Source organism: Vombatus ursinus, unplaced genomic scaffold (genome assembly GCF_900497805.2).
Source record: "Vombatus ursinus unplaced genomic scaffold, bare-nosed wombat genome assembly UNPS02015255.1, whole genome shotgun sequence".
Taxonomy (NCBI): Eukaryota; Metazoa; Chordata; class Mammalia; order Diprotodontia; family Vombatidae; genus Vombatus; species Vombatus ursinus.
The window spans coordinates 23,574,614-23,646,702 of NW_020955033.1; the positions used below are offsets into that span (position 1 = coordinate 23,574,614).

At 38.7% G+C, this 72,089-nt stretch overlaps 2 protein-coding genes across 4 annotated transcripts; one reads left to right on the forward strand and one right to left on the reverse strand.

Annotated features, from left to right (window-relative positions):
• Nucleotides 1-343: 343 nt before the first annotated feature.
• Nucleotides 344-22,951, reverse strand: LOC114031895 (serine/threonine-protein kinase RIO3). Of its 2 annotated transcripts, none has more exons than XM_027847091.1 (13): nt 22,725-22,951; nt 16,304-16,422; nt 14,954-15,099; nt 14,755-14,862; nt 14,373-14,482; nt 13,574-13,717; nt 12,713-12,840; nt 7,970-8,164; nt 6,705-6,864; nt 5,260-5,340; nt 5,074-5,163; nt 4,479-4,586; nt 344-2,026 (listed from the first exon to the last, which is right to left on the reverse strand). In XM_027847091.1, exons 1-13 carry the CDS (start codon nt 22,785-22,787, stop codon nt 1,919-1,921), a joined length of 1,560 nt encoding a protein of 519 aa, XP_027702892.1. In that variant the 5' UTR covers nt 22,788-22,951; the 3' UTR covers nt 344-1,918. The 2 variants fall into 2 exon arrangements, with proteins under 2 accessions (XP_027702892.1, XP_027702891.1); XM_027847090.1 differs by having other exon boundaries at nt 7,970-8,167; nt 22,725-22,950.
• Nucleotides 22,952-39,796: 16,845 nt separating this feature from the next.
• On the forward strand, nt 39,797-43,250 carry LOC114031881 (carboxypeptidase N subunit 2-like). 2 transcript variants are annotated; one of them, XM_027847071.1, is made up of 2 exons: nt 39,797-40,064; nt 42,000-43,250. In XM_027847071.1, the coding sequence occupies exon 2, from the start codon at nt 42,009-42,011 to the stop codon at nt 43,203-43,205; it is 1,197 nt and encodes a 398-aa protein (XP_027702872.1). In that variant the 5' UTR covers nt 39,797-40,064; nt 42,000-42,008; the 3' UTR covers nt 43,206-43,250. The 2 variants fall into 2 exon arrangements, with proteins under 2 accessions (XP_027702872.1, XP_027702873.1); XM_027847072.1 differs by having other exon boundaries at nt 39,797-39,983.
• The last annotated feature ends 28,839 nt before the right edge of the window (nt 43,251-72,089 follow it).

A 72,089-nucleotide genomic window follows, 5' to 3' on the forward strand; every position in this document is an offset into this window, starting at 1 on the left:
TTAAAGATTTTTCTATACTGTGTTTTGTATTAAAGTGGGGTAAAATGGCCTAGTTTCCATTTTCATAGCATGTTCATTTGTGTTTCAGGTCATCATACAACTCCTTGTTTTAGTCAGTTCATTAGGTATTCACTACCTATCTTCCTCTTCTTATGTAAAAATATTTCTTTTCCCTCTGGAGCAGGGGAAAATCTCCTTGTAATTTAATATAAATTATTTCTTTAATAATGAAATATAAATCTGAAGAAACTAGGTGTCAGTTAGCTCCCCTCGTCCCCAATTTTTGTAAACTGGGATTTGAGTTAAAAGTCGTAAGAAGGACCCACACGGAAAAACCACCATCGAATGAATGACTTTTTTTTTTTAATTTTTAAAAAAGAGCACTTTCCACAGCACACTGCAAGAATGTCACACAGCAATGGTTTGCTGCTCTTTGTAAAACAGGGTATGTTATAAAACCAAAAATTTTTAAATGTTAAAGGTTTTCAAAATTAGATAGTTGTCTTAATTTATACAATGCATTAAATAACCAGTCATCTTAAAACCCTTGTCAGAGTACTAAGAACATGTTTCAGAAGTAATGAATTATCTATCAAAGACTGGATCTCTCTAGAATTCAGCAAAAAGCAACACAAAGGATTTCTTTTACTAGGAAGGAAAAAGGAATCATCAGGTTCATTTTTCAAATGTAGTAGAGTTTTTAAGTCTGAATATTTAATTTTTACTTTTTTATTTCAAGAAAAATGTAATTTATGTTAACACAGAACCAATAAGGGTTTTAGAAGGTGTTCCAATTTTACCTAAGTTCTGAGAAAATAGCAAAGATGCAGATAATGAACTTCACTGTCAGCCCAGGCATACAATCGATTTTCTTAGAATCTGAAATTAGTCAGTGCTGAACATTCTGTTGAAACTGAGGTCAAACAGTCTGTCCTGGTTTATGTAAATTGTAGTACCTGGAGTTGCATTCCGCTTTGTTTACTAATATGATTACTTCCAACTGTCTTCCAGTTAGCTTGCTTAGAGCCACTTCAAATAAATGGGTGCCTCTCAACTTCACACAGTTACAATTGAGCAAAGTGTAAAATGTACTGTATTTTTAAAATAAAAATTTCACCACAATATGTAAAACATGGTTAAATCTCAAATTCTGTCATCCCAAGTAATTTAAATTTTAGTTCTAAGGGTAAAATGCAGGTACGTTATCCTTATCAAATTAAGCCTAAAAGTAGAAAAACCAGAAGTTAAGAAATTTGTAAAACATTCAAGTTAAACCTCTTGGATATAATGTGACTTGGAATTATTCAGGAACCTACGATGCTTTGCCTTGAAGAGGTGCGAGTCTGAATCAGATTTTCAATTGTACCAATGGACACACAGCTAATGCCTCTTTCACACAAGTCATTCCAAAACAATTTTCATTCATCACTTTCACTAAGGAAGACCCACATTTCCCTTTAGAACCACGACCAAGTACTTCGTTTGGGGAAGAAAAATTGAGAAAACTGAAAAGAAAAACTGAGAAGAAATTCTGCTAAAACTCTCTTTTTCCAAATATAGCTGTCCTTTCTTCATACTTAGATATGTTACCTAAATTTAAAAAAATATGCACCAAAACACTTATGCCCTGAATCATGCAAAAATCATGTCTACTTCAGCTGCAATAACCTAATGCAGCTGAAGAATTAAATTAGCCCAATCATATAATAAGAGGTAGTGACATTCTATTCTTACAGTGCCAAGCTAAAAACCCCACACATCTGGCACATGGGTCACCAAGGAAAAAAAACACAGAAGCACCATTGTACACTCCTCGTATTTCCTTTTTTGGTATTTCAAGTCACCCACAATTCCACTTGCCACTGGCAGGTGACAATCACCACTGCACCAACACGGTTAGAGGCAGCAAGTGTTGGTGTTATTCATCACATGTTATCGGTGGGTCTCCGTCATCTTTTAAAAATGAAGCAGACTTCCTTCCATTCTTCTGAACGTGATCTTCATTCATCTTCTCCAAAGCTTCTATCTACAAAATTAAAATTTCAAATGTAAAAGAGACTTGTTAAAACACTACATCTGATGTTACAGTTCAAAACTACAAACACTTCAGACAGGCCAGCATTTATGGAGGGCCAATTCCAGCCCATGCCTAATTATAGGATAATAAAGGCAGTAGGGGTGGAGTGGATAATGGACTCAGCACTTCTTAAACTGTGGGGTGCCATCCCGTACGGGGTTGCAAAAAAATCTGGCCATAGTAAAGGGTTTCTGAATGCACAACAATCAAAAATTAATTCAAAATGAAACGCTTCATGAATCCAAGGTGTTTCTGGCAGCTTCTCTCTCTGCAGGTAGACTGGCAGCTGATATTTTGAATATTCACAACCTGTCTTCCAATAAAGAAATAACCAATGCTATTCTACCCAAAAGAGAAATAGCTAAGCTATGCTACCTAACATTTTACATATTTACATTACAACTTATGGGATTTTACAAAAAATAAATTTGCAGAACAATGGTTAATTAAGTTTTCCCCTTAAGAAGATACACCTCTCAATTATCTAGGAGTTGATGAATGAATCTATAGAATATTCATACAAATAGTTCAACTATTTGAAAGCACTCAGTGCTTACTACTAACTAGAAATATTAAGATATCATCTCCCTAACTTACAGCTGACCATTTTTGGCAGAGAACCTGAACTGGTTCTTCCCACACTGACACTCCACCGCCCTATTCCCTGCATTTTCTCTGGCTGTCCCTCATGCCTGAAATTCTTTCCATCCCTCATCTCTGCCTTCTGGCTACCCTGGCTTTCTTTAAGTCTCAGTTAAAATCTCACCTTCTTCAATAAGTCTTTCCTGATCCCTCATAATGCTAGTGTTGCACTGAGATCATCTCCAGTGTATTCTGTCTATCTCATCTGCACATGGTTGTTTGCATGCTGTCTTCCCCATTCGACTGTTTTTACTCTCCTTTATATTCCCAGAACTTAGCACAGTGCCTGGCACAGTAGATGCTTATTAAATGCTTGATTGGATATAAAGAGCATGTAATCTTCTGATATGTCTATAAACTTTGAAACTAGAAAATGTTACTTATACCTGTGATCTATTATGTTGCTTTCAAGTAAGTAGTAAGAGAAACACTGACTATCCACCCTAAAATAAATAAAATGAAGCAGTCGACTAGCTAATCTCTAAGGCTTCTTCTAGTTCTAACTCCTATGAAACCTATGAATAAATGAGGAAAGCTTGAACTAGGGTGATGCCATCAGAAATAGGAAAGGACAGATTTGAAAGCCACAACTACAAAAGAAGAAATGTGTTAGAACTTCCTGTTTGTTAAGGGTTTTAACAGATGGTGGAGGAAGAATGAGTGATAAAGGAGAAGGAGTCGTCAAAGATTCTACTGAAGGTGTGAATCTGTGTTACTGGTGGAACTAGTAGAATACCAAAGTCCTCCCAATGCCTTTCTTTATAGAGGGCAGAAACTGGATTTTTAGGCTTACTCCACTCGGTTTCTGCTGCTCAGCCTAGTTTCAACTCCACAGAACAAGATGCCCCCATGCTGGGTCCCCCAACCTTCCTTCCCCAACTCCCAACCCCTGATTTCCTACCTCCTTTTGTGGGTCATCTTCCCACATTAGACTGTAAGTTCTTTTGAGGGTAGGGATTGTCTTTTTGTGAACTGTATCACCTGCACTTAGCACAGTGCCTGGCACATAGCAGGCACTTAATGCTTATTAGATTAGAACAGAATGACAATTATTTCTAATGGGGAAATCTGGAGGGGTAGCTGGTTTCTGAGGAGAGTTGTTTTAGAAACACAAAGCTTAAAATGCCAGCTACAGCCAAGAAAGTGATTTGGCAGGCAGTTAAAAAGACTGAAAATTAGGGAACAGGGCAAGGGTGGATATGTCCATTTCAATCAATAGCATAAAGATAATAGATTCAGCAGAGGGAAGGGACCATGGGTTATTATTTGACTCAACCTTATGGCTTACTAGAGTGCTAAGCACATGACAGATACACAAACATTTGCTGAACAAAGAGTAGGTGGCTGAAGACTAAGTTTTGAGGGATAAATAATTTAGGGGGCAGAAAGAAGGGAAGGAAGAGGAGGTGAAAGATAAATATAGTATCTTAGAAGCTTTAAGGGAAAAGAGGAAAAGATATTTACCAGTAGCATCAAATATCACTGCCGGCTATGTTTTGGTTATTTTAGTTTCTCAACAGAGCATGTGGGGAAGGAGATTTAAAAAAAAAAATCAAACTTTAGATTTCAGACATCATCTAGTCAAATCCCCTCAGGAGGAAATGAAAATTCAAATTTTGTTACTTGTTAGAGGTCTTGAGGGAGACAAAGTTGAAATTAAAGGACAAAGTGAAGGTTTTAAATTATCTAGGGCCTATAAATATCTGTTCTGCCCTTGTCTATCATGACAAATAATTGCACAGCCATTGAAAACACTCACCTCAGCCAGGAAATCAACTTCATTATCTGCTGTTATGTTTAAGCCTGACACGGCATTGAAGAGGTCTCGTTCACCAAGGGCTTCACTTACCTCTCCTTTCTGAAAAAACTAGAAGACAAAATACAAGGTCAGTCATTGAAATATTAAAATCAATTTTTCCAAGATGAACATGTTGGGTTATAATGTACCTTCGCACTACAACTGTAATAGTAGTGTATTATTCAAGCCATAATATTCCATAAAAATTTAATTTTCTTTAAGCCTTATTTTAAATCTTTTTTCTTTCTCCATCTCTAAAATATTTAATTTGACATGTTACCTCCTTCCATAAACTATAGAACACAAGTTTAACACACAAGAAGACTTTGCTTTTCTTGTTCCTTGTTTGTCTGAATTCAAAACCCGCTCCACTAAATAGTATGACTTTGACTGAACTGACTTATTCAACAACTATCTGAGTCTGTTATCAGGTGGACAGAACTAGTCACTTCACTCCTAGGGCTGTGAGGAAAATATTACCCCTTTTAAAATGCTTTATAATTACATTCGTTATGAACAACACTCTCCTTTAACCCTCCCATCATTTAATTCTCACCTGTGATACATTTCTGCAATCTCGAAACAAGAACTCCAGACCGTGAGGATGGGTTGGCTCCACAGACTGACTAACGTCAATCAACCAGACCTAGTTCAAAGGCAAGGGACAAAGTGATTTACTATCTATATAGGAAGTTTCCATTACAACTGTGCAAATGACATTAATGGACTATGAACTTCTCACCTTTCCAGCGTGCCACAGCATGTTGTACTCACTCAAATCGGCATGGACGAGACTGCACTCCTTATATAACTGCTGCATCATCTGTGGGGGAGGGACAAGCACTTAGGGAAAGGTGTCAAATCAGTTTTGTAACTAAATGGGGGAAAAATAATTCTGATAACACTTTTATGTTCCTATCATCTTGTTGTTCAGTCGTTTTTTGGTCATGTCCCACTCTTCATGATCCCAATTGGGGTTTTCTTGGCACAGATCATGGAGTGTTTGCCATTTCCTTCTTCAGATCATTTAACAAATGAGGAACTGAGGCAAACAGGGTTGAGTGACTTGTCTAGGGTCACATAGCTAGTAAGTGCCTGAGGCCAGATTTGAACTTAGGAAAGAAGATGAGTCTTCCTGACCTGAGACCCAGCACCTCCTATCATCCTACTTTAACATGAAATCCATTTCCCAAGTGTGATAGGTACAATATCCTAAACCCCTACTCCCAACCCCAAGCAAGTTAGGTTAATTTTTCTTTTAAAACTATTGAGACCATCCTCAAGTCTTGATTAGCTCAGGCATCAAAGGCTCAAGCTGTCAACATCCCTCCTGGTCACCTGGGTACAAAGCACCCATAAAAAGTTCCAAGAATTACTTGGTTGGAGGATCCCTTAGGGCAACTCAGGCAAGGGAGCTTTCTTCAGCTGAATCAATTCAGGGCCTCCTCAACACTGTTCCCTGTTGAATATCCTCCTCCTGCTATGGCTAAGTACGACTCCTTCTGTTAACTCTTGAATGATCTCTTGGTGTTTCACTTTGTTCCAGTATTGAACCTACTCTGACAGGTGACTGGTCTAAGCCAAGTTCAGCCCAGGACACCGAGGGAAATGCAAAAACAAAAATGCTCCCCCTCATTATTCAATTAGAAAAGTAACTGATAAAAGAGTGGAGCACTGAAACATATTCTAAATTTTGTTCCCTCTTATCTATCCCCTAGCTAGCCATTTTTAAAAACATATATGTGCCAAGGGGGAAAATCTTTGGTTTTACAAAAAAAATATTTAAAGTACCCCTTCTAAAAGTATCTGCAAAAGCAAAAACATTTTTATGTTTTTAAGCTGTAGCATTTATGGTATAAATAAAGGAATGAGATACTACATTTTTATAAATATACAATAATATTAAATTTTATTTGGTTAAGTTTGGGGGATAGAATGAATACCAAATTATCATATCTCATGTTTCTCTGCTAGTAATTGCTATTGATAGAAAGAAAATATAAAAGCACCCCAGGTATTCATTTATCCAACTATTTAGAAACATACACATCTCTCTATAACTTCAGATATATGAGCAAAAAACTCCTCAAAACTACAGTGTAACATCAGCTTGTTACCTCAAAACCTGAAAATGTAGAAATGTAAAAGGAAGTTTCTTTAAAAATATAAAGGAAAATTTCAACTTACATGGAGGGTTTGATAGTAGGCCTCTTTCATGTCTTCACTACTGAGTTTTACTTCTTTTAGTTTGGGAGCTGGGACTTGATCTTTGCCAATAAAAGACATGACCAAAATGTGTTTCTTAAGCATTACAACTTCTGGGCAAGAGATACCAGCCTTTTGCATTCTGGATATGGGGAAAAAAATCATCAAGGGCAGTTTTTTAAAAGATCAGACAACTATATCTCAGCAAAAATGTATATTAAAAAACAACAACAACAACAACAAAAACCACTTGGGGCAGCTAAGTGGTGCAGTGGATAGAGCACTGGCCCTGGAGTCAGGAGGACTTGAGTTCAAATCCAGCTTCAGACACCTGACACTAGCTGTGTGACTCTGGGCAAGTCACTGAACCCCAACTGCCTCACAAAAACAAAACAAAACAAAAACCAAAAACAAAACACCCCCCCCAAAAAAACCTTTTACTTAGTATTTATCATTTTGTGCCTCATAAATTTCATCTTCTAACTTTTGCATTTAAGTAAATATATACTTCAAAAAGCAAAAACAAGTCACAACATGATGAGAAGTCACCATGAAACATATTTACTTGAGATCTATTATAACTTGTAAACTGTCCTGAGAAGCAGCAGGGTAAAACAGAAAGAACTATCAACAGATAAGGGTCCTCATTCTGGCCCTGGCACAAAACTCGCTGTGTGATCTAACACAGGTCACCGAATCTCTCAGAGCCCTAGTTTTCTTAGCTGTAAAATAAGAGAGTTGGAAACATGATCTCCAAGCTTTCATCTACCTCTAAATTGTTTAGTGAAACATAAATCTGAATTACAAATACAATGAAAATTAAAACTAACAAAATGAAAATATTCTGTCATAAAAGTTTACAAATATTTTGTATTACATCTAACACAAAAGCTTAAGAAAATCTTCAGTATCTAATTTGGTACCAATGTAAATGAAAACAGATTATTTAGCCTGTAGAAAAGTAAGCTGAATTTTAAAAAGTAGCTCAGTGAAAAAAAGGATTTATACATGGGTAAAATGCCCAGTTGCTCTACATTTTCTCAATGCAAGGAGAAAATTTTTTCATTTGGGTTTTGGGAACGTTATAACAAAAAGGAAAACATTTCACTGTGGTATTTAAAAACTCTTGTTGTGACGAGAGATCAAGAAGTTTCCTTATCTAGCAGTCTTTAAATTGACATTCAGGATGCCTAAAACAATGGTGACAGAAACCCAAGATCCCTTTTTGGCCTTTTGATTTTCTGTACCTTGTTAGATTGTGCATTTCTTTTTCTGCCCACATGCGGATGATCTTTCGTGGATTCAATTTACTGAAGCGATCTTTAAACCTGAAATCATCCTTAATGTATTTGTCCCGATTCTTGAATTCATTAAGAGTCGTTTTAAATACCTTTAGGGCACATTCTGCAGGTATAACCTTACTATCTTCTTTCCCATCTTCCCTGCTAATACATAAAGGGCAAAAAAAAGTCAAGTCAGTGCATGTTTCCAGATCCCAAGTAAGGCCTTTTCTAACTGAATATTCTAAGATAAAACAAGTCTTTGAGCAGAACAGAACTTCAAAAGAACACTCCTATTTTGAGAAACTATCAAACCTTTTTTTCCTCAAAAAAGGTCCATAAATCTTCAATCATGAAAACTGTGGTTTTAATAGACAATTTTCAGCTGGATGACAATAATTTTTCAGCAGGACTCAGAAATATAATTTCCCCCTTAATGGTTCTGATAATAAACCCAAGAAACAAATAAATGATATTTTAAAAAGAGGCTAGATTCTCATCTATTTGTAGACTAGGTGTGATAGATATAAAATAAGAGGAAAACAAAATGACCTTTCCAGGTATTTTCCAAGTCTCTGATTATATGAGCAATTCATTATTTGGTATACCTAAAACTGATAATCTGGGCCCCCTCAAGTCCTTTTTCATATTATCATCAGACTGGTAGAGTGGAAGATGCTGTGAACATGTGTATCTTTATTTCAGAATGGCCCAAAGTTTCTCATGACATCTGTGCCAGCAAGTAAGGAAAATGTGGCTTGGGTAAAAGTCCAATCACATGATCAGGTTAAAGGAAAATTCAACTGACTGAAAGCCAGGTGAATCAAATCCTCATTCTCTGTGACTCCTCGGACTAAAAACACTCCCTGGCTACCTCTTCTCTGTATCTATCCCCATTAGAATATAAGCTCCTTGAGGTCAAGGACCAAAACTTACTTTTAAAATTTGTATCCCCAGTGCTTAGCACACTGACACTTGTAGTTAGCTTTTAATATGTTTTTAATCCATTAATGGCTGAATACTCATAACCAAAAAATTATGAGCAATGTCAACCAGAAAGGATTTTCCAATGGTGTGCTAGAAGACTCTGTATTTTGTCCCAAACTGGTCAATTCTTCCATCAGCTACTTGTATAAAGACAAAAGGTGGCATAGAACAATGGCCTTAAAAATATAAAATCTTGCACTTGAGACTGATAATGAACAAAATATGTTTTGAGAGAAGTCATGAAAAGAGTTCCCATGAAAAAGAACTTAGTTGACTACAAGACAGTGTGCCAACAGAGTGACATGGCTGCCAAAAAAGCTTGTTCTATCTCACATTAGCAGAACAAGGGAAGTAACTGTCATGCCTGTCTGCCATGGTAAGACCATGACAGAAGCACTCTGAGCACGACATTTCAAGAGATCACCAGAGAGCCAAGGGTCTGGGAACATGTATGAGAAACTGTTGAAAGAACTGGGAAAGTAAGACTGAATAAATGCCATGAGCAGGTGAAATAAGTAAGGTGGCGATGAGGGCAAGAAGAGAACATGATAGCTGTTGCCTTAAAATATATGTGAAGGCAGTTACCCTACAGGCCTCTAGAAGGGAAAAATTCAAAGTATCACCTTCATGCTTCCCTAATATTGTTCCCTTACCTGAAAGGCCCAATACTTCTGTGTTTTTCCTCTCCATTTTTCTAGTTTTGAGGTCAAATTTCCTCTCCTCTTCCATTAATTCTTCTTCCTCAAGTCCCATAATACTTAAATTCTGTATCACTGGATTCAAAGGTTTTCAGTTTATACTGGGCCTCAAACTCATTCCCTCCAACCATATCAAAATGGTATTGGAAAATGCTTAACAAAATAAATTAAAGTATAATACAGACTGTTAATTTGTGGTTTTCTAAATCAATATGTGATTTTCTAAATCCTCAAAGGGATCTGTTTCTATTGAGTTTGACATCACTGATTTATACCATTTCTTTAATTACACTACACTTGTCTGTCTTAACAATTGTTAAGGTAATTATAGTCATCAGTAAAAAGGGACAAAAGGCTCTGCAGAGCATCTCTTGTAGGACTATAAGCTCCTGGGTGCCACTGGATTTCAGATACCTCAACTCTATCACCCAATTAAACACCCTGTTATACTTAATCTTCTAAAAAGGTTGCCTTGGTAATAGTATCTTTATAATTAACCTTCAAGGGCTAAGCCCATATCTTATCTCTTTTGTATCCTCAATAGCACCTATTGTAGTAATTGCTTTAAAAAAGATTGACTGGGAATATAAACCAGCATGCTCCTTGTGTTTAATTTTCCTCTTCTCTTTAACATGAAAACTAAGTATTCCCTGTCTCTGTTTATACTGAGAAAAGCAATATATTTGGGGCAGGGGAGGGGCAGCAGCCATCTAACAGAATCCTAGTGTATCTTCTCTACCTCTTGCTCTGAGGAACAGTAATCAAATCAACACTACCATTTCCTCCGGAAAGAGACCTCATGGACAGCCCTTTTTTCCCTAGCTTTGTTACTTCCCAAACCGTTAACTCCCTTCCCTGGTTACCATCTCCCTCTGTTATCTCCCCCATTAGAATGAAAGCTTAGTGAGGTGAGAGACCATCTCATTTTTTGTATTGTATACCTAGCACTTAACAGTGTTTGGCATATTGCCAAATACTTAATAAATAATTTTCTTTATTCCTTCATAATGTAAGAATTAACTGACTCTCCATAGTCCATTATTATCAGATAAGTTTTATCTGCCTCGCCTAGGTGTCATACAATTTACAGCCAACTAACTCTTCAAAACTACTCTACTTTTTCCCATACAATAGGGGCAAAAGCATGCTGTAAGCTAATGCATCTCAAAATGAAGGTACTGAAAGTTGATCTACACATATAAAATAGGTCAATATTAGTACCTCCTTCTATCTTTTGCCCTAGCAACACTTTTCCTGGAACAGAACAATGTATACAATGTATACTTTTGCCCCCATTCCCCATCTCAAGAATCACAGAAGCTCTTAGTAGTCACTTTCCCCATTTAGACTCCAGTCCCCTCTATCCCCCAAAAGGAAACCTGGTATTTAGACCAGGATTTATCAGATTTGCAAATCTCTTTGCACCATTTGGCTCATGTGAGGTTTTAGGGTGTATATATATACACATATACACATATATATGTATATATAGCTTAATGAAGTCAGAAAAATTTTCTAGCACAGGTATTATGAACTAAAAGAGTTTTATATGTAACAGAGGCTTTCAAATATTTCTCTTTCCTTCAGTTAAAAAAAGATAGTTTCTTATGAACATTTTATTTAAAAAGGGATTCTTTTACTTTTAAATGCCACTTCAATGCATCATCATAGCATGAAAGTGACCCTGGGGTCTCAAAGGCACTGCCACATTGAGCAAAAATAAGTATTAAAATATACAGAGTACAGCTTTATAAATAACTAACACTATAAGGGGGAACAAGGTGTCCTTGACCCATACAGTCTCTCTTGAGATTTTTTTTTTTTAGGATATTTTGCTTATTAGTTATTTATGAAGCACCTATTAAATCTCAGGCATTGTAATAGGGGGTAGACAGAGGGGAAGATTTGGAGTGATTCTTAATGGAAGCCAGAGAAGCTAAGAAGGGGAGGTGAGCAAGGAGAACATTCTAGGCAAAGAGGAAAATGAGTACAAGAAAGGAAGAAAAGAGGTAATATATCATTTGTAAGGAAAAGGAAGTAGGCCAAAGTGGTTGGATCATAGACTATGGGGAAATGAGTAAAGTGTAAGAATACTGGAAAGATAGGAAGGAGTCAGATTGTGAAGAGCTTTAAATACCAAACAGAGAATTTTGTATTTGACTGTGGGGAGTTGAAGGGTCTCAGAATTCATTTTAGGGGCAACTGTAAGTTAAATAACCTTTTGTGGACTGGTCTGGAAAACTAACCATCGTTTATTGATTCCTCTAACCTTTGTTTCAGAGGCTTTCCCTAATATGACAGGAGAAGCACAGGCACACTGGAAAGCGGTTGTATGTCAATCCATCAATCAATAAACAAGGATTCATTAAGTGATCATTAAGTTGTTGGGGATAAAAGTACAAATAAAGAAATACATTCTAATGGAGGAGGCTATGAGGGGGTGTATACACACACATATATGATTTATACATATATGGTTTATATATAATTGGTATATATAAACATATGGTATATATGAATATATGGTATGTATACCACAAATATAAAAATAACAAATTCAAATACATTAATCAGTAGTTAAATATAAGACAGTTTGGGAAGGAGGAAATCAGTAGTAGTGAGGGTCAGAAAAGGCTTCATACAGAAGATGGTACTTGAGTTGTGTCTTAAAGGAAGAAAAATATTCTATGAGATGGGTATCTATTCTAGGGATGTGGGGCTGCCAGTGAAAAAGCACAGAGACTGGGATGCAATGTCATGTGTAAGGAAAAGGAAGAAGGAGAGTTTGGTTGGATCAAACGAAGAACGGGGTTGGGAGTTTTCCCTCTCTGACAACTTCAGTTTTTTGGATAACAGATAATTTGAAGTACAAATTAGTAAAAATTGTTTGGAGTGAAAGCCATTCATTCATTCCTTTCAGTTCATCAAACAACACAAAGAAGTTTTATTTGTAAGATGAATGAAATAAAGCAGTTCCTGATCTTTCATGTGTTAAAAAAAAAAAAAGAATATTTTGCTTATTTACCTCCCTCCATATGCATGAAAGACAACAGATTCCTTTCCTGTACTAATACAGCCAGTGATTGTCTCCAGCATTCCAGAATTGACCATCTTGTACATAAGTAAACGTGTTTTAGGATCTACTGCTTTTTCCTGTAAAAATAAAGAATTACACATGCAAAAGATTACTCAACCATACGCCCCCAAAGTGGAAATATTTTCATACTCTTTCAAGTATGATTAGGTTTTTCTCTCTCCCACATTCTGACAACAGGTTTGGTCATTTAATTTTCTTGCTACTTAAATGTATCTCTAATGTAACTCATATGTACTACTAAAGTTTGATTATAAATATAAAAAGAGTTAAATAAAATTAATCTTTTTTTGAATGAAAAAATCCTGAAATATTCATCAGTATATAGACTATATGTTTTACTTTAATACTGAACATGTAAAAATTACAGTAAATTAGGAAATAATAATCTAGAAAGTTAAGTGCTTTTTAAAAATTATTTGCAGTTTTGATTTGAAAGGCCCAATCTTGTTAAAAAAAATTTTTGGTCCAGTCCTTTGATTTCATTCACAGAGGAACACTAAGAGAGCAAAGTCCCTTTACCAATTCAAATTGCCACCAGCTCTGCAATGCAGAGTCTTAGAGTTGCCTGGGGCATTGAAAAGTTAAGTGACTTGCCCAGGTTCACACAGTCATTCTGTGTCAGAGGCAGGAAATGAAGCCAGGTCTTCCTGACTCAAGAGACAGCGTATCTATGATATGCTGCCTCTCCTGTTAAAAGATATTACCAAAAAAAGTAAATATTCTAAAACCAAAGTGAAGTGTTTAGGCTATGTCTTTTCACCAAGGACACAAGAATTTGAGAACGCTTACTGCTGTAGAATGTTCCTTTTTCTCATGGACACGGGCACTCCGACGTTCCTCAGAGTAAGCATGTTGTTTTAAAGCGTTGAAGACCTGATTTGGTAGTTTTAAATCCATCCCAATTCCATCTCCTACCTGGAACCCAGGTGCAAACTACCAATGAAAATTTAAGATGTTATTATTGTTATGCTACAATATAAAGGATTACTAAGGTTCAGCCCTAAATACTAAGAACTTAAAACGTGATAGAAGATCTAAATAATGCAAACATTTCTTATATTTTTTTATTTCTAGGTTTTCCTATATTTCCTTGGTACTAGGGTTTACAAGACATTAGAACCCATAAATATTACACACAAAAAAACTAATATTCACTTACTACCAACTATAATAATTCTTTTCAGAAAACCAAAGTGACCAACTGTAGCATTTTTCACACTAAGATGAAACTGGTTTTCAAACTGAAAAGCTTAAGGTATAGAATTATCTACCAAGATACTTGTGATCCCTGAGTTTAAGCAATAAATGTATCATTTTGATCTAAAGTTCCCTGAAATTCTCATTTGCATTCAAGTTTTTGCAAAAGTTTCTTCTGTCAACTGAAGTGTTTTTTTTTAAATAAAAATTAAACGTTTCCCGTAAGTATTCTATATTTCTTCTTATTCAATTAAACATGCTTTTAGAACATGGCACTTTTTTGATGGCCTGAGAGCTAAGAATGGCTTTTACATTTTTAAATACAAGTGACCTGGAGACCATAGTCTTATGACCCATGTTCTAGAAGGCAGACACATATTCAATAACTTACATTTTCCATTCGTGCTGTATTCTTTCTTCCACACACTACTTCATCATGTTTGGTGGTAATATCTTTTCCTTTTCCAATAAAACCCTTTTTGGGAGTAGGAACAGGTTTAGCTATAGGTGACCAAGGCAAGGGAAACAAATAATGAACAATAACCTGAAATATTCAATATTTTAAATCTAAAAGACAGGTAAACTAAATGGTGAATTTTCAGTCACTCATTTCTAGTTCATGAATCCAGTGACAAAACAGAAAATGGAAAATAGCTGAAAAAAAAAAGAGAGCGAGAAAGAACGTAAGAAGTGAAAAAGAGGTCTCTCCCTCCTCCCTCTTCACTGATGATCTTCCACCCTCAACATACACAAAGCGAATATAAACCTGGTACCTGCTCTGTAGGGATCATGGCGAGTGTCCTGCCAGTCAACTTCATCTTCAGAGCTATCACTGTCCTCATAAGGATGCACCATTCGATAATTTTCAAAGGAAATGGAAACTTAAAAGACATAAAACATTTGAAGATTTATTTAGTAAAATGTTATACACATTTTCTACCAGCCAATGGAGTTCATACAACAGAACAGTACCTTTGCTATCTCCATTGAATTTCTTTTCTTCACGCCGAAGTTGGGCATCATATTCCCTGTCAAACTCCATCTGCAGCATCTGAGCCAGCATTAGATCACTAGAAGTATCAATATTTTCTCCAGTAACAAAAGGTCCTTCAGCAACACTATCCGAAATAAGAAAATATAAAACTCATAAAATCCTTTAAGTACAAAGATGATTCAATGTCCTCAGGAAAACCATTTTCCAGGACATAGTTAGCAATGGTGAAAGGGTAAATCCAACTACTAAATACAGCTATCCTTTCCACATCACAGGGGTTAGGGGTGCAGCACCCCTGTGATCTGGAAAATTCATGTAAAAATTTTTGGCCCTCCCTTCCTCCCAGAGAAGAAGTCTGAATTTTTTCTTTTATGGGGTGTTTACAGTACCTCATTATAAAATTTGGGTTGATATTATATTATACATATATTTTATGCATTTCTGAATTTCTAAACTTTTCGTCATCTGCTGGCCTTGATGTGTTTGTTGTCTGCGGCTTCTGCAAAACTCACAAAAAAATTCCCATTTAATTTCTTATGCCAACCTGCAACATAATGAAACCACTATGGAGAAAGTCAAGATGTGGAAGGGATGACTGTAGTACCCCTCTCAGTTCCCCCTGTGACCAATGATATAACATTTAAGAGATGGTTGGTCAGTTTGGGAGTGGAATGATGGAACAAAAAGCAAAATGGCCCATATGGAAATCCAAAGAAATGATAGCTTCACTAGTCTCCTACTCACAAAGGGAAACAATGAGAAATAGATTCACTACACATATTTTGGCCATAATTTGGCTCTACTTCACTATCCAGTATCTAAAACTGCTTTTTAGAAAAAGAAGCTCAGGGCAGCTAGGTGGTGCAGTGGATAGAGTACTGGCCCTGAAGTCAGGAGGACCTGAGTTCAAATCTAGCCTCAGACCAAACACTTGACACTTACTAGCTGTGTGACCTTGGGCAAGTCACTTAACCTCAATTGCCTAAAAAGAAAAAAAAAGGAAAGAAAGAAAAAGCAGCTCATTTTGCTCAATAAGATAAAGTCTAAAAAGAATTGTTTATATAGTCATAGATTTAGAGCTAGAAGGCATACAGGCACACGTGCTTACATGTAGTCCAACTCTTTCATTTTATAGATGAAGGAGCTGAGGCCCCCCAAAGTGGCTTTGCTCAGTGCTTAGAATGGTGCTTGACACATAATAAGCATTTAATAAATGCTGGCTTACTTTCTAAGTTTACATAGGTAGAAGGGTAGAGCAAGAATGTGAACCTAGGTCCTTTAACAATTATATCACTAGAAAATTAGGGTTCTTGGCAAATTATACTTACGAAACAGCTTCTGGAAAAGCGGCAGCTTCATCTTCTAATTGTAGCTCTTTAGCTAATTGTTCACTCATTACATCAGCCAAGGAACAAGATATTGTGTTTTGAGGGGTGCCCCAAGGACACTATAAGACAAATGAAAATTTAATTATATTTCACAATTTATAACTTAGCTTTTGTTTCTATATCATAGCATGCTTTACCAAGTAACACCAAATGTAGATTTATATCTTACAGATTGAAGAATATTCACATTTAGTAAGATAACTTCTGAAATTAAACACCTGAGTCCAAAAGCAAAATATTGTCTCTTAAAAATCAATTACAAGGTAGAAATAGTACATAATGTAATCCCTGCGACTGAGGAGTCTGATGCTAGTGGAACACTTGAACCCCAGAGTTCTGAGCTCCAGTGGACTATGCCAATTGAGTGTTTTCACTAAATCCACTACCAATATGAACAGAGGGACCACCCAACTCCCAAAAGTGGCCCAGGTTGGAAACATCAACAGGTCAAAGCTCCTGTGCCAATAGACATAGAGACTGGAGTACTTGAGGGGCTAATGCACTTCCAGACTGAGCAAAATAGGGAGACCCAGTCTCAAATCAATTATAACATTCAGGAAAAAAGAAGAAGGCCAAATATGGTAAACAAATACATATTATTGCAAGAGCTCTTCAAAAAGGGACCCTTGCAGTTCTTGACAGCTGTACCATCAGTGTGCTCTCATTTCCCACCTGCTCCTTTGGACTTGGCTCTGCTCCCAGGAACGTCATCATCAGGAATCTTATCATTCTGTGAGAGTGTATCACCTCATTAACACCCTGAGTACCCTCTTCCTCTCTGACTGGGCTCTGTGGAACAAAGAGCTCCTCCCCAAACCTCCACGTAAAGGGGGAACCCAAGTCAACCATCTCTTCATTTCTGACCTGGCTAAGCAGCTCTGGACAGATACCTTCCTCCTCCAATCCTTCCTTTTGGCTTCCTTTGCATACTGTCCTTTCCCTATTAAATTGTAAGCTCCTTGGGGGCAGACACTGTCTTTCCTTTTTCCTCCATATTTGTATCCCCCAGTGCTTAGCATAGTGTCTGGCACATATTAAGCACTTAATAAATGTAACTGACTGATATGCCCATTTTTCCTTAGAAGCCTAAATTTACCACTCCAATTTCTACTCATTATTCTTAATTCCACCCTTTGAGGCCAAGTAGAGCAAGTCTAATACTCATTCTATATAACAGCCCTTCAAACACTTAAAAGTTCTTTATCTTCAATCATTACCTGCACTCCCCCCTCCAATTCTCACCCCTTAATTCCTCTCTTATCTAGGCTAAGCATGACCATTTCCTTCAACCAGTCCTCTTATAGAATGATTTTGAGCCCTTTAACCTCTTAGTCACCCTTTCCTGGCCACTTTCCAATACATCAATGTTTTTCCTAAAATATGGCATCCAGCCATAACTGAACAGAACACTCCAGATAGAGTGTGACTAGAACAAAGTAGAGAGGGACTATTACTTCCTGTAGTAAGTAAAAATAGTGGACTTGAAGACAAGAAAACCCAAGTTCAAATTCTGCCTCTTAATGACACTTAATGGGCAAGTCATTTGACCTCAACATATCTCAGTTTCCTCATCTATAATTACTCTGTGCCTACCTCCCAGGGTTGTCGTGAGAATCAAATGAAATAATGTATGTACGGCTCTTTGCAAATCTTGAAGCACTATATAAGTGCTAATTATTATTATTATTATTGCTATTGTCACTGCTACTGCTATACTCCTCCTTCCCACTCCCAGATAACCTTGTCTCTCTTTAATGCAGCCTAAGATCATGTTAGCTTTTCTGGCTGTCTTAATCACTTTTAACTCATTCTGAGCCTCAAGCCTACTAAGATCTTTTTCAGACAAACTGCTATCCTGATATATTTCCTCCATCCCTACTCAATACCATTTTATTATATTCTGGCCAGTATGGTAGCTTGTCAAAACCTTTTTGGATCCTGACTCTAATGTAGGGGTTCTTAAGCTACAGTCCATAGACCTGAATTGATTTCAAAGGGCCTATGAACCAGAATGGAAAAAAAGATTACACTTTCATTTTCACCAATTTCTAACCAAAATTTAGTATTTCCTCTAATTATGAATGTAGGCAAAAAACATGATTACAAGAAGTGGTCGATAGCTTCACTATACTACCAAAAAGGTCTGTGATACACAAAAAGGTTAAGAACCCTTAATTTAATGTGCCATCTGAACAACTGATAAATTTATTCAAGTATATAAATACATATATGTGTACATATATAAAATCAGTCAAGTTGTTGCCTTGAGCTCTTTATGTCCCAAACTAAACTTATCTTTCCTAGCCTCTGCCCCTGTAATTGGCTCTTCATATTTGAAACTCTAGAGTGAATCACCTCTGACACCCTGGAAGTGATCTAACTAACTCTGGATCTAACTTAAGCATTTTCTTAACTTCAATAATCTTAAGAGAATCCCATGCCCATCAATTGGGACACAGCTCAAGAAGCTGCATAATGGAATATTATTGTGCTATAAGAAATGACAAGTAGGATGATTTCAGAAAAACCTGGAAAGACTTGCATGACCTGATGCACAATGAAGTGAACAGAACCAGAATGCTGTATACAGTAACAGCAACTGTCAACGACTTAGCTACTCTCAGCAATACAATGATCCAAGACAATCCCAAAGGTTAATGATGAAGCATATTATCTGCCTCCAGAGAACGAACTGATATTGACCGAATACAGACTGACGCATGCTATTTTTCACTCTTTCATTTTTTTCTTTTATTCTAGCCTTGTTGTACAAATTGACTAATATGGAAATGAACTGCACATGTATAACCTACATCTGATTGCTTACTGTTTGGGGAAGGGGGGAGGAAGGAAGGGATGGAGTTTGGAACTCAAAACTTTAAATAAAAATGTAAAAAAAAAAATTAAAAAAAAAAGAGAGAATCCCAGCTCTTTCTGAAAGGATCTCAGGCTCCCCTGCCTTTGGCACTAGGGTTTTCACCTTTAAGACTGTGCTGATCTCTAAGCCCAGGCCCATCTAGCCTTCTGCCCTGCTGCTGATATCCTGCTTCTTCTCACCTGAACTAGCATAGTCCAAACTAAGCCTCCAGGAGCTATGTTTCAAATCTCCATAGACAATTCTACACACACCATCCAACTATCCCCCCAGGTCACCTTGCCATCTGCTTCTGACCTGCTCTCCTCAGCCAGGTCAGCATTCCTTTTCTCATTACTCATGTTGACACATACTTATGTACAATCTGTTAATATTTTCTTAATAATATATGTCATCTTTGTTCTTTCTCCATCACAACCACTTAGTACATAATAGTCCCTCATGATTAGATGACAGTCTCATTGCTGGTCTAGTTGCTATTCTTTCCCCTTTCCAACATGCTCTTCATACCCACCACCAAGATTAATATTCAAAAACTAGCAATTTTATTAGATATAGATCCCCTGCAATTCTATGTACTACCTAAGTATGTGTCAACAATTTAATGCAAATATTATAAAATAGTATAGAGATGATTTAGTGGAATTGCCAGACTGGTCCAAGGCAATGTTTGTTTTTGACATTCTTCCACATTCATTTTCTCTCTTCTGGTGCTCTCAGAATTTCTAGGAATTCATTTCTCTCATTCTTACAATTAGCCAACTATCAACTAATTCTGTTCAGGAATAATCAAGACATTAGCTTATAGACCCAAAGAGGGGTATAGACATTTTTAAGGGGACTTGGGACATCACCATAGGCCAGGGATGGGCCTATGGGATCAAATTTAAACTCAAACTAGCATTCAAAGTCATCCACAACTTGACTTCCTCCTACCTTTCCAAGTTTATCTAATAATACCAATATGTCTACAATGTGCTACTTCTTTTTAGTCCCTCACTTCCTTCAAAGCTCAGTTCAAACACCACCTCCTGTGCATGAGGTCTTTCCTGATCTCCCTCTCCCCATCCTGTTAGTGCTTCTCTCCCAAAATTACTTTGTATAAACTCGTACAAATGTACGTACTCCCTGTTTTCCACAACTGAATGTAAGCTGGAGACCAACGGCTGTAAAAGATTTGCTTCTGGACTCCTAGTGCCGGGCCCATAAAAGTTATTTAAATAAATACATGATTTAGTGAATATTCTCCAAAAATCTCTCTAACAACTAAGATTACTGCTTCGTTGTTTCTAAATTTAATAAACACATTCCTACCATTAAGCATAAAGTTTCTTACTAAGAAATATTCTTCCTATTCATTAAAGGGCAAGGGTTATATCTTACTGTGTACCTTTCATCTTTTACCCTACTACCTAAGCACTCAAACAGCCAGACTAAAATGTAATTTTGTAGATGTGACCACAGACAAATCCAAATACATCATCTCCACCCATTTAATACAGCTTATAAAAATATTTTCTCTAAAAATTAGAGCAAATTTTGTCTTTCTTCACATTCTTTGTCAGCTTCATTACAGCAATTGTCTGGCTTAACTAGTATTTATTAACACTACTATACTCGGATTATTTTTAAATTGAGTAACTCATCAAAAGAAATACACAAAATTAATTAACACACTTAACCTTAAGCAGAGATTAAGCAACAAAGGAACTTCTGTTGGGGGGAGAGGTGGGGGAAAGAGCCTGCTTTTCTGAATTACTTTCAGGAAAACCCTCCATCACAATTTTTCATTTTATCTCTTACTGTCCCCATCTTCTCCACAGCTATCTTGCTGGCTTGGGTACCTTTCCTTTCCTCTAGCTCACCAGGTCTGGAATTATAAAAAAATCAATTCCGCCAGAGTTCCTGGCTTGAGGTGTGTCAATATACTCTCTAGGGCTCACCTCACCATCCCTGTAACTTTCTGGACCAAAATGCCCTTCTTTGGATCCTACTTCCCTACCTGTGTTGTGCCCCACCCACATAGGGGAGTCAATAACACCCAGTAACATAAAGCTTCACTTTGAAAAGCAGGAACCCTCTGGTTTTGATTTGTATCTCAATTTCTTGGCAGGAAGCAATGGGCTGCTTAATAAGCTGTAAGTGCTTTTTCAGTCATTCATTCATGCTCATACATAATACTGTGGGATAATACTTCTTTCTTCCAAACACAGGAAAGTATGTTTTACGTCAATTCAATATTTGAAAGGATTAAGTGTTTAATTTTTCTTTGTATTATTTAAAGACTTTAAGTGCTTTCCTGAAAAATGTAAAGTCATGAGAGACTAAAAATACCATCTAGTATCTCTTCTATACTACTAGTGGCCTTGATGAATAGGTCCAGATACCTAATGTAAAACTCACTCTATCAGTCAGCAAACAAAAAAACTCACTAACATGGTTCAGATGAAGCTAAGGTGATTCTTGTTACTTTAAAAAAAACTTCTATAGTCATTTAAATGAATACAAACTTATTTTCTTTAAATTCACCTGTAGCTAAATGTTGTTGGTTTTTTTTCACCAAATTATTCCTTCCTTTTAGGAAGATATGTAACCTAAAGTCCCATATAAGATCCTCTAAGCGATCACGAACTCAAAGTAAATAAAAGCAACTTTTGAAACCAGAACTTTTATCTCTTCACCTATTTGTTGGCAACAAAATCAGTAAACTAAAACACACACACACACACATCACAACCTATATGAGGACAGAAAGAAATGGTGATTCATTCTCCTATACAATGATTCATTCTGGGTTTGTTTAATAACCCTGTTTGACAACGGATCATGAAAAGAGAAAATGTGAAATGTTAAGTATTAGGTTTCAGCTCATAAGTAGACGACTCACATTGAAAACTAAGAAAACATCAGTACTTCTTTGGCCCTGGATGGGGAAAGCCTAGTGCTACCTTTACCACGTCGACGTTTAAAAAGAATTGTGAAGGGCCCCTTACGCTTGCTGGGAGGGAGGCAGGAAGAATTCTAGCAATCACTGGCCACTACAAACATCAGACCGCCAACCCTCGGGAGAGCTGGTCTATAATTACCAACGTTTCCAGCTCCTTTCTCAAAACGACACAATGGAGGGGGAAGCGATTACGGAGAGCTTCAAAAAGGGAAAGAGTTGGGAAGGCCCAGAAGCCAACGCTCCGCAGTTTCGAGGAGAGAAAAAAGCCTCCCCATTACAGGCACACGAGGATCTCGGGCAATCGCGGTTTTCTCTTCTCACTCCAGCTCATCTCCGCCCCCCTCCCCAGATCTCCGTCCCGACGGGGAAGCCCCTCCCCCATTAGCCTCTCCTCCTTTTCTAAGAACCAAGGACTCCCTCACATCTTCGCCTGAGGGAAGACTTCCGATTCAGGGTCTCTGAGACTCGAAGGAGGGGCTGCTGTTTCTGGGAGGGTCGTCGCCACCATCCCCAGGCTGCTAACCCTCCCCGCCCCTCACCTTGTTAGGCCCCCAAGCCGACCCTGGCCTGGGCTCAGGAGTGGTGACACCGACTAGATCCATCTGCAGGGGATGCAGGTACAGAGAAGCAAGCGGCAGAGAGAGCGAGCACCGTAGAGATCTAGGACGAGGAGGCGGAGACAGCGGCGAGACCCGGTCAAGTCAGCGGCAGCGGGAGCCGGAGGCTGAGGTGACAGATGGCGACGGCGGAGTCCGGAACTGAACCTCTTCTCTTCCGCCCTCACCCCGGCGACGATCGCTTCCCATTGGCCCTCCCTCTCAGCGCTTTCGCTTACGTAAGCGCACCTCCCCCACCCCACCCACTCAGGAGCGTGACCTCACTTCCGGCTCAGACTCTGGGCTGAGGGCCTTTGCTCCCTAGTTGTTTTCTAATCCCCAGGACAGTCTTAGGGGTAGGGGAAACGGGTACTGGGGGAGGGGGAAGGGTGTGTCACCTCTTGGCAGCTGCGGCCTGATGTCATTGCACTCATTCTCTCTGTAGATTCCTGGGGAGGGATATTAGGGACACCGTTGGACCTGCCTAAGCCACCCACTGAAATTGATCTGAAATTGATCAGTGACTCAACAGCATCTCATTTATCCCAGTATTGATTTGGGGAAATAGGCCTCTATTAGAAGAGGGTCAGGAGGAGCTTTGGAGGTGATGGTTGTCATGTTTCCCCTACATATGTCCATAGGATACCAAGATAAGAAAAGTCCCAGTATTCAAGAGAGTATCTGGTCCCAGGTATCCTGTCCTTAGTGATCACAAACAGGAAGAATGCTGGTCAGTTTCATCTGGTCCTGTAGTTGCTGACACAGGAAGGGGGCATTTTTAGTTCACTCAGAGAGAAAAGATTAATTCAGGTTTTTGGCCCTTATTGGGGCTCATTTGATCTTAAGCGATTATCATGGTAGAACACTTTAAAAATATTCAGAGGGACTAGAGCTGGACAGGAGCTAGGTCTGAGTCTGCATTTTGCCAGGGTAACCATTGAACTCTTAGCCTGTACTAACCAGAATTCATTCACTTTCTTGCTAAACCCACCCCTCCTCCAGACTATTTCACTTTGGGCGGAGCCAAGAGATCTCTCCCAAAGCCCTCCAAATACCTAAAAAAATGACTCTAAACAAATTCTAAAGCAGCAGAATCCACAAAAAGACGGAGTGAAACAAATTTCCAGCCAAAGACAGCCTGAATGTTTGATGGGAAAGGTAGAGGAGCGCAGTTCGCAGCAACCCTGGAGCAGGCCTCAGAGGACTGAATCTCAGGCAGCTGTGGCGGGTTCCAGACTTCTCAACCCCGAACATCAAAGACAACTTAGAAGGTCAGTGGGAAAAGTCTTACCGAAGTGAGAGAGGAGAGAGGAGCTGGGTCTCAGCTGCAAGTCTCCAGTGTGGCCTGGGGCCTCGGCTTTTTTCCTGAGTTTCTGGCCCACAGACGAGGGGGAATCAAGTGGCTGATCAGAGAGGGATTGCAGGGATCTCTTTGCCAGAGCTGAGGCAGGAATCTCTTGCTTTACCAGTGCTTGGATCTGGGTTACAGTTCTGAGGGGCGGTCCTGGGGCAAGGAGGAACGCTGGTGGGGTGGAGCTTGTTGTGGCAGTGGAGAGGAAACACCCTCGCCCCTTATCATACCACCTTAGAAGAACTGAAGATTTATAGGTCCCTAGAAATACCTCTGAAAACAGCTGTCCAAACCCCTGAAGCTTGGGACAGTACACTCTTCACATTGGAAGCAGACTTTTAACTTAACAAAGAGTTTAAAACTCATGTAATTGGCCATGATCATGAGTAACCAGCGCAAAAAGAGTCAGACTATATTATCTTACTTTGGTGACAAAAAAGATCAAAACATACAACCAGAAGAAGACAACAAAGCCAAAGCTCCTACATCCAAAGCCTCCAAGAAAAGTATAAATCAGACTATTTTACTTTAAGGCACCACTCTCAAGACATCCAGGTTCTCCACCTCAAAGTCATCCTTTGCCCTTTTTAATCAGAAGTCCTGAGTTTAAATCATTTAATTATAAATCCAAGTTTTTCCTGTTCCTACCCATGTGACTTCGGGTAAATCACTTAACCTTTAGGGGATTACAGGATGACCTTTAAGGTTCCCACTGGTTCTGAAACCACGAAACTTCTTCTTGCCTCAGTAACTAATCAGTTGCCAAGAATCTAGTTTGGTTCTCTCCTCACTCCACCTCCATATTATATCTTGAACAGGTCCTTGGACATCCTCAATTCAAGCCCTCCACTCAACTCTCACCTGGAATATTGCAATATCCTCCTAATTGGACAACCTATGTGCAAACCCTTCTCTTCAGTCCATCTAACACATAGCTGCCAAATCAGTATTTCTTTCTCTTTCTTTCTTTCTTTCTTTCTTTCTTTCTTTCTTTCTTTCTTTCTTTCTTTCTTTCTTTATTTATTTCTTTCTTTCTTTCTTTCTTTCTTCCTTCCTTCCTTCTTTTCTTCCTTCCTTCCTTTCTTTCTTTCTTTCTGAGGTAATTGGGGTTAAGTAACTTGCCCAGGGTCACACAGCTACTAAATTTCAAGTGTCTGAGGCCGCATTTGAACTCAGGACCTCCTGGACCAGTGCTCTATCCACTGCTCCACCTAGCTGCCCTCAAATCAATATTTCTAAAGCACTAGTCATTCCATTCTAAAAATCTGAAGTGGCTTACATTTGCTTCAGATAAAATACAAACTCCTTTCTCTGACATTTGAAAATCTCCACAATCTGGCCTCCAATCTTATTTCATATTTTTCCCCTTCCCACTTTAAAACCCTAATCTAATTGACTTCTAATCCAATCTAACTGATTAATTCTGGTCAAACTGGCCTACTTGCTGCTCCCCAAACTTGTGACTCTATTGTACCTTCTATGCCTTTGCAAAAGCTGACCCCTATGCTTGCCCTGTACAGTACTTCCTTTCTCTTCTCTTTCTGAACCCTTAGCTTTCTATAATGCTCAGCTCAGCTGCCACCTCTTATACAAAGCATTTCCTGAAATTCTCAGTTAGTTTTAAGTAACCTCTTACTCCTCAAACTATCTCGTATGTACTAAGTATATATCATATTCTATCAGGAGAATGTTGTTATTGAGGGTAGGCACTGTTTCAGAGATTTTCTGATCTTTTGTATTCTAGCCCTTTGCATAATAGCTTGCACATATCATATGCTTAATAAATATTTGAACCCATTGAATTGAAATGGGTTGAATCATGAAGTTACCAGACCAGATTCTGATGGTTTATAGAAGTCCTTTCATATTGGACTGTCACTCTTTTCATTAATTGTTGAAACACAGAATAGAACCAGGGACCTTTGTCCCTTTGTCACCTTTGTGGAGAATAATAATAGTCAAATACTGTCCCTGATGACTACAGGACTTTTCTACTCTTGGCTCCCCTGCTTCAGAATTTATTTCAAAACTTCCACGCTAAAATGTTGTAGAATATCAGCCAAAGCAGGATGGGGGTAGGGGTGAGTGGGAGAACAAGCCTGATGAATCACGTTCATGGATTTGTGGGGAGTGGGAGTGGGATTCCCCTAGGTATCCCCAAGCAGATTGGGTGTGAGAAAATTAGGAGTGAAAGATATAGGAAAGTTTGGGAAATGTGGGTGGAACTAGAAATGAGATGAATCTCGGAAAGCCTAAGGAGAAGTAAAAGAAAAAAGATGATCAACCAGGTGAGGCTAGTGAATTTAGGATGGAATTCATGTAAAGGAGAAAAAAAAAAGAGAGAGAGAAACAGAAAGAAGGAAGAGCCTAGGCAGAGTAAAGCATAAAATGTGTAGAGGAATACTTCAGAGAGCAAATTGGAAAGGGCAGGAAATTGGAAATCAGAATTAGGATAGTTCTGGACTGTTTACTTCAGACTCGAAAAATTATACTTTTCAAATATTGTCTTGTCAGCTAAGATAGCATCTACCCATAATCGCTGTCTATGAAAAGGAAAAAAATGAGTGTGTTAGAAGATGCTCTCATTCAAAGAGTCAACGATGGAGTAAAGGGCCATTTTAATGTGAAATTGAGCAGATAGCAGCCATTGCAAGGAATAATCTTCAGCTTGTAGTCCCTATTGTGAATTTTGATGAACTCTCTCATGGACATCATTGACAAACTATTTTTTTTTTTTTAAACAAAGGGTAGGTCAAGAATCTGCTGCCTAAACAAATCAAGTCAGTGTACCTTCTGGTCATTTCAGCTATGGTGTGAAATTTGAAAAGTCTCATTATCTCATCAGGGTTAAGAGTTTTGGACTTTTTCCATTCATTTATTTAATAAATATTTAATGCCTAATCTTAATTATAAAAAAATCTCAAATTCCCCTCCAAATAGAAAGCTACCTCAGAATTGATCTAGGAGCAGGGAAGCAGCTGACCAGCCCAGAAGGAAAGGTCAGTCTCACTGGAGTGGGAGGGGGAGAGAGGTCCAAGAGCAGCAGCAGCAGCAAAAGCAGCAGCCAGAATCACAGCAGGGGGCCTGCAGCAAGGCAATCCACCAGCAGCCCCCCTCCTGCAAACCACCAGCCTCTATGCAAGTGAGCAGTCTGTACGGAGCAGTGAGGCCCCATCCCCTGCGCAAGCCACCAACAAGGCTTTGACCCCATTGTTAAACATCAGTGAAGCTGGCCTTGGGGCTGGCCAACAGTGAGACCCTGCTGCTGGGACCTACCAGCAGAGAAACCCTGCTTCCATAGCAACCCAGCAGCAGAGTCCCAAACTTGGAGCAGGCCAGCAGCTAAACCCCACACCCAAGGCCGACACAGAGGTCTCACTACCCAGTAAAAACCAGAAGGGAAACCTGCCTTTCAGGAAAAGCAAATCAGCTAAACCCTGAGCCCAGTGAAAGCCAGCAGTAAGACCCAGAGGCCCAGCACAAAAATCTTGGGACAGTGTAGGACCGAGCCCAACTTTCACATAAAAACACTAAATCACCAGAAAAGGCAGAAAAAATGTGCAAAAAACAAAAACAAAATGAAACAAAAAAAGAACTTGACTATAGAAAGTTACTGTGGTGATAGGGAAGATCAAGGCATAAACTTAGAAAAGGACAGTAGTGTCAAAATGGCTATATGTGAAGCCTCAAAGAAAAATGTAATTTGGTCTCAAGCAAATAAGAGAAGTAGAAGAAAAATTGGGAAGAGACATGAGAATAATGCAAGAGAACCATGAAAAAAAGAGTCAATGGCATGGGAAAAGATATACAAAAATTTACCGAGGAAAATAACTCCCTAAAAAATAGTACTGGCCAAATGGAAAAGGAAGTACAAAAACTCATTGAAGAAAGTAATTCCTTAAAAATTAAAATTGAACAAGTGGAAACTAATGACTGTATAAGACATCAAGATATGATAAGACAAAAGCAGAGATGTTTAAAAAAATAGAAGAAAGAAAATGTGAAATTTCTCTTTGGAAAAGCAACTGACCTAGAAAATAGATCCAGGAGATATGATATAAGAATTGTTGGACTTTCAGAAAGCAATGATTTTTTTTTTTTAAAAAAAAGCCTAGACAACATTTTTCATGAAATTATCAAAGAAAACTGCCTTGATGTACTAAAACCAGAGAGCAAAATGGAAACTGAAAGAATCCACCAATCACTGCCTGAAAAACATCCCAACATGAAACTCCCAGGGACATCATAGCCAAATTCCAGAGCTCACAGATCAAGGAGAAAGTATTGCAAGCAGCCAAAAAGAAACAATTCAAATATCATGGAGCTACAGTCAAGATTACACAAGATTTTGCAGCTTCCACATTAAAGAACTTGCAATATGATATACCAAAAGGCAAAGTAGTTAGGATTACAACCAAGAATCACCTATCCAATAAAATTGAATATAATCCTTTAGGGAAAATAAATGGAAATTTAATGAAATAGAGAATTTTCCAGAATTTCTAATTAAAAGACCAGAGTTGAATAAAAAATTTGACCTCCAAATCCAAGACTTAAGGGAAATGTTTACAAAGAAACAGGATAGAGAATATTCAATAAGGTTAAACTGTTTATATTTCTATGTGGCAAGATAATATTACTATAAGAGCAATTGGAAGGGATATATGTAGACAGAGGGTGTGGATTTAAGGTGACTTTGATGGGATGATATCCCAAAATACAAAATAAAGGGGTGAGAAAGAAAATTTCACTGGAAGGAGGAGAGGGGAGGTTGAATGGGGCAAATTATACCGCATGAAAGAGCTATTATAATGGAGGGGAAGATAGGTGGTGGGGGGTAGTGGGCAAAGCTTAAACCTCACTCCCATCAAAATTGGCTCAAAGAGGGAATAATATACACATTCAGTTGGATATAGAAATCTATCTTACCCTATAAGGAAGTAAAAAGGGACAGGGATAATAGAAGAGGGAAGAGGGAACAGATAAAAGAGAGGGTATATTGGGGGAAGCAGTGATCAGAAATAAAACACTTGTGAGGAGGGAAAAAGTAGGGTATAAGAGAGAGAGAGGAATAAACAAGCAAAAAGTAGCGTGGAGAGAAATACACAGTTATCATAACTGTAAATGTGAATGGGATGAACTCACCTATAAAATGGAAATGGATAGCAGAATGGATTCAAAGCCAGAATCCTACAATTCATTGTTTACAAAAAGCACATCTGAAGCAGAGAGAAACACACAGGGTAAAGGTAAGGGACTGGAGCAGAATCTATTATGCTTCAGCTGAAGCAAAGAAAGGAGGAATAGCAATTATGATCTCAGACAAAGCAAAAGCAAAAATAGATCTAATTAAAAGAGGTAAAGAAGAGAGCTATGTCTTGCAGAAAGGTGCCATAGACAGCGAAATCATAGCAATACTAGACATATATACACCAAATGGTATAGTATCTAAGTTTTTGAAGAAGTTCAATGAGTTACAAAAGGAAATAGATAATAAAAGTATATTAGTGGAGTACTTCAACTTTCCCCTCTCAGGACTAGATAAATCTAACAAAAAAAAAATAAACAAGAAAGAAGTTAAGGATGAGGAAAAAAATCTGGAAAAGTTAAATATGATAGATCTCTGGAGAAAATTGAATGGTAATAGAAAGGAATATGCCTTTTCTCAGCAGGACATAGCACCAACACAGAAATTGACCATGCGTTAGGACATAAAAACCTTACAACCAAATACAGAAAAGCAGAAGTAGTAAACACATCCTTTTCAGGTCACAATGCAATAAAAATTACATTCTATAATGGACAATGGAAAGTAAGATTTAAAATTAATTGGAAACTAAATAATCTAATCCTAAAAAACAAGTGGGTTCAAAGAACAAATCATAGAAACAATTTATAATTTTATTAAAGAAAATGAGAACAATGAGACAACATCCCAAAATTAATGCTAAATGGTACTAAATGTTACTAAGTACCAGCCAAAGAGGTACTTTGGGGAAAATTTAGATCTCTAATTGCTTATAGCAATAAAACAGAGAAAAAACAGATCAATGAATTGGACATGCAAATAAAAAAAATTAGAAAAAGAACAAATTAAAAATCTCCAATTAAATACCAAATCAGAAATCTTGAAAATCAAAGGAAAAATTAATAAAATAGAAAGTAAGAAAACCATTGAACTAATAAATAAAACTAGAAGCTGGTTTCATGAAAAAAACCAATAAAACAGATAAACCATTGGTTAATTTGATTTGAAAAAGGAAAGAAGAAAATCAAATTACTAGTATCAAAAAAGAAAGAGGTGAACTCATCACCAATGAAGAGAAAATGAAGGTAATTGTTAGGAGCTATACTGACCAATTATATGCCAATAAATTTGACAATCTAAATGAAATTGATGAATATCTACAAAAATATAAATTACCCAGATGAACAGAAGAATAAATAAAATACTTAAAAACCCCAATCTTTGAAAAAGAAATTGAACAAGTCATCAATGAATTTCCTAAGAAAAAATCCCCAGAACCAGATGGATTCATAAGCGATTTCTACCAAACATTTAAAGAACAATTAATCCCAATATTATATGAACTGTTTGGGAAAACAGGCAAAGAAGGAGTCCTTAATTCCTTTTATGACACAAATATGGTGCTGATACCCAAACCAGGAAGAGCCAAAACAGAGAAAGAAAATTATAGACCAATTTCCCTAATGAATATTGATGCAAAAATTTTTAATGAAATACTAGCAAAACAATTACAGCAATATATCACAAAAGTTGTACACTATGACCAGGTAGGATTTATACCAGGAATGCGGGGCTGGTTCAATATTATGAAAAGTATCAGCATAATTGACCATATTAATAACAAAACCAACAGAAATCATATGATTATTTCAATGGATGCAGGAAAAGCCTTTGACAAAATACAGTACCTATTCCTATTAAAAACACTAGAGAGGATAGGAATAAATGGAGCTTACTTTAAAATGATAAATAATATTTATCTAAAACCATCAGCAAGCATTATCTATAAGGGAGGTAAGCTAGAAGCCTTCCCAATACAATCAGGGGTGAAACAAGGATGCCCATTATCACCTCTATTATTTAATATTGTACTAGAAATGTTAACTATAGCAATAAGAGAAGAAAAAGAAATTAAAGGAATTAAAATAGGTAATGAGGGGACAAAACTATCACCTTTGCAGATGATATGATGTTATGCTTGGAAGATCTAGAGAACAGATTAAAAACTTACTTGAAATTATTAACAATTTTAGGAGTTGCAGGATACAAAATAAACCCACATAAATCATCAGCATTTCTATATATTACTAACAAATCAAGCAGCAAGAGATAGAGAAATTCCATTTAAAATAACTGTAAATAATATAAAATTTATTTGGGAGTCTACCTGCCAAGACAAACCCAGGAACTATATGAACACAACTATAAAACACTTTTCGCACAAATAGTCAGATCTAAACAATTGGAAAAATATTAATTGCTCATGGGTAGGCCTAGCCAATATAATAAAAATGACAATTCTACCTAAATTAATCTGTTTTTTCAGTGCCATATCAATCAAATTATCAAAAAATATTTTATTAAGCTAGAAAAATAATAACGAAATTCATCTGGAAGAACAAAAGCTCAAGGATATCAAGGGAATCAATGAAAAAAAAATATGAAAAAAGGTGGTCTAGCTGTACCAGATTGCAAATTGTATTATAAAATGATAATTATCAGAATGATCTGGTACTGGCTAAGAAATAGAGTGGTAGATCAGTGGAATAGATAGGTAAAAATTATATTATAGTAAATGAACATAGTATATGATACACCCAAAGATCCAAGCTTTAGGAACAAAAAGTCATTTGACAAAAACTGGTGGGAAAAATGGAAAATAGTATGGCAGAAATGAGGTATAGACCAACATCTCACACTGTATGCCAAGATAAGTTCAAAATGGATACATGATTTACACATAAAGGGTGTTGCCATAAGCAAATGAAGAAAGCATGGAATAGTTTATCTGTCAGGTTTATGGATAAGGGAAGAATTTAGGACCAAAGAAGATATAAAGAGCATTATAAAATGTAAAGTAGATAATTTTGATGATATAAAATTAAAAAGTTTTACACAAACAAAACCAATGCAACCAAAATGATAAGGAAAGCAGAAAATGGGGGATGGGATTTACAAGGATCTCTGGTAAAGGCCTCATTTCTCAAATACATAGAGAACAGAGTCAAATTTATAAAAATACAAGTCATTCCCAATTGATAAATGGTCAAAGAATAAGAACAGGCAGTTTTCAGACAAAGAAATCAAAGCTCTCTATAGTTATATGAAAAAAATACTCTAAGTATTGATCAGAAAAGTGCAAATTAGAACAACTCTGAGGAGCTAATATGACAAAAAAAGGAAAATGCTGGATGTTGGAAAGACTTACATGCCAAGAAAACCCTAAATAGGGTCATGAAAAGTCGGATACAACTGAAACAACAAAGGAACAAAACAATAAACCTGTAATTCAACTGAGTGTATGACACTGTTCCTTGAAATCCTGGAGCCAAATGACAAAATATAAATAAATTATAGTTTGGTTAAGTATCTATGGAAATTCAGCAAGCACAAATTTGTTGGCAGCTGATTTTTTCCTCAATTTTTAAAAACATGTTTATTTAAAGTTTTGAGTTCCATATTCTATCCCTCCCTCTCTCCCTCCTCTCTCCCCTCCCTGAGATGGTAAATAGTCAGAAAGTTGCAATTAGGTAAAACATTTCCATATTATTCATTTTGCACAAGAAGACTCTAATAAAAGAAAAAAGAAAGAAAGAAAGCAAAAAATGGCATTCTTCAGTCTGTATTCAATCAATGTCAGTACTTTCTCAGATAGTATGCTTCATCATTAGTCCTTTGGAATTGTCTTGGATCATTGTATTGCTGAGAATAGCGAAGTCATTCACAGTTCTTCATCACACAATGTTGCTGTTACTGTGTACAATATTCTCCTGGTTCTGTTCACTTCACTATGCATCAGTTCATGTAAGTCTTTCCAGGTTTTCCTGAGGAAGCTAAGGCAAACTTAGTTAAGTTAACTGCCCAGGGTCATGCAGCTAGTGTCTGAGGCCAGATTTGAACTCAGGAAGATGAGTCTATACACTATACCAGGTAACTGCCCACAGGTTTATTGTTATGATAGTATAAAAACTGATCTGGTGGACAAAAAATACTGAAGATACACATTCCTCAAATGTTTTATGGATTTCAGATGTCTGCTTCTTATTCTTAGCTCAAACATTTCACAACTCTATTTGGAGAATAAATACATGCATGCATAACGATTAAATAACAATACAAAACTTGGATTATAATACAAGAGATATCATAAGAGATGACTAATATCAAATGAGTATAGACAATGAATAGTATGAGTTCAGAGGAAGTAGAGAATGATGTCACAGAGAAGGTGGGACCTCAGCGGGACTTGGAGGGTTTGTAGAAATTGAAAAGAGAAAGATATCATCAGAGAAATATATAAATAAAAAAAAGATAACTGGTCACATGGCAGCTAATTTAGATTTTTTAAAAAGATATACAAGAAAGGGGCAGCTAGGTGGTGCAGTGGATAGAGCAGCGGCCCTGGATTCAGGAGGACCTGAGTTCAAATCTGACCTCAAACACATAACATTTACTAGCTGTGTGACCCTGGGCAAGTCACTTAACCCCAATTGCCTTGCCAAAAAAGAAAAAAAAAAGAAAAAGAAAAGATATACAAGAAGGAGGCAAAGGCAGGAAAAGAGGATGATTACAAAAGCATGGCAATAAAACTTACCAGAGCAGTGTGAGGAGTGCTGAAACTCCAAATCAGCTGAGGCTAGTAGCAAACACTCAGTAAGTATTTCTTAAGTACCTACTATGTGCCAGCCCTGTGTTAAATACTGAAGACAGAGAAAAACAAAAACATGGTCTCTACCCTCAAGCAGTTTACATTTTAACGGGGATAGGCAAACAACCTTGTACATACAAATATATACAATGTAAAGGGGAAAAGGAAGGCACAGTTAGTATATGTGGAAGGGAGTGGGGTAAAGATTTGTTAAAGGATTGCCTTGCCGCAATGAGAGCCCAGCTGAGATTATGTCATATAAATCTGTGTCAACCCAAGCTGTATGGTTTAGTGATTTTCTCCCACTTTGTCCAATAGCAGTAAGTGGGAGCAAAGGCAGCAGATGGTAGAAGAGATCCAAGGTGAAGATTAAGGACTCAAGGGAAGAGGACAGTGCAAATTTGAATTGTTTCAGCAAGGGGGCAAGACGGAAGAGAGGTGAGAAAGAACTGAGAAGTGGATGGATTGTTAGTTGAGTTAAGAACAAAGACAGGTCAGAAGGAGATTTGGAACGACAACAGTTGTGATTAGAAGGGAAGTAGAGTTTATGAACACAGAAGTCCAATACGTTTAGGTGTTGGCACGATCAAAGCTATGACCATCTCTGGTTGTGGCTGAGGTTGAATGGAGGAACAGGTCAGGGAAAATGAGTGAATGGAGGAAGTAGGGGGTTCAGGTATTTGAAGAAGTGTCAGTATGCATATTGAAGTTCCCTAGTATGAGAGCAGGAATTCAGAAGGAAAGAAAAACTGCGAATTAGGCACTGAACTCTTTGAAGAACATGTCCTGGAGGCTGAAAGAAGCAAAAAGGAGGTCTCTACCTCCTCCTTCAATAGGAATCTACCACTCCTAGTACAAAGAAAGTGAAAATTGACCTAGTACCTGCTCTGTAGGGGTCATGGCAAGTGTTCTGCCAGTCAGCTTCATCTTCAGAGCTATCAATGTCCCCATAAGGACGCACCATTAGATTGAGTGCCAGATATGGAATGAGTCAACCTCAAAGGAGGAGAGGGTACTAAATGATGGTGGCAGAAGTAGGATCTAGAGTACTGAGGCAAAGAGGATCCCCACTCCCCTACCAAGAGCAATGAGCTGGGGTATGATTACAAGTGGAGCCAGTGCTAGATAGAATGACGGGCTGTGTGTCATCAAGAGGGAACCAGGACCCAGTGATTGCAAGAAGATTTAAAGAGTGAAAAAGGAAAAGGTTTAAGATGAAAGCAAGTTTGTTACCTGTTCAGCTGAACTTCCATAGTGGAAGGGGAGGCAGCCTGAGGTGAGATGTGGTGGTGGGGGGGGAATGGGTTGAGAGAAATGGGAATAAGGGAGCAGTCAGTGGGGGATGGAGAGGAAATCCAGGGAGTCAGAATTTCCTCACTCTTGTCTCCCTGGCAGCTTTCTGTATACATATATCCACTTTCCCCACAGATACTGAATATTTTAGTGGTTGAATGTGACTCAGGTTTCGATGTAGGTTTTGCCATATTTTTTATTTATATATTTGCTTAAATATATGAGTGCCTGTGATATTATTTTTTTTTTTGGTTAAGGAAATGTGATGTTTAAGATCTAAAAGTGTCATTGTAATAAGTGGCTGGTTAGAAACTCATTGGTGGGAGCTTCAGAGCTAAGAGGAGTGAATATTTCCCTTCAACAAGGTTACCCTGAGAATGTGAGTATAACCATGTGTAGTGGTGCTTTTCTGAGAGACTAGACCAGACAGCATGAGAGCAAGTTAGAGAGAGCCATCCAACTCAGCCAGTAATCAGGTGTCCACATGTGCAGGTGAGAGCACTACCAGTGGGAATAGCTGCCTCATAACCCCTTACCTATTATATTGTTAAAAAGATGATTAAGGAATGGTGAAAAAAAAAAAGGAAGTGGAGATCACAAAGAGCCAGCATAGCTTCACCAAAAATAGGCTTCCTCAGACTAAATTCACTTGCTTTTTTTTGAGACAGTTACATTTCTGATCAGGAGAATGGCTGTTGACATACTTTAATTCGATTTTGTCAAAGTCTCTGATACTATTCTTGTGGAAAATATGGAGAGATGTGGGGTAGGTGATAGTATAATTATACGGACTCAGGATTGGCTGAATGGCCACACCAAGGGAGGTTTAGGCAGAAGAGGAGTCGTAGGTGGCTCAGTAACTGCCTTCAGATATTTGAAAAGTGGACACGTGGAAAGGTATCTAAGTCAATGTTGGATAACCATTGGTCAGGGAGGTTGTAGAAGGTATTCTTGTTAAGGAGCAGGTCGGATCAGATGGGCTTTTGGGGTCTCTGCTGCCTGTGGGTTACTGTGATTTTTAATGCTTCTGCTAATGCAGCCTAAGACCACATTAGCTTTTTTGGTTGCCAAATCACATTGTTGGCTATCTTATCAGGCAGTGTGGTGTAATACAGTTTTGTTGTCGTTCGTTCATTTCAATGTTGTCTGACTCTTCTGGACTCCAGTTGGGGTTTTCTTAGCAAAGATACTGGAATGGTTTGCCATTTTTTCCTTCTCCAACTTATTTTACAGATGAGGAACTGAATCAGTCAGGATTAAGTGACTTACCCAGGGTCACACAGCTAGTTAAGTGTTTGAGGCCAGATTTGAACTCAGGAAGACAGTCTTCCTGACTCTAGGCCCAGCACTCTATTGGCTGTGCCACCTACCTGCCACAATGGTATAGTACGAATGATACCACTAATTAGCTGTGTTGGGAGCAGCTAGGTAGTGTCATATTGCACGAATGCCTGAAGTCAGAAAGACTCATCTTCCTGAGTTCAAATCCAGCCTCAGACATTTACTTGCTTTGTGACCCTGCGCAAGTCACTTAACTGTGTTTGCTTCACTTCCTATCTGTAAAATGAGCTGGAAAAGGAAATGGTAAACCACTCCAGTATCTCTACCAAGAAAATCCAGATGGAGTTACAAAAAGTTGGATATGATTGAAAAAAGACTGAACAACAACAAAAATTAACTGCATTATTTTGATTAAGTTACTGAAACTCTTCAAACCCCAGTTGCTTCTGGTATAAAATAGTGATAATAATATTTGTACTACCTACCTCATCATTTTGTTCTAAGGAAAATGCTTTGTTCATAATCAGAGCAATCACGGTAGGGTGACCAGCCAAACTTTTAGAGGGCACTAATTAACACTCATATTTACTTCAACAATTGGAAACCACAGAGTTTAGTACTTAGTTAACAAGAATAATGAGTAAAACAGAGAGGTACTAGATGATGTGCTTCTTTCCCCTGGCATCTCTACCTGAGCTCTTTCCTGATCCAACCCCACAGCCGTTTAACAGCAGACTCTCAGCCGCTGTGAGGGTGAAGATATGGGGCCTCTTTTTCCTTTCTTCTCCCAAGAGGGCTGTGTCCCAGGGCCTCTTCCGCAAAGGACTTTATGTCCTGAGGCCTAAGATCTCCCCTTAAGGTTTCTCTCTTAACTCCTGTCCAAACTTAACTCAAAAGTTGATCTGAAGACATGTTGCTTTCCTTGGGCATGTACTGTGCTTTCCCTGGGGTCCCAGAATGGCTATGGGATTTAGAGCTAGAAGGGAATCTTAAAGATCATCCAGTTGAATGCTATCATTTACAGATGGGAAAAGACTCTCAGAACTTTACCTTTAAAGAAGAACTTTAAGTTCTGTATAAAAGTTATTGTTGTTGTACTGAAATAAAGTTATGCCTTGTCTATGGCATTCTTCTGGCCTACTAATCTAGTAACTCCATCAAGAAAGGAAATTTGTTTAGACTGGTATGACCTGTTCTTGATGAATGCAAGCTAGATTTATGCATAGGAACGCATTGAGCTTGGGTGTGGTGGGGTTTCATACTCTGTGGCGTCATTCCCATTCACCTCTTCCATTCCCCTTATGGTCTCGTAACCAGTAATGTCAGAGGCAGGATTTCAAACAGTCCTCTGTGGTATGCTGGCCTATAATTTATGCATCCCTATGCCTCTTGGTGATCATGTTTCCCTTTCAAAGTGCTTATATACCATCTCTTTAATAAGATGTGTAAGAATTATCTCATTTGGTTCGCACAACAACCCTGCACGGCATTTTTGCTGTTGTTGTTGAGTTATTTCAGTTATGTCCTTCTCTTTGTGATCCCATTTGGGTTTTCTTGTTTTGTTTTAAACTAGGCAATGGGGTGAAGTGACTTGCCCAGGGTCACAGAACTAGTAAGTGTCAAGTGTCTGAGGTCAGATTTGAACTCAGGCCTTCCTGAATCCAGGGCTGGTGCTCTATCCACTGTGCCATCTAGCTATCCCAAGAACTTTTTTTTTTTTTTTTTTTTTTTGTTAATGAGGACTAAGGGAGGACAGAGACTGAGTTCCTCCATGGGAACCTTGGGTATACACACTCAGTTCTGGCTCAGCAGCCAATTAAAAGATTTTTCTTCACCATACAGTAAGAAGCCATGAAACAGTCACAGACCTATTCATGCCCCAAAGTAGAGGGCAGAGCCTTCCATTTTGCATGCCCAGAAGCAGGCTCACCAAGCCCTCCATGGGGGCCTGCAGAATACACTGCACATACTCCAGGGACAGGGCCCCTGGTGTCCAGCTCCCCACTACGTATAGCTTGAAGAAGCCATTTGTATCTTTTTCCTAGATTCTTTTCAGTTTGTGTAGATTTTGATAGTGGAAAAACAGGGCTTAAATAAGAATACTGACTTTAAAATAATTTTCAAGAATTGGGTAAGAAGTCAGTTAGATCAAACTGGAATATACTTAGCAATATGTTTTTTATTTTTTTCTTTTACATTTAACCCAAACCAGTGATCCTTTATATTGTGATATACTAATAATTATGCTTGCTTTTCAAAAACATGAAGTAGAAAGCAATATCTATTTCACAATGTATGGGTCAATTTGTTAGCAGGGTGTTAAAATATCTTATTTTTCTTGTAATTAATTATACTTCTTTAAAATTAATCTAACTTTTTAAAAAAAATTTTTTTTTTTAGGCAATTAGGGTTAAATGACTTGCCCAGGGTCACATAGCTAGTAAGTTTCAAGTGTTTGGTCTGAGGGCAGATTTGAACTCAGGTCCTCCTGACTTTAGGGCTGGTACTCTATCCACTCCACCACCTAGCTGCCCCTAATCTAACTTTTGTAAAATAGGCTGTGCTGGGGGAAAAACTGGGTTAGGAACTCTGCTGAATAATCAAGGTTTATTCACGTAATATTCATTGTCTTGGGGCAGCTAGGTGGCGCAGTGGATAGAGCATTGGCCCTGAATTCAGGAGGACCTGAGTTCAATTGTGGCCTCAGACCAAACAGTTGACACTTACTAGCTGTGTGACCCTGGGCAAGTCACTTAACCCCGATTGCCTAAAAAAAAAAAAATCCATTCTCTTAAAGTTTTTTCTGCAATGAAATTTGTGTGCACCTAAAATTATTTCAGCCTTATTACTCAAATGCCAGTGGTTTGTTTTCAGGGTAGGGTATTACATTATGTGGTGCTTTTGAAATACACCATGAGCAAAATACTAGTGATAATTCCCAAAATGTTACTGCCCTCGAGACTTCTTCTTCCACTATCCAAAGAGAAATAAATAAAACAACTGTTGATTTGCTCTTGATAATAGCTACTGTTTTTATTTTTTGTACATGATAAAGAGCAGAACCCCCAATCTTAAGTAATAATGACTGACTGTGTTGCAATGACAAACCTGTTGGTTTGGCTCCCTCTTTGGTGTTCAGGTTTGCTTTGTGAAACAGGAAACTCTGGGCTGTCGAAACAGTGCAAGACTTCTGGTTGGATGAATCAGCATCATTACCTCTAAAATTGACTTCTGTTTTCTGGATACTTCAAATTTTCCAGTCGTTCTGGTTTTCTAAGTGAATTGTGCCAAAAAAAAAAAAAATAGCAGCAAAGGCTGGGGAAAATTACTATATCTGAGATCCACTCGTCAACTAACCAAAGGAACTGAAAGAAATTTCAGGTGAATATCAACGGTTTGTTGTGGGCAAATTTCAGTGAACAGAAATTTTCTGAAGTTGTAACAGACCTATCTAACACCACGGTAAGTCATACCTAAGCTTTAAAGGAAGTAAATATATAGATTTGTGAATCATCTTCATAGAGATGGTAATTAAATTAATGAATGCTGATGAAGTTACCAAGAGAGTATGGCATATAGAGAAGAGAGACGAGAAGAGGGCCTATAACAGAATACAGATCCTCTGTGCCTTTGGCTGTCTAGACATTACTTTAGTTGTTACAAGTAGAGGAATGCAGTAGTCCATTTGTAATCATTCATCAATCAATAAGCATTTATTAAATGCCTACTCTGTGCCAGGTACTGTGCTAAATGTTGGAAATACAAAGAAAGGTAAAATACAGTCCCTGGTTTCAAGGAATTTGCATTCTAACCAAGGTAGCTGGGTTCTGGTTTCTTTAAATCATCTTCCAAGGGAAACCAAGAGTCTACTTGGACAATGTATTTTTAAAAAGGTTCAAATTTTTTTACTTATTCTTGCATTCCTGTAATTCTGCTTTTATTTACCAATCTACAGAACTTCAAATTCCAGATCTGATAAATAAAAGAAGTCCCCAAGAAATTTAAAGACAAAAGCAATTATATAGATCTGTGAATCATCTGTTTAGAGATGATAATTAAATCCATGGCTACCTATGAGGTTACCAAGAGAGTATTGTTTATGGTGAAGAGAGAAGAAAAGAGGGGGCCTAGGACAGAATACAGATCCACTCTGCCTTTTTCTGTCTAGACATAAAACTTAAAAATTAGTCCCATGGCACATAATGCTTCATTTTTCATTCATAAAGCACAAAATGCTTTATTTTTAACAGTTATTTCTTTTATCTAATTATCTCAAAGTACTTTATAGATGTAAATTCTCACTCCATACTTTTACTAACTGTGTTTTCATGGACTCCAATCAATTATATTGAATAATATCACTTTGGAACTGGAAGAGATCTTCAAGATTGTCAACCATACCGAAACTAGTCTCTAACCTATGGGTAGCCAGAGCTGAACAAAGCAGGATAGAGACAGGAGAGTCAGGAATCAAAGAGAAGTTTAATTTCAAAATGAGGAAAACATTTTCAAGCAGAAGTTCTCCTGAGAAGGAGGGCTTATGGCTTATGGCAGGGGCAGGGTTTTTATACGTGAAAACCACAAAAGGCAGGACCATAACACAGTCATTCTTAGGTCTTGAGTAAACAGTTTCTTTCCATGGTTGGCATTTTTTGGGACAATCCAGGCATTCTTGGGTCCTGTGGGAACAGTCTCTAAGTTATTAGAATCACTTAGCCTTGTGATTCTCTCAAGTTAGGGTCGGTGAATCTTGTGATCTTCATTGGGGTACAGAACCAGAGTTAGTGTGACAGGAACAGGAGTGAAGTGCTTGGTTTGGTTCACTTAGCATGTCAGGAGATTTGATTAATCACTTTCTGCTGCAGCATGTCGGCTACAGTACCAGCTCCCCTGGGATCCCATGGGAAATAGAGATCAAAGCAATGCAAAAATTATGTGATTTTTCCAGAGGGTGAGATCATCCACAGAGTGAGAGCAAAGGATTGTTGTTATGCCAAGCTCAGGGTACAGCTTGTTTGCTGGACCTTAGCTCTAGATATTAGCTCCTAATATCTTGACAAGATCACAGAGACCACCAGTTCATTTAACAGATGAGGAAATGGAGGCCCAAAGAAATTAAGTGACTTGTCCGAGGTCACCCAGCTAGTTAGTGGTAAAACCAAGACTAGAACCCAGGCCTCAATTTCACTAATTCCCAATTCTCCCTCCCATCCAATGCAACCCAAGAAATACCTACTATGTGCAAGGGAGCTACAAGGTGCTAAAAGACAAAACAGAAAACAGTCCTAACTCTCATGCAGCTTATGTTGGACTGGGGAGAATCTATTTTGGCTATGATTATTCAGAGAGAGTAACAACAAATTGATTTGTTTTCCCTCCTCTTTCCAAACAACACAGGTTGTAAAGATGATCTGGAGATTGTTTTTTCTGCTCTTTGGAAATGCTCTCACCCAGTTTAGCTGCCCCCAGAACTGCCTCTGCCATCTTTTGCTGACAGATTGTCGCTTTGCCGACCTCTCTGACATTCCCCAGGGAATAGCTCAAGAAACAGAGACACTCTTTCTGAATGAGAATCACTTAACTCAAGTTCCACCTGGAGTCCTTCAGCCTTTTGTCAATTTAACTTTTCTTGGCTTGTCCTACAACAAACTCTCCCTGCAGAATGATACCTTCGATGACATCAGCAAAAGCATCCTTAGTCTGGATCTTGCTGGCAACAGTTTGACAGACCTTCCAGCTGCCTTGTTTCAAAACACAAAACAACTTGTTTGGCTAAACTTGGCTGAAAACAGACTGAGTGTGCTCCATGGAAAGATTTTTGCCTCCTTGGAAAGACTTACTTACTTGGACCTCTCTCAAAATAGGCTACAGTTGACAGTAAATATGTTTATGGGTCTTTCTCAGCTAGATACCTTACTGACGCCAGGTAATCATCTTGACTCAGTCCCGGCAGGAATTTTTGATCCTCTTCCTAACCTGAAGATCCTTGATATTTCCAATAATGAAATAAGCAGTTTACCAGATAATTTGTTTGAAAACTTGACAAATCTTAATGAGTTGCTCCTTGACAATAATAGTTTCAAGAAGATTCCATTTTCTGCATTCACTATCCTCCCTACCTTAAAACATTTCTCAATTTCTGGGAACAGGATACAAAATATTCCTCCCCTCTCATTCATTGGCAATTCTAGCTTAACGAGGCTTGACCTGTCAAATAATTTGGTGTCTGACCTTCCCTTGAATTTCTTCTCAGTGTTAAAGCAGCTGGAATTTCTTAATCTTTCTGGAAATAATATAAACACTCTTCCAGGAGATATATTTGTAAATAATACTCAGCTAGCATTTTTGCATTTGGACAGAAACCAGTTTCACAACCTGCCCATTTTTTCCGGTCTTCAAAGACTGACAGAGTTAACATTATGTTGCAATGGTATAGAAAACCTGCCCAGAACCTTCACAGACAAAATGTATGAATTAGAACGACTGGATCTCTCCAACAACAATATAACAGAGGCCAAAGGGCTGAATTCTAATGTAACACGAGTAATTTTGACTGGGAATCCAGTCTGTACAAACTCAGTGGTTTTCAAAACACATTGTTAAAAACCCAGACTATGGCAAGGCAAAAATAAAGGGGATGAGAATGGTTATGCTGATTAGGTATTTATTTTTGCTAACAAAAATAAAAGTTTGATGTATAATTATTTGTATCATGTTAGTAGCTCTGCAAGAGCAATGTCCAGGAGGATCACAGGTTTAGTGTTTGTATGATATAATTTAATTTCATTTTGCATCATGCCTTTCACGCTTCTTTGCCACAGGCATATCTATGTGTCCTGCAGTTCAATCAAACAAACATTTATTAAATGTCTACTATGTACGAGGCACTAGAGATAACAAAGACAGAAAAAATTTAAACAGTCTCAGCCCTGAATAAGCTTATATTTTAATAGGTTGACCTGGGATTAAGTAGGGGGTTAAGCATTTATATAGCACCTTCTATGTGCCAAGTGCTGTGCTAAGTGCTTTTTACAAATATTATCTCATTTGAGTCTCACGACATCCCTTTGAGATGAAGGAAGTTTGTTAAGAAAAAGTTTGTTTGCCTAAGGACTTTTCATAAATATTATTTAATTTGATCTTCACAACTCTGGGAGATAGATGCTATTATTATCCTCATTTTGCAGATGAGGAAACTGAAGTGAAGTGACTTTCCCAGGATCATACAACTAGTAAGTGTCTGAAACTGAATTTTAACTCAGGTTTTCCTGAGGGAGTTGGATGGGGCAGCTAGGTAAAGCTACATAGAGTACCGGGACTAGAATCAGGAAGATTATCTTCCTGAGTTCAAATCTGGCCACAAACACTAGCTATGTGACCCTGAGCCGGTCACTTAAACCTGTTTGCCTCAGCTTCCTCATCTGTAAAATGAGCTGGAGAAGGAAGTGGCAAACCATTCTAGCATCTTTGCCAAGAAAACCTCAAAAGGGGTCACGAAAAATTGGACGCAACAGAACAATAACAACAAAAACAAAACAGAGATAATAATAACACCTACCTTCCAGGGTCATTGTGCTTAGCACAGTACCTGGCACCTAGTAAGTAAGCTCTTCTCACTAGTACTGCTGCTGCTACTACTACTACTACTACTACTACTACTGTTGCTGTTGCTGCTGCTGCTTCTACTACTACTATTAGCTAACATTTATATAGTGCTTACTACATGCTAGGCGCTGTGCTCAGTGCTTTACAATTATTATCTCATTTTATTCTCACAACAACACTAGGAGGTAGGTGCTATTATCTCCTTTTTGCAAATTCTAGCTGCCCCCATTAATAAATTTTTTTCCCTCTCTCATCCTTTTTAAAGTTCTATTTTTGTGTAAGTTTCATAAGGTTAATACTTATTAGTATAGTAGTACACATATACAATTTAAAAATGAGTAAATATACATATATTGGGCTATGTACTATGATGGGGATGTACAACCAGAAAAAGTTTGTGAACCACTGTTAGAGGCAGTTGAAGTCATTGAAGATTTTTTTGACCAAGGGAGTGACACAGTCAGACCTCTTGGGTAAGAAGGTTATTGTGGCAGCAGTGTAACAGATAGTGGGTATTGTGATAGGTGCCTGGTCATATTTAGCATTCAGAACCCTGAGATTATGGTCGTCACTCAGGTGCCCATCCTGCCTGTCATACACACCCCCCAACACCAGAAGGTGGACTCTTTCTTGTATGCCTTTTATACTCAGTTATCTGCTATTCCCTCCTGGGCACCTATATGAATGTGGCTGCTTTTCTTTCCTTAGAGATTGGTATGGATTATCCAATCAAATCAAGAGATTGAAGCCTCCATACTGTTTCCTAATTACTCAAGATTCTATGGATAGGTAGAATAAATGTTTAATCAAATTAATAAAAACATAATGAAACAAAAGGATCAATTGGGGTCAGCTTCCACTTTCATTAACCCATTCACATAACCACAAGCTTTAATCTCTCCTCCCCTCCCCCCCAAGCCACTTTATACCACCCAACTGTCAAGCATTGATGAGAGGGAGAAGCTGTAGCTTGAAAGTTGGACAATTCACTTATTCTCTTACCATAGGCGATACTGTGTCTAACACTGTAAGAAATGACATATATGAAGAATCCAGAGAAATGTGGGAAGAATTATATCAACTGATAAGGAATGAAGTATGTAAAATTAAGAAAAAAAATAAGCACCATATCTGCAACAGTCAAAACAAAACTGGGGGCAGCGAGGTGATGCAGTGGATAGAACACCGGCCCTGAAGTCAGGAGGACCTGAGTTCAAATCTGACCTCAGACACTTGACACTCACTTAGCTGTGTGACCCTGGGCAAATCACTTAACCCCAATTGCCTCACCAAAAAAAAAAAAAAAAAAAAAAGGCAGAAAAAAATCAAAACAAAGCTGAATGCTGGGTAATCATAATGACCATGCTAGGCCCCAGAGAAAAGTTGAGAAAATATACCTCCTTTCCTTTATTACAGGGGTGGGGGACTATTAGTGTGAAATACTGCATATATTGTCATTTGGGGATAACTTTTGAAAAAAAAATATTTATTTCCAAGGAAGGCTCTCTGGGTAGGAAATGGGGAAAGGATATATTTGAAAATGAACGTGGCATAAAAACAAAAGGGATTAATTAAAAAAATGGTTCAGGTCAGAAGTGAGGAATAGTAACAGTAATAGCTAACATTTATATAGTGCTTACTGCTGAAAGTTGATTGGAGGGCATTGCCAGTATAAGTGCAGAATTGGGGACAAATGCAAGAGATGTTATGAAGGTCAAATTGATAGCTCATGGCAGCTAATTGAATATGGCAGGTAAAGGAGACAGAAAGCTAACCTATAACTCTAAGGTTTCAAAACTAACTAATCAACAGAAAAAGGGAAGTTGGGAGTAGGGGCAAGAATAGGGGGAAAGACATGAAATTGAAAAGTTTTTGCCCAAACAAAACCAATGTAGCCAAAATTAGAAGGAAAGCAGGAAACTGGGGGGGGGGGGGGAATACAGCAATTTTTTCTGAGAAAGGCCTCATTTCTCAAATAAATAGGAAACTGGGACAAATTTATTACAAAAAAAAAAAGAACCATTCCCCAGTTGGTAAATGGTCAAAGCATATGAACAGGCAGTTTTCTAAAGAAGAAATCAAAGCTAGTAAATAGTCACAGAAAAAAATGCTCTAAATCATTATTAATTAGAGAAAGATAAATTAAAATAACTCTGAGATACCACCTCACATCTATTAGGTTGGCTCACATGACAGAAAAGGAAAATTATAAATTCTAGAAGGGATGTGGGAAAATAGGTATACTAATGCATAGTTGGTGGAATTGTGAACTGATCCAACCATTCTGGAGAACAATTTGGAACTAGGCCCAAAAGTCTGTAGAACTGTGTAAACCTTTTGATCCAGCTGTGACACTACTATGTCTGTATCCCAAAGAGATCAAAGAAAAGGGAAAAGGACATATTTGTACAAAAATATTTATAGCAGTTCTTTTTGTGGTGGCAAAGAATTGAAAATGGAGAGGATGCCCGTCAATTGGTGAATGGCTGAACAAGATGTGGTATATAATTGTGATGGAATACTGTTGTGCTGTAAGAAATGAGGAGCAGGATGCTTTCAGAAAAACTTGGGAAGACTCATGTAAAGTGAAGTCAGCAGAATCAGGACAACATTGTACACAGTAACAGCAATATTGTAACAATGATCAGCTATGACAGTCTTAACTACTCTGATCAAGATAATGATTTAAGACAATTTTAAAAGGCCTGTGATGAAAAATGATATTTGCCTACATAGAGACAACTGATGAACTCTGAGTGCTGAAGCATACTTTTTTCACTTTCTTTATGTTTCTTGCTTTTAATTGTTTTTTTTTTGGTTTTTTTTTTTGCAGAATGGCTAATATGGAAATACATTTTGCATCATTTTACATGTATAGTTGATATCATCTTACTTGCCTTCTCAGTTGGTGGGAGAGGGGTAGGAGACAGAGAGAATTTGGAACTCAAAATTAAAAACTATTAATAATAAATAAATTAAAAACATTAAAAAAATAATGGGGGAAAGATAATTCACTTTTCAACATGTTGAGTTTGAGGGGCTAGGGGGATATTTAGGAGGAATTATCCATTATGAAGTTGACCATGTGGGATTGGAGTTCAGGGGAATTAGGGATTAGGAGACATTTAGATACAGTAAGGGCCAATATATTTTTTCCTTCCTCCTCCCGTTCTTTTTTGGATAATTAAGGCAAATGAAGTATATCTGCCCCTCAGGTAGTGATTCATGGTAACTGGGAGTGAGTGGCCCTGGCAGAGAAGAGAGGAAAGGCCCACAAAATGAGAATAAGGGCGATAGGGGTAAAAGACAATTCAAGTTTTTGCCCTCATTGTACGCAGGGGAGACGGCACCAAAATAACTGACTCTAGAGAATTGGTTCAGTTTGTCCTGAGAAGCTGATGGACTGTGCTACAGAGCAATTAAGATTATCAAGAATAGCAGTAGCTGGGGCAGCTAGGTGGTGCAGTGGATAGAGCACCGGCCCTGAAGTCAGGAGGACCTGACTTCAAATTCGGCCTCAGACCAAACACTTGACACTTATTAGCTGTGTGACCCTGGGAAAGTAACTTAATCCCAATTTCCCAAAAACAAAACAAAAAAAAAAGAATAGCAGTAGCTGACGTTCATAGAGTTTTAAGGTTTGTACAGTACATACATTATCTCATTTCAACCTACCCATCTCTAAGGCCATTCTACCATGTCTTTTGGAACTCCTGCTCTGTCCTCAGTGGATTCACTTACATCCTTAATATGGTCATCAAACACTCCTTCTGTTTCTTTACTTTAAATAAAACCTAGATTTCCTCTTAAGACCACACATCCCTCAAAAACCTCTCTATGGGAGACCATTGCAACCTATGGTTTGCTGATTCCAGATCAATCCTCCACCTTCATCCTATCTCACAGGGTTGTTTTAAGGATCAAATGAGATAATATTTGTAAAGTGCTTAGCATAGTGCTTGGGACATAGTAGGTGCTTAATAAATGCTTATTACCTTCCTAATCTCTGTCAGGTTTACCATCTCTTTCAGGCTCTTTTCATATGAAAATGGCAGGAAAAATGTTTTTTGGCAATGGAAGAGGTAAGTATTAATTGTCAAAGAATGTAAGGTATTGCCATTGTTATGGATGAACATTTTGGTTAGAAAAAGAACTTTGTTTTAATAGAAACTGCTAAAAATATATGTATAAAGAATCACAGCTGTCAGATGGGATTTTGCACAATTTTGGAGAGAAAATGGTCTGCGGAATACATTTGAAGGCTCAGATTTCTTTGTTAATAATATGGAGTGAAGCCTCACTTGTTTGGAAGCATTTAAATGTTATAAAGAGGCAGGGAAAGAGCTTTTATTTATTAAAAAAAAAACCTAAAGAAATGTGAATATAAAGAAACAGTTTCAAGGGCACAATAGAGATTAAGGACCTCATCAAGAATTCCAGAGCTAAGACATGAGTAACTCCCTTAATTTGCATATTCATATTTTATGACTAAAGAGGGTAAACCTAAGAACATGAGAAATTATATAAACATTTGGAGAATGGGTTATGATTGAAAAAGGACTCCCTATTTGATAGCAGAAATTTGAGAAATTGTGACTTTTTAAGTAAAAGTTGAGTCATTAAAGATCAGAAGGCTCTCATTTAAATAATTGCACATGGAGTAAGGAGGGCAAGACCAGAACTAGCAGCAGCAGCAAAGGAAGATGAGGTGATGACACCTGCCAGGAAAAGCTATAGCACAGAGATTCTCAAACTTATTTGGCCTCCCACCCCTCTTTAAAAAAATTATTTAGCCCCCCCAAATCTACTTTCTTTAACCCTTTAACTGTTTTTTTTGAAATTCTCATCATTTTTAAAAAATGCAAAATAAATTTTTAAAAAATGACGCATCTTAAATTTAATAATTTATTGTAAATTTGTTTTTTTCCTGCATTGAAATTTTGATGACACATATAACTGTATTGTAAACAAGTCATTGCATGCACATATTACTGCTGATGCATGCTGGACTTCCCAACAATGTGTGACATACTCACCTGCCAACACTTGCTTGTTAAGACCTGTTGGTGGACTTGACCACGGATTAGTTATAACCTGCATTTTGTGTGTTTATTTGGAAAATAATGTAATCGCTATGACTTTAACTCTGTTACACAATAGATGAAACATGTACCAATGGTTTTTCAAAATTTTCTTATCTTCTTTCCTTATCCTTCTACCGCCCCCTTATTTTTATTCCATGCCCCCAAATTGCACCTGAGGCTACTACTACCGCCCTATCATTCCAGCCCCTCCTAGGGGGCGGTATTGCCCTCTTTGGGAATGTATGCATAGCACAGAAGAAATCAGCTTCAACTTGAGGGAACCCTGATTCATCAGAGCTTTAGAGAGAGCTATTGACTTTCAGCCACCTGGAGTGGAAGAAAGGTGAAACTTCAATAGGACCTGTTACTCTGTGCTGCCTACTCTGGAAAACCAGAAGGCTTTTATCTTTTCTTTCTTTTTTTGCAAGCGTTTTGATATAAAGATGAGCTCATCTGAACTGCATTGCCGCAGGCTTTGTTCTTTTTGAATAGGTAGCATCTGGATGAGTGCATGACTAGCTGGGGATGGTGTATACAGCTCAGAGATAGACAGTTTGACGAACTTGGCAGTTGTCTGCTTTAAAGAAAACTCATTCATATTAAGAGTTAACACTTTCTGAAAAGCTTCTACACAAACAAAATTAAGGTGCATTGTGAGGGACTGTCTGATGTTGGCAGCTACCAGGTTGGGCGCTGTGGCAAGGGAAGGTAAGATCTGGGTATTTTGGAAGTCGAGGCAGGGACTGTGGTAGGCAGAGTCGTGTGTACTGGGATGGGCTGGATACGGAGAAGCCATGAGGCAATTGGGCAGTGCTATGAGATAAGCTGGGTACAAGGAAGTAGCCGAGCCTGAGCTCCTGAGGCAAGGGGTGGTGCCACGTGGGAGTGGGATGGCAGAGGACTGAGTTCCCTCTGCTTAGTCCCCTCCCTATATGCAACGTCATCCCCAGATGCCTCTTGTGACCTTCCTGACCTCCGGGTCCCTTTGTGCAGCACTGACCCAGTCCCCTCCTGAGTCTGACTTCCTAGGTCACGTACCCTTGTCTATGCGTCAATCCCAGATGCCTCCTTCCTGTATCCAATCCTAGCCTCCTACGTCACTCCCTCCCCCTTGGTGTGCTAAACTCAGACAGCCCCTTCCGGTATCTGACCCTACAATCATTGGCTAGTAGCGGGCTGGGGAGGAGGGGCTAAGTAGGTACTTAGGAACAAGCATGGTCAGAACACACACGTGCGCTCCCCTGGCTCCTGCCCTGTTGCTCTGGCCTTGCTGCTTGGGCTTGCTATGATGGTTTGCTGTGTTGGCCTCTGAATAAAGCTCTGGTGTTGGTGCCTCCCGATGGCTTGTCTCTGTGTGGTGATCCGGCTGAGGACCTAAGACCCAGGAGTGGGTAAGACTCTGGCAGTGTACTTCTTTTAGGAGAAGTGGGTACTGGCGCACGACTGGCAGAAGGTCGGCGTGCGGCCCGTATAGTGCATAGGATAAGAAGGGAAGCTGACGAATGGGGAAACAATCTTTGTATTAAATTTCAAGACAGGTAAACAATCAGCAAATATATATTATATATAATATTGTAATAATGTTGCATATTGTAGATAATATGTTGTTTATATAATATTGTTTAGATATTATGTAATATATTATTATTGTCATATATAATGTTGTTACTATATTATTTGTAAAGTATATAATATTGTTATATAACATTACCACATTATTAATCTGTTACATATAATATTATATATTGTTACTATATTATTATATATTAGTTTAGCCCATCTGCCAAGACCATTTTAACAGAGGTGTGGCTGCTGTTTATGCTACAGCTTCTTGGAGCCACAGGTGAGAGTTGGGTGACTGGTTGGATGCCAAAGGTGGGGAGCAGCCCCAAAAAGGGCTCGGCAAACCCTCATACCAGAGGTGCTAGTCCTCCCTTAACACCCTATAGAACAGGCCTCAAACTCATTGTGAGTAAGGGGGATGTCTACCCCAAGCATGTGAAGACTTTCCCCAATCAGATGGGCAGATGAGAACTATTTTTTCCAATGGCCATGAAGGCAGCTAAAGTAGGTACTATGGAGCACTTAGAGCTTGGTTAAACATTGAAGATGCCAGGTCGTCTACTGCATCCCAGGCATCACGAGTCATCCTGATTTTTGTCTTGCCATTGGACTTCAATGACTCTGGAAGAGAAAGCAAGGCTGACAATTTTGTGCAACCCTGCCTCACTTAAATCCAGTTAACACATGACATCACCCCATGATGCCTTTGGTCCTCTTTGGAAATAAGGACAACAACATTTAAATCAGATAATTTACCCTCATTTTTCATGGATAAGTTTGAGGTTTCATCAGTTCTATTCCTTCTACTCTTCAAAACTCACCAACGTCATTACCAGTTCTCTCTTTTCCTCTGGTTATAGAAGAGGCATTATTACTTCTTTCTAAAGTCCATTACTCCGTGCAATTGATTCTGTTCCTTCTTGTCTCTGCCAGCTAGTTTCTGAAATAAGTGTCTCACGTGTATTTTTTTTGTTTGCAAGGCTATCGAGGTTAAATGACTTGCCCAGGGTCAAACAGCTAGTGAGTATCATGTGTCTGAGGCCAGAGTTGAACTCAGGTCCTTCTGACTTCAAGTCCGGAGCTCTATCCACTGTGCCACCTAGCTGCCCCAATACCAAACTTTATGAAAAAGTTTTCTGTATCCCAATGTCTTCACTTCCTCACCATTGATGGGAATCGGATCTGAATCCATAAAAGTAAAAGACCATGTCTTTGGGATCTGGACCCAGAAAAGGAAAAACCCTGGACTTTCCCACTTGGCCAAATCTAGCCTTTCATTATTGCCTAAACCCAAGCCTAGCCCCCCATTGTCTACTACATCCCGATGCCTTTAGGGGTTCGGGGGTGCTGGGACCCCAAAATCACAACACTCGGGTCCTGCCCGAAAGAATTTGACCCAAGCCTTCTTTCAGCCAAAGACAAGGTTTATTAGAACATCCATCATATTGGGCAGACTCTTAAAGAGTTTGAACATGGGTAAGCAGTGGTTAGATTATAAGAATTTGACCAGTGGCTGGATTAGAAGAATCTAAGCAGTGGCTAGATTTTAAGAATCTGAGCATCTTACTGGAGACGAGATAGACCTTATATACAAACAGACTGTGGGAGGGATCTAGGAGTGGCCAAGTAGTTTGGGGTGACCGGAGGAAAGGCCTAAGGAGATCTGGATGGGAGTGGCTACTAAGCTGGGGTGAACAGAACTCATGGGACCTGGACCTTGTGGCCAAGGGAGAATGGAGCCTAGCTAGGATTAAGGGTGGGAAATGGCCAGGGGCCATAGGGAGGTAAGACAATGGAGGGAAGATTGGGTGTAGCCACAATGAAAATCCAGTTGATAGGGTTATAGCCGCAGGGGAACACCAGAGATTTGGCCATATGGGAAAGTCTGGGGTTTTTCCTTTCTGGGGTCCAGATTCCAACCCCATCACCCCCACTGCCCACCCTTAATCCTAGGCTCCATTCTCCCTTGTCCACATGGTCCAGGTCCCTGGCATTCCAGTCACTCCAGACTACTTGGCCACTCCTGGAATCCTCCCACAGTCTTTCTATGTATAAGGTCCATCTGGCCTCCATTAAGGTGTTCAGATTCCTTAGGAAGCTAGCCAATGCTCAGATTCTTTAAGAGTCTAGCCAAAGCTAGACTCTTATAATCTAGCCAATAGCTCACTATTGTTCAGATTCCTTAAGATTCTGGCCAATATGGCAGATGTTCTAATAAATCTTGTCTTTGGCTGGAAGAAGGCTTCGGTCAAATTCATTCGGGCAGGACCTGCATGTTGTGACTTTGGGGTTCCTGCACCCCTAAACCTCTAAAACTCAATACCATCAACTGTCTCCTCAATCCAGAATATCAGTATCACAGTATTGGAGGGGATTTTAGAAACCATCTAATCTTGACCCCTCAACAACATTCTTAACAAGTAGTCCTTTTAGCCATTGTTAGAAGATATTTAGTGAGGGGAAATCCACTGTCCCCTGAGGTAACCTTTGCCACATTCAGGAGCTTTTTCTTACAATAAGCTAGAAACAATTTTCACGGACTGCTGCCCTCTGGGCCCAAGCAGAGCAATCTTAGAGTCTCTTTCAAGTGACAGCCTATGAATCTTTGTGAACAGCTATAAGGAAGTTGTAAAGGAAGTGTAAAGAAGAAATCATATTTTTGTTGCTTTAGGACATATGCAGAAGTTCCTCAGTCAAACTTGATGAATGCATTGGGTGGTTTCCCACCTGATGACTGAAGGATTAACCATGCCACTTGGTGACCTTTAAAAAGCAAACCATCCCCCAGTGACTTCCCAAATAATTATTGTTTGTCCTTCATTCTGGAAGAGGGCCTCAGGGAGTTGATGACACAACTTGCAATTAACTTTGATTTGATATGAGTTCCAGAGTGAATTGGGTTTAAGGCTTGGTCTTTGAGACGAAAATATAGCCAGTAAACCCCAAGTTTACTACTTGCATACTTAGGCAGCTTCTGCCATCAAAATTTACCTTTCTTTGGGCAGAACATCCTCAGGTAAGGGAACAGGGAAAGGGAAAGAGTAGAGGAGAGGAGAGCTCTTAGGTGCAAAGCTCATAGATTGAACAACAATAGGTCCCTGCCCAAGCACCACTTAATGGTTATTTTTTGGTCCCTCCTGACTCAGAGTGAATGTAAATAGAAACTCTTTCTCTTTTGGTGAGCAACCCTGAGAGTCTTCTCCTCCCAGTTTGACCCCAAATAATTAACTCTAAAGGAAAGAGGAAAAGGAAGCAGTATATGTGTTCTTTAGGCTCCTTTACAAGCCTACCACATTTCACCGCAATATCATCGCAGATTTTATGCCAAATTCTTTGCAAAAAGTGGGGTGTGACCATTATGTGAAGCTTTAAAATTGTGCCAGTATTACTTTAAAATCATTTATTACTAAACTGTTTTTGGTGCAAGGTTAGGATGCGCAGAATATTCATGAATATATGTAAAATTGGGAAAATGCAAGTCTTACCATATCACCTGACTTACTTGTGGTAGCTTCACACCGGCTCCCCTTGAGCCTACAGCTCTTCATTGGGTTGAGTAGCAATACTGTTTGTACTGAAGCATACTAAACAAACCACACAAGTGTATTGGAAACATACTGACAATTCTAGGTTCTTGGCTACCAATGCCGGAGAGATAAATGTGTATTCATATACCACTGGTGAATACATTGCTGCTCTGTTTACTTTTTAAGCTGAATGAGGAACAGAATTATACCGTGCGATGTTTAGGCAAGGAAAGGTTACAAATCAATTTTGGACTGGAAAAAAATGTGCTACAATTATGCAATGATTATGATTATGCGGTTAAAGTGCTGTCCTTTAGGCTATATAGTTGTGAATCTGTAGGAAGGATGATATTGTAGATATGGTACAATGCAGGAGGGAATGCCCCATAACTATCACCTAGACAAGATGGGATGGGTCTTTGGTGTTACTCAGGCTCTGTTGGAGGCATTGTTGTAAACAATGTTATAAAAAAACAAGTTAAGGACAAAACTCTAGCCCCAAGATTCAAGTCCCAGATAAAATCCCACCTTCTATAGGAAGTCTTTCCTGACCTTTTTTAATTCTAGTACCTTCCCCCTATTGATTATTTTCCATTTATTCTCTATATAGCTTATTTATACGGAATTGTTTGCATGCTGTCACTCCCATTAGACTGTGACCTCATTGAAGGCAAGGATTATATTTTCCCTTTCCTTGTATCCCTTATGCTTGGCCACTCCTAGATCCCTGGCATAGTCTTTCTGTATATAAGGTCCATCTCATCTCCACTAAGATGCTCTACTTCTTATAATCTAGCCACTGGTGAGATTTTTACAATATGGCCACTAGCTCACAGGTGCTCAGCTTCCTTAAGAGTCTGGCCAATATGGCGAATCTTTAATAAACCTTGTCTTTGCCTGAAAGAAGGCTTGGGTCGAATTCTTTCAGGCAGGACCCACGTGTCATGAGTTTGTAATTCCAGGACCCCCGACCTCCAGACCTCATCAAGTGGTTTCTCTTGCTAACCAAAGACAAAGACAAGGAGAGCCTGAAAGCCTTAAATATTTTTTTTGAAAGGGAATGCCCCTCACAAGTGAGAATCAACCTTGACAGGTAGGTGTTTAATGAGGAGATGGGCTAGAACTCTTCAGCTCTTCCTGCTAAGAACGTACCTCTGTTATGAGACTCAGCTACCTCCAACAATCTGGATAGGGGAATCCATTTTCATCCAGACCACTCTGTTTTTCTCCTTTATGAGCTGGGTCGCCCTAAATTCTAACGAAGGGGTACAAGGACAGGGACTCATTTTCCCTGGGATAAGAACTCGCCCAGACCGGATTCTGGATTCTGTTTACGTTCTAAATAGAAGTTGGGTCTCCTAGTGGAGTGGGGTCCTCCCCCAAGATTAAAGAGCATGTGCCTTGAGGGCTAGGGATAATCTGATCAATTAGCCATGTCCTTCAGAGACTAACTTTTTACTGGGGCTGGGCCTTAAATGAGGAAATAAAAGAGAAAAGCCTGGATCCCAACTTAATAATTTTTTATTAATACAATAGTAAAATAATTTCTCTCAATAGAGAGTTGAAGGTGGCAGTATCCTTGGAGAGACCCACATGAGAATAGGGCAACACCCTTAGAGCAATCTGCCAGGTCACAAAGGGTTTTGCAATCAAGAGAAGTTTATGGCCATGAGAGATTTGCTACTGGAAAAAGGCAGTGGACAGAATAATATTAATGGTCCCTGATCCTGGTGCTGACAGTGAATGACCTTGGGGAGTACTCAAAAGGCAGCTAGGTGGCCCACTGGAGAGGGTGCTGGGGCTCCTGGAGTCAAAAGACCTGAGTTTGAATCTGGCCTCAGACACTTATAAGCTGTGCTACATTGGGCAAGTAACTTAACTTCTGTTTGCCTGAGTTTCTTCAACTGTGAAATGGGGATAATAATAGCACCTATGATGAGATACTATTTGTAAAGCACTTAGTATAGTGAGTAACACATACTAGGTGCTATATAAATGCTATTGTTATAATAGTAATTATTACTAATGTCCCTTTGCCCCCACCCAAAAAAAGTGGGTAGGGAACCAAATGGACTATTGAAGGCTAAGCCTCATTATTCCAAGCAAGCTGAGCTCCCAACTTCCTGGACTATTTCTCAGCCCCAGTCCCAGTGGCCTTCTCATGCTGGTTAAGCTAATATTACAATTAAGAAAGGGCAAAGGGTAGAGGTGTGCTAGTAAATGTTTAACAACTAGCTCTCAAAAAAAAATGTATGGATGACATACTTTAAGTTTAATCTGCATTATTAACATAACTCTGGCCTCATCCTCTGACTGATGAGTTCCTCCATTTGAAGTGTATCTGAAGGGGGTGGGGGTTTTTGGGGTGATAATAGATGCACAGAGGCACCCCAAGATCACGGGGAAAAAGCCCAAATCGCGGTGTGTATCTGCCTTAATGAATTCAACTCAGATCTTCTTCCAGTCAGAGAAAAAGTTTATTAAAGATAAGCACATAGGCCAGACTCCAAAGGAACCCAAACATCTGTGATCTAAATGGAGGTTAAGGTGGTCATGTGACACTCGTAAGGATGAGCAGAGTGAGGTAGTCTAGAAAGCTCAGCATCTGAGTAGGGGCTGGGGCTAAGGTGGTCGGGCGAGGTGATGACCATTTAGGGCGGGTATGGGGTCTCATCCTCTAGGGGCATAAGAAATTCCCAGCGTCTGAGTGGGGGCTGGGGTGGATAGTCCACGTGATGCCCGTGAGGACAGGGCGGGCATGAGGAGTCTCATCTTCTAGGCTTGAGAACAGCTCAGCATCAGAATGGGGGAAAGGTGAGTCTTAAGTACAGACTAGGGGAGGGGTCTAGGAGTGGCCAAGCAGTTTGGAGTGACGGGAGGAGGGGTCTAAGGAGTGGCCAAAAAGCTGGGGGGAACGGAATTCCTGGGTCCCGACCTTGTGGTGCCTAGGCTAGGATTAAGGGTAAGAAATGGCCAAAGGCCACAGGAAGGTGAAACAATGGGAAAGCCCAGTTGAAGCGGGGAGGTGAGCGGTTTGGAAAAGGGTCCAGGTGAGAATTTCCGTTTGGAATGTCTGAGTGATTTGAACAGACAATGAGAATAGATAATGAAGGGACCTGGAAGGGGAAGTTTGCTTTCAAAGGGCTTTTAAAGGGAAATAAGGCAGTTTCTAAAACTTTAAGGGTTTCCTGGGAAGGTAAATAAACGGAAGACAGGTTCTTTTTGGGGCCAGGGAAGAAAGATGCATTTGAATAAGCTTTCAAATTGAGAGAGGTAAAATGAGTCTACAAGGAATCTAAAAGTTTTCAGGTTTTCCTGTGAATTGTAGGTAAACCTCTTCATATCTACTCAGTCATCCATGCTCACCTCCAACCCAACTCAGACTCAAGGACTACTCCACCTTGTCCCTTACAAGCTAACTCCCCTATTCCCTTTTCAGATGTTTTCTTCCTCTATTGGAATGCAAACTCCTTGAGATCAGGACTTGTCTTGTTTTTTGCTTTTATTTGTATCTCTGATGTTAGTGTACAGCATGTAACACAGAGGAAGAGTTTAATAAATGCATTAACTAATCTAATCTCTCTGTGGTTGAGTTCTTTGGCAATATGAGTGGTGAGTGCTAATAAGTGGAGAATACAGCATTTATCACAGTGCCTGGCACATGGTAGGTGCTTAATAAATGTTTATTGATTAAGAACAGGAACTATTAAATACAGATTAGGTATCCAAATGGGAAGGGGTGGGGCTTGAGGGAAGAACAGTATGATAAGCCCCTGAAATCTAACCCGGGCCCTTTGCACTATGGGCACCTATGAAACCAGTATTACAGGGACTTCAGCATCTACTTTTAAAATTGATTGCAAGGATGCTGGGAATCAGTGGATAGGGAACTGGCCCTCCAATCACGAAAACTTGAGTCAGCCCCCTCCTCTTGGCACCTACTGGCTTTGTATCCCTGGACAAGTCCCTCTACCTCTGTGCCGCACACAACAGTCCATACTTAGACATTGCAGAGTAAGACTGGTAGCTGTTGTTTTCTTGTGGGATGTCCCCTATGCCAGACAACACTGGGGTCTGCTCCAAACCATTCCCAGCCTGCAACCCCACTGCAAACAAAACAAAACAAGTATTGGAAGGAATCCTTCTTCTTCCACCACTCTCCACTTGGCAATGATGCAAAACTGGAATAAGCTATTATTTTTCTCTAATCAAGTCATTGTGTGACTGTGGTATGATGTATTTGGAATTAGAAGACCTAGTTTTAGCACAGTATTTTGCCACTTACTATCTGTGTGAATTTGAGCAAGGCCTCTACCAGGCTGTGGATGGGGAAAAATGATGCTTGACCCACTTTCCCAATTTTTGGGGGGGGGAGGAGAAATCATGTGAGATAATAATAACTAGCATTTCACATAGAGCTTTAAGTACTTTTGCAAAGTGCTTTATAAATAGTTTCTCATTTGATCCTCACAACAACCCTACTAGGTAGGTGCTATTATTCTTCCCATTTTATGGTTGAGGAAACTGAGGCAGAAGTTAAGGACCTTGACCAGGGTCACACACCTAGTAAGTGTCAAATTTGAACTCAGGTCTATTCCCATACGAGGCCCAGCACTCTGTGCATTATGGCACCACCTAGCAGGATGCCATACTCATTATAAGCTTGAAGTTCTATCTACATAATCATCAACTCCTTTATTCATCATATCCATTACCACAGTGGGTTCTGTACTCATTTTGTACTCATTGTCAGTATGCCTGTGCTTGTAAGCATGTGGGTGTGCATTTCTCTTTTCAGTATTCATCTTCATCTTTGTATGTCTGTTATCTCTGTCTCATTGTGCTTTTGCCAAGTTTGCCTTTGGCTATGTCCCCACATATAGGTATATATACCCCTTCTGGATCCCTGTCTTGTCATGGCAGAGGGACTTATGTAGCTCGATGAAATTATGAGCCATGCCATCCAGGGGTTACCCAAGATGGACAGGTCATCATGGAGAGTTCTGACAAAAGGTGATCCACTGGAGAAGGAAATGGAAAACCACTCTAGTATTTTTGTTAAGAATACCCCATGGATAGAGCAGCTAGGTGGCACAGTGGATAGAGCGCCGGCCCTGGAGTCAGGAGGACCTGAGCTCAAATCCGTCCTCAGACCAAACATCTGACACTAGCTGTGTGACCCTGGGCAAGTCACTTAACCCCAATTGCCCCCCCCAAAAAAGAATACCCCACGGACAATATTGAAATGATCAAAGATATGACACACAAAGATGAGCTCCTAAGGTCAGAAGACCTGGGAAAGAGCAGAGGACAAGTACAAGTACCTCCAAAACTAATGAAACAGCTGGGCCAAAGCCAAAAGGAAGCTCAGCTGTGGATGTGTCTGGTGACAAAAGAAAAGTCTGATTCTGTGAAGATCAATATTGCATAGGAACTTGGAATGTCAGATCTATGAACCAAGGGAAACTGGATGTGGTCAAGCAGGAGATGGAAAGATTAAACTGAAATCTTGGGTGTCAGTGAACTCAAATGGATGGGAGTGGTTGAATTTAATTCAGGTGATCATTACACAGACAACTGTGGGCAAGAATCCTTTAGGAGAAAGGGAGTAGCCCTCATAGTTAATAAAAGGGTAAGAAATATAGTACTGGGGTATAATCTCAAAAATGACAGAATGACATCTGTTTGAATCTAAGACAAATCATTCAACATCACAGTAATACAAGTCTGTGCTCCAACCACTGATGCCAAAGCGGCCAAAGTTGATTCATTCTATGAAGACCTACAACATCTTCTAGAAATAACGTTAAAAAAGAGACGTCACATTCATCATAGGGGATTGGAATGCTAAAGTTGGAAATCAAAAGACAATTGTTTTAAGAATGACTTTGAGTGAATTAGTTGTTTTGTCTACTATAAATACTCAAATTAACTATAAAGGACAAATGAAGACACTATCTGCATTCAAAGAAAGAACTGATAAATAGAAGTATGTATAGAATAATTTTACACATATATACCTATTTGTGTCTAATGGTAGCCATCTCTAGGGTGGGGGGAGGGTAAGGGAAGAAAAAAAAGAAATTCACATTATAATTTTGTTGTATATTTGAAAGAAATAACAAGTTGTGCATAGTAGATTTGCAGTTTCATATACAATCTTTTTTTGTACTATGTTACAGAAATGCTTGTTTTATTCCATAAATTAAAAAAAAAAACCCTATGCTAGGTGGCACAGTGGATAGAACACCGGCCCTGAAGTCAGGTGGACTTGAGTTCAAGTTTGGCCTCAGACACTTACTAGCTATGTGACCTGGGCAAGTTACTTAACTCTGCCTCCAAAACAAAACAAAACAAAAACCCTATGGGAATTTTAAACAGATAAAACAGACTCAGGGTGGATAAGTGGCTTGTTAAGCTTGACACAGCTATTAAGTGCCAGAAGAACTATGTACAGAGGTTTGCAATATTTTAGAGGAGGCAGCAACAACAACAACAACAAAAACAAAAACAAACATTTCAAAGAAAAGATGAACAAGAAAGAAAAATGACTGTCTGATAAGGCTTTACAGATAGCTGAGGAAAGAAGGAAAACGAAAGATAAAGAAAAGATGAAGGGAAAGATATACCCAACAGAATGCAGAATTGAAATAGAGGAAAAAAGAGAATGGGAAAGACTAGATCTCTTCAAGAAAATTAGAGATATTAAGGGAATGTTTCATGCAAAAATGGGCATGCTAAAAGACAAAAATGCTAAGGACTTAACAGAAGTAGAGAACATTGAGAATAGGTGAAAGAGTATACAGAAGAACTGTACAAGAAAGATCTTAACATTATTGATAACCACGATGGTGTGGTTACTCTTCTAGAGTCAGACATCCAACAGAATGAAGTCAAGAGAGACTTATGAAGCATTGCTAACAATAAAGCTAGTGGAGATGATGGAATTCCAGATTAGCTACTTAAAATCCCAAAAGATAATGCCGTTAAAATGCTGCGCTCAATATGCCAGCAAATTTGGAAAACTCACAACAGTCGCCACTGGATTGGAAAGATCTGTTTATGTCCCAATTCTAAAGAAGAACAATGCCAAGAAATGTTCAAATTACTGAACAATTGCACTCATTTCACATGCCAGCAAGGTTATGCTTAAGATTCTGCAAGCTAGGCTTCAGCAACATGTGAACCTAAAATTGTCAGAAGAGAAGGCTGGTTTTAGAAGAGGCAGAGGAACTAGAAACCAAATTGCCAACATTTGCTGTATTATGGAGAAAGCAAGAGAGTTCCAGAAAAACATCTATTTCTGCTTCATTGACTACATTAAAGTCTTTGACAGTATGGATCACAACAAAATGTGGCAAATCCTCAGAGAGATGGGAGTACCAGATCATCTTACTTGTCTCCTGAGAAATCTGTATGCATCCAAGAAGCAAAGATTAGAACCAAATATTGAACAACTGATTGGTTTAAGATTGGAAAAGGAGTATGACAAGACTGGATATTATCATCTTAATTATTTAACTTATATGCAGAGTACTTCATGTGAAATCCCAGGCTGAATGAATCAAAAGCCAGAATTAAGGTTTCTGGGAGAAATATCAACAATTTCAGATATGCAGACAATTCCCCTCTGATGGCAGAAAGTGAAGAGGAATTAAGAAGCCTCTTGGTGAGAGTGAAAGAAGAGAGTGAGTATAAAAGCTGGCTTGAAGCTTAACATAATATATATACATATATATACATATATATTATAGTAAAATCTTGACAACTGGCCCCATCACTTCCTGGCAAATAGACGGAGAAGAAATGGAAGCAATGTCAGATTTTATATTCTTGGACTCAAAGATCACCATAGAGGGTAACTGCAGTCATGAAATTAAAAGACACTTGCTCCTTGGAAGGTGTAAGGTCTGGAATTCTACTCTCTGGGGAACCCTATAACCTCTCCCATAACCATGGGATAAATTTGATACCAAAGGAAGAGGCCAAGAGGCTTCAGATTAATTATAGGTGTTTGATCAATCATTATAATTACTTACAAATAGGGGCAATCTGGGGCATACAGTAGATCCCCACAAAGACCCCCCCAAAATCCCCAGACAACAGATAAGGGGAAGAGGAGCCATAGGGTGCTTCACTGAAGATCAGTGGATATTTGGGTTTTTCTGCTTTGTTAATGTTTTGGCCAATATTATAGTTTATACTTAGTACTGAACCCAGTTCTCAGATATCCAGGCATTTATCCAGTACTGTTGGGTAAATGCCCAGGCACTCAAGCTTGGGTACTGGTCATGTATTAGTCATGTACCAATCACAGTATCTAAGTTATGATTCAATGTCTGAATTATGGTTCTTTAACAGGTCACCTGTCTGGGCTTCCACCTTTCACAGAATTTAAGTTTATGGCTTTCTTACTGTGTGTTATGGCTTTCACCAATTGGGACCCCACAGAAGGAAAGCTATGGCAAATCTGGACAGCATACTAAAAATCAGAGACATCACCTTGCTGACAAAGGTCCACATAGTCAAAGCTATGGTTTTTCCAGTGGCAATGTGTGTCTGTGAGAGCTGGACAATAAGGAAAGCTGAGAGCCACAGAATCAACAAATTGTGGTGCTGGAGAAGATTTTTGAGAGTTTCTTAGACAGGGAGGAGATCAAATCAGTCACTAGTTAAAGAAATTATTTCAAACTATTCATTAGAAGGTCAAATACTAAAGAAGAAGCTTAAATACTTTGGCCACATAATGAGAAAATAAGACTCATTGGAAAAGACCTTGATGTTGGGAAAGATTGAAGGCAAAAGGAAAAGGGGATGGCAGAGGATGAAATGGACATATAGTGTCATGGAAGCAACAAACATGAGCTTGGACAGACCTTAGGAGATAGTGGAGGATAGAAGGGCCTAGTGTGCTATAGTCCATGGGGTCACAAAGAGTTGTCCACAACTGAACAACACAACAACAACAACATTAGAAAGGCATATACAACTGCCTAAGCACCTTCTGTTAATATTACAATTAACAAGGGGGGAAGGGCAGAGGCCAGTCAATATTTAACAACCAGTTCTCAAAAAAAAAATACACAAAACATTCTTTTAAGTTTAATCTGCACTATTAGCTATTTTAATCTGCACTATTAGTTAATTATCTGAACCCCTCCATTTTCTAAAGTCTGGACAATTGACAAAAAACTTGACAATAAATTATACCTTGATTTGTTGGGCTTCAAGGTGTAAATGCTCATACTGAACATTTAACAATTGGCTCTCGCTAATTGGTTCTGCATGCTGGCATGGAAGGTATATTTTCTCTATATTTTTTCTTAGAGATTTAGAATTTACCCTTATATTTTAAAGAAGCAATAGTATGAAGGTGCACATGTTTTCATATTCAGGGAGTGTACAATACTTGTCCTTGGCAAAAAGTTACTGGTATTTCTACAAATCTGTGTACAACATCTGTGAATTCTTGTTTGGGGAAACATGTCTAGGAGAGGGCCAGCAATGTGGGAATAGAGGCTTTCATTTCCCTCTTTTCTTTTTGCTATATATTATGTCATTTGGTAATCTCCTCAGCTCTCCAGGGCTCAATGGTCATCTCTACGCAGATGATGCCCAGATCTATGACTATCCAGCCAGAGTCTCTCTCTAGGGTCAGGCCTAATCAGCTCTTTCTTGGATATCTTGAACAGGATGTCCTCTAGGCATCTCAAATTCAATGTGACAAAAACAGTCAGCTAAATAACATTTATGAAGCATCTACTATGTGCCCTGTGCTAAGCACTGGGGATCTGAAGAAAGACCAAAGATAGTCCTTGCTCTCAAGGAGCTCACAGTCTCATGGAGGATATGACAGGTAAATAACTTTGCACAAACAATCCACGTACATGATAATTAGAGAAAATCAACAGAGGGAAACTATAATAATTAAGGTGTCCTGTAGAAGATAATATTTTAGTTGGGGAAGCCGGGAAGCAGGAGAAGAGGAGGGGGAAGGGAAAGAACATGTCTATATCACCTACTACGTTTAAGTACTTTAAAAAAAAACCAAATATTTTGTTATTTGATCCTTCCAACAACATCCTATAGTAGGTACTATTATTATATTATATTTATTATATTGTTATACTAAATTATATTATTTTGTAGTTGGGGAAACTGAGGTAAATAGAGGTTAGGGAACTCACTCAAGGCTATACAGCTCGTAAGTGGCCGATTGAATCTGAACTTGGGTCTTCTTCTTGCCCAGGTAGGGAAATGGAATATCTTATGAGAGGAACAGCTAGGAGGCTGGTATCATAGGATCAGTGTACAGAAGGTATAGGAAGGCTAGAAAGATGAAGGGTAAAGAGAGGCAGCTTATGAAGAAATTTGAACGACAAACGTGTTTGATTCCAGACTGATAAAGAATCATTGGAGTTTACTGAGCAGGGGGTGACACGGTCGGATCTGCACTTTAGGAAGATCGCTTTGACGGCTGAGTAGAGGATGGATGCCGGTGAGGAGAAACTTGGGGCACGCAGACCAATCAGCAGGCTATTTCAGTAATATTGACGTGAAATGAGGAGGGTTTATATCAGAGCAGCGGCATTATCAGAGGAGAGAAGGGGGCATCTGTAAGAGATTTTACAAAGGCATAATTGACAGGCTTTGGCAACAGATTGGATTTGGGGAATGAGAAAGTGGGGAGTCAAGGGTGACGCCTCAGTTGCCAGCCTGGTGACCGGGAGGTTGATGTTGCCTTCGCCAGTAATAAGGGAGGTTTGGGAGGGGAGGGTTTAGGGGAAAAGATAATGAGTTCAGTTTGGAACATGTTGAGTTTAAGAATTCTACAGGACATCCAGCTTAAGAGGCTCAATAGGCAATTGGAGATGAGAGACTGGAGGTCAGCAGAGAGGTTAAGGCTAGATAAGCAGATTTGAGAATCATCATCATAGTGAAGATAGTTGAATCCAGGAGAGCTGATGAGATCACTGAGTGAAATAGCATAGAGAAGAGAAGAGGGGCCAGAAAAGAGCATCACAGAAACTTAGCTTTAGTGGGCACGTCCTAGAGGAAGATCCAGCAAAGGAGACTGAGAAGGATCCATCAGACTGCTAAGAGGAGAACCAGGAGAGAGTAGTATCCTGAAAACCTAGAGAAGAGAGAGCCTCAAAGTAGAAGAAGGTGATGGACAGGGTCTACAACACCTGCTGTAGATGAACTCCTCTTTTTTTAGCCATAAAAAAGAGGAGATATTGATAGTGGGCATTGATAGATCAAGCGATGGTTTTTTGAGGAGATACAGGCATGTTTGTAGGTGGTAGGGAAGCAGGCAGTAGACAAGTATAGATAGAAGTGAGTAAGGATGATGGAAGAGGCACTCTGCTGGAGAAGATGGGACAGAATGTGCTTGTGTAGAGGGCTTTGCCTTGGCAAGGAGAAGGGTCACTTCAATAAGTGAGACAGGAGTGAAGCTGGAGATGGGGGGCAGAGGACATCTGGGAGACATGAGCAGAGGAGGAGGGAAGAAGAGGGAGATCCTGAATGGCCACACTTTTTCCAATGAAATATGTCAACTTTTCAGCTGAGAGTGTGGGGTAGGGAGAGCTATGGAAGATTTAAGGGAGAATTAAAGGGTTTGGAAGAGCCACTGTGGGATGGTGAGTCAATTAGGGAGGTGGAAAAGGATTGCTTTATTGCAGTAGGGGTCCAGTTGAGATTATGTAAACATCAGAACCCTCCCCCTTTCTGAACTTCCTTATTACTATTGAGTTAGGCTCACAAGCTTGAATGTCATCCTCTGTCCCTCACTCTCACTCACTTCTAGTGCATCTGTGATCAAGTCTTGTCATTTTTATCTTCAAAGTGTCTCTGGTATGATGAGAGCCCTTTTCTCAACCCGTAGAACAGCAACCATAGTTCAAGAGCTTATCCAATCTAGCTTGGACTTGTACAACAGCTTTCTAACAAGCCTCCTTGCACAAAGTCTCACTTCCCTTCAATCCATTCTTTACAAAGCTCTCAATAATATTTTTTCCAAAGTGTAGGCCTGATCATTTAACTTTTCCCCACCTCCCATGAGCACCAATGGCTCCCTCAGCACCAAGATCAAATATAAAGTCCATCTTTGGTATTCAAAGCTCTTCATAACCTGTCCCCTTTAATCTTTCCAGTCTCCTTAACCTTTACTTTCCTTCCCATAACATGATTCAGCTAAATTGGCCTATGTGCAAGCATCGCCACCTCCCACTCCATGACTTTGCTGGCCGTCCCCTGTGCCTGAAATGCTCTGCCTTTTTGCCTCAGCATTTTGATTTCCACAACTTCTTTCGAGCTCGTCTCATTTTTTTTTTAATAGGAGGTCTCCTAGGCCCCTCAGTTGCTAGTGTCTTGCCTCTGAGGTTACCTTCTGTCTACTCCATATATATCTTAGTTTTTACTTAGTTATTTAGATGTTGTCTCTCCCATTAGAATGCAAACTCTTTGAGAGCAGGGACTGTTTTATGCCTTTCTTCGTATTTCCAGCACAGGGTCTGGTGCATGGTAGGCATTACTTAAATGCTTGCTGATTGACAGGTTATTTTCTGAAGGAATGTCAGTGAGGTAGCATCTTATAGTGGAGAGACCACTGTATTGGAACTCAGGAGACTTGGGTTCTAATCTAACATTTTCTACTAAGTAGCCATGTGATCTTGGGCAAGTCATTTAATCTAAGTATTCCTCAGTTTTGTCCCCTGTAAATCGAGGGGATAGGACTAAATAAACTCTTTTTTTAAAAAATTAATTTATTTTGATTTATCAACAATCACTTCCATATGCTTTTGAGTTTAAAATTTTTCTCCCCCTCCCTCCCCACCACCCTCCCCAAGATGGCACACAATCTGATATAGGCTATACATATACATTCCTATTAGGCATATATTCACATTAGTGATGTTTTAAGTAAGAATTAGAACCAATAGGAGAAACCACCAGAAAGAGGAAACAAAACTCAATAGGAGAAAAAAAATAGCAAATAGTATGCTTTGATCTGCATTCAGACTCCATAGTTCTTTCTTCTCTGTGGATAGCATTTTCCATCACAAGGCCTTTGTAGATGTCTTAGATCCTTGTATTGCTGGGAAAGGTTAAGTCTACCAATATTGTCATCTCACACCGTGGCTGTTACTGTGTACAACCTTCTCCTGGTTCTGCTCACTTCACTCAGCATCAGACCATACAAGTCTTTCCAGGTTTTTCTGAAATCTGCCTGTTCACTAGATAAACTCTTAAGGTAGGTTTTTTTTTTCAATCCCCTAAATCATCCAATACAATCAGTTGCCAGGTTCTTTCCATTCCTCTAACATTGCTCTCTTCTCCACTTTTATGACAACTTCCTTAATTCAGACCCTGATCCCTTCTTTCTTAGACTATTCTAAGAGCCTTCTAAATTCTCTTTATGTCCAATCATTTCTTTAAATTCCTACCTTACAACAAACTTCCTAATGATCTGGGTTCTCCTCCATTTGAAGCTCTAAAGTAACTCTCCTTTGCCAATTAACAGAATTTTAATCTAGAAATTCTTCTGCCTGGGGCAAGAAAGTGGCCTCTGAGAGAGAAGCACTCTAGGAAATTTGGGAGTGGCAACTTGGTAGCAGTAGCTTGCTCTCCCGTAATGAAGCACACTCCACCCCATCCCGTGTTTGACCTATGATAAAGTCCCATTCACCCTATGCTAATTACAGCTTTTTCTATCAATAACATTTATGATCCTGACTCGTTTGTCCTTCATTCTTGAAGAGGACCAGTGACTCCAGAAGGTGATGTCTTGATTTGCAAGTGAATTGTTTAAGTGCAAAGTCACTAGCCTCTCTCCTCCAGAGCCATCTGAGTCTAGTGGCAAGATATAGATCAGGATGACTGGAGATGGCCCAGATGCAGTAGGAGACTTTGGCCTTTTTAAGCTGAGGTCTTTACCAGGTCTCAGTTTGTTTGAAGCAACACCCAATTAATGATTTAGGTTAAGTAAGAAATGAGGCAAAAAATGGCCTCTTTTATCTACTTAAAAAAAAATCAATCTGGGAGGGGACAGGGTTTCTGACCAGAATAGAAACTTCCTGACTCATATGACTCATATAAAGTAAGGTAAACAGAACTAGGAAAATAATATACAGTATGACTACAACAATGTCAAAGGGAAAACAACAAACATAAACTAATTTAAACTGAGGGCCCAGAAACTATAATGATGAAGCTTGGCCCCAACTTTGTCATTTTCCCTTTCTGTCATATTAGGCAATCTGATAGGTGTGAGGCAGTACCTCAGAGTTGTTTTAATATTTTTATTTAATATTTAATATATTTAATATTTAAATTAAATTTATTTATATTAATTTTTATATATAATATATAAAATTTATATTAATTATATAAAATTTATATTAAATTATTTATATTAAATTAAATAAAAATGAAATATTTAAATATTTAATATTTTTTAAAGCATTTTTTCATATGACTATAGATAGCTTTGATTACTTTTTTTGAAAACTACCTGTTCATATCCTTTGACCATTTATCTGTTGGGGAATGACTTGTATTCTTATAAATTTGTCTCAGTTCTCTATATATTTGAGAAATAAGGCTTTTATGAGAGACATTTGCTCTAAGAATTTTCCACAGTTATGATTATTGTATATTTCCCCCCATCTTATTTTTATTCCTTTATCCTTCTCTTTCTCTCCTTTCACTCTGTCCCTCCTTAAGTGTTTTGCGTCTGACCACTGCCTCCCCTAATCGTCCCTTCCTTCCATAACTACTACCCCCTTCTTTTATTCTCTTCCCTTCCTACTACCCTGCAGGCTAATATAGATCTCTATACCCAACTGGGTGTGTATGTTATTCCCTCTTTGAACCAATTATGATGACAGTAAGGTTCAAGTGTTGCCTGCCATGCCCCTCCCCCCATTTTTTCCTTTACTGCAAAAGCTCTTTTGCGCATGTTCTATGTAAGATAATTTACTCCATTCTGCCTCTCTCTTACCCCCAACAGATCCCTCTTTCTCACCCTTTAATTTTGTTTTTTAGATATGATCCCATTATAGTCATCCTTTCTCAACCCTTAATTTTATTTTTTTAGATACCATCCCATCATAGTCAATTCATACCCATGCCCTCTGTTTAAAAATACTGTTTCGAACTGTCCTAATAATGATAACATTCTTTTTAAAAAAAATAGTATTTTATTTTTTCCAATCACATGTAAAGATACTTTTAACATTCATTTTTTTAAAATGTAGAGTTCTGAATTTTCTCCCTTTCTCCCTCACATCCCCCCTCCCTAAGATGGTAAACAATTTAATATAGATTATATATGTGCAATCATGTAAAACATATATTTCCATATTAGCCATGGTGTAAAAAAAAGAAACAGATCAAAAGAAAAACACTACACAAAAAAGAAAGTAAAAATAATATGCTTTGATTTGCATTCAGACTCCAACAATTCTTTTTCTGAATATGAATAGCATTTTTCACCATAAGTCCTTTGGAATTGTCTTGGATCATTGTATTGCTGAGAATAGTCAGGTCATTCATAGTTGATCATCATACAATATTACTACTGCTGTTATTATGTACAGTGTTCTCCTGGTTCTGCTTACTTCATTCTGCATCAGTTCATGTAAGTCTTTCCAGGTTTTTCTGAAAGCATCCTGCTCATCATTTCTTATAGCATAATAGTATTCCATTACATTCATATACTACAACTTATTCAGTTATTCCTCAATTGATAAGCATCTCCTCAATTTCCAATTCTTTGCTACCACAAAAAGTGCTGCTGTAAATATTTTTGAACAAGTAGGTCCTTTTCCTTTTTTCTTTTTTTAATCTCTTTGGGATACAGATCTGGTAGTGGTATTGCTGGATCAGAGGGTATGTACGATTGAATTGCCCTTTGGGCGTAGTTCCAAATTGCCCTCCAGAATGGTTAGATCAGTTCACAACTCTACTAACAGTGCATTAGTGTCCCAGTTTTCCCACATCATCTCCAAAATTTATCATTTTCTTTTTCTCTCATATTAGACAATCTGATAGGTGTGAGGTGGTGCCTCAGAGTGGTTTTAATTTGCATTTCTCCAATTAGAGCATTTTTTATATGACTTGTTCATAATGATAAAGTTCTTAGGAGTTACGAACATTATCTTCCCATATAGGAATGTAAATAGTTTAACCTTATTGAATCCCTTATGATTTCTCTTTCCTGTTCCCCTTTTTATGCTTGAGTCTTGTATTTGAAAGTCAAATTTTCTATTCAGCTCGGTCTTTTCATCAGGAATGTTTAAAAGTCCTCTATTTTATTAAATATCTATTTTTTTACCCGAAGAATTATACTCATTTTTGCTGGGTAGATGATTCTTGGTTGTAATCCTAGCTCCTTTGCCTTCTAGAATACCATATTCTAAGCCTTCTAATCCCTTAATGGAGAAGCTGCAAAATCTTGTGTTATCCTGATTGTGGTTCCACAGTATTTGAATTGTTTCTTTCCGGCTGCTTATGATATTTTCTTCTTGACCTGTGAGCTCTGGAATTTGGCTATAATATTCCTGGGATTTTTCATTTTGGGATCTTTTTTAAGAGGTGATTAGTGGATTCTTTCAATTTCTATTTTACCTTCTGGTTGTAAGATAACAGGGCAGTTTTCCTTGATAATTTCTTGAATGATTATGTCTAGACCTTTCTTTGATCATGGCTTTCAGGGAGTCCAATAATTCTTAAATTTTATCTCTTGGACATATTTTTCAGGTCAGTTGTTTTTCCAATGAGATGGTTTACATTTTCTTCTATTTTTTCATTCTTTTGATTTTGCCTTATTGTTTCTTGATATCTTATTGAGTTATTGGCTTCCATTTGCCCAATTCTAATTTTTTAGGAATGATTTTCTTCAGTGAACTTTTGTACCTCCTTTCCCATTTGGCCAATTCTACTTTTTAAGGAGTTCTTTTCTTCAGTGAATTTTTGTACCTCCTTTTTCATTTGGCTAATTCTACTTTTTAATGAGTTCTTCTCTTCAGTAAATTTTTGTTCATCTTTTCCCACGTGGCCAATTTTGCTTTTTAAGGTGTTCTCTTAAGGTTTTTTTTTTTGTGCTTCCTTTACTAAGCTGTTGACTCTTTTTTCTTGATTTTCTTGCATTACTCTCATTTCTTTTCCCAATTTTTCTTCTACCTCTCTTATTTGATTTTTAAAACTCTGTTTTGGGTGCTGTTCTAGGAATTCTTTTTGGGACTGACACCAATTCACATTTTTCTTTGAGGCTTTGGATGTAACTGTTTGACTTTGTTGTCTTTTTCTGAGTTTGTATTTTAATCTTCCCTGTCACCAGGGGACTTTCTATGGTCTGGTTCTTTTTTTTTTTTTATTGTTTGCTTACTTTTGCAGACTATTTCTTGACTTACTTTTATATTAAAGTTGGGCTCTGTTCCCACAGTGGAGGGGGCACTGTCCCATATTTCAGGTTTTTCAGGCTGCTTTTTTTCAGAGCTATTTCTGGGGGGTCTGTTAGTTTTTAGTACTTCCAAGGTGGTTTGATCTAAGGAGAAGTGTGGTGACTGCTCTCCCAGTCTGTAAGCGACTACAAGTACTCTTTCCTGCCTGGGAACTGTGACTGGGGCCCCTGTACCCATATTGCCGCAGGCTCTAGGGTGCTAGTGCTCCTCTGCCTTGTCCTGCAAATGTGACACGGAACT

Excerpts from the sequence above, each read along its gene's own strand:
- LOC114031881 (XM_027847071.1), top strand. The coding sequence starts at position 42,009 with ATGATCTGGAGATTGTTTTTTCTGCTCTTTGGAAATGCTCTCACCCAG.
- LOC114031895 (XM_027847090.1), bottom strand. The coding sequence starts at position 22,787 with ATGGATCTAGTCGGTGTCACCACTCCTGAGCCCAGGCCAGGGTCGGCT. Across the intron at positions 14,863-14,953 it reads ATTCAATGGAGATAGCAAAG|TTTCCATTTCCTTTGAAAAT; the intron begins GTACTGTTCTGT and ends ATGTCTTTTAAG. Across the intron at positions 5,164-5,259 it reads TGCTGTGGCACGCTGGAAAG|GTCTGGTTGATTGACGTTAG; the intron begins GTGAGAAGTTCA and ends CCTTTGAACTAG.